The sequence below is a fragment of the Nelumbo lutea genome, chromosome 2 (assembly GCF_056320005.1).
Source record: "Nelumbo lutea isolate HS-2025 chromosome 2, American lotus-T2T, whole genome shotgun sequence".
In the NCBI taxonomy this organism is placed as follows: Eukaryota; Viridiplantae; Streptophyta; class Magnoliopsida; order Proteales; family Nelumbonaceae; genus Nelumbo; species Nelumbo lutea.
This window is the reverse complement of record NC_142685.1, coordinates 80,591,581-80,663,669: the sequence shown is the minus strand read 5'-3', so window position 1 is coordinate 80,663,669 and position 72,089 is coordinate 80,591,581. Positions and strand designations below refer to the sequence as shown.

The window sequence follows — 72,089 nt, the reverse complement described above, 5'->3', positions numbered from 1 at the left end:
TGGTTCGGTTTAGGGTTCAAGACTGATCATTGAAAATGCAGTTTTCTAAAAATGGGAATGTGATTCCCAGATAGGAGAGAGAGAAATTTTTGAAATTTTGCCTTACCTTCCTATAGGGTTTGGCTATCCATTTGATAGATCTCTCATCCCTTCACTATCAAATAGAAAAATTTTGCTCTTCATACATTGTCCTTAGACTATCCATGATATCCTTGGACACCTCGATCTTATTGAAATGTCTATGTATCATATTGTCTAAGGAGGCTATGAGATAACACTGGGCAAGAGAGTTCTTCTCTTTCCGTTCTTGATACTCCTTCATACGGGCCTCGGGATCCCTGTCACCCGAACGTTCTAGTGCAGGGTTCTTGGCTACCTTGTCCAATTTCTCGGACGTCTGAACTAGAATAAGGTTATGAAACCAGTCAGCGTAATTGGGTCCCTTAAGCTTGTTATCATCCAACAATTTGGCGATTTGTCCGTTTGTCATTTTTGATAAAAGGCAAAATATTAGTCCATGACCAAAAAATTGATTCATGTTATTTATATAGAAAGGGCTTTTATCTATGTTCCATTTTCATTTCTTCATCTCTGAGATTTCCCTCCCATCTCAGTGATGGAGACATAGTTATGTCTCTAGAAATGTGGAAAATCACATAGGTGCATGGAGCCAACTATTTTAGCTACAAAGCCCCACCAATTTCTATGAAGGATCATATCCACTCATCTTATGAGCTTTCCCTTTAGCCTCTGTCAGAGAAGGTTCATTGCCATTTTAGGTTAAACCTTTCTGTCTAGTAAGTGCTGACTCGTCATATTCGTGGACCCTAAGGTGTCGTGTAGAACAATTTTGCTCTTCGTACATTGTCTTAAGACTATCCAATACGTCATTGGCAAGTTCGATCTGATCGAATTGCCTCTGAATTGGATTGTCCAAGGAGGCAATGACATAGCAGCGGGCAATGGAGTTTTTCTCCTCCCATTCTTGGTATTCTCTTCTACGAGCCTCAGAAGCCCTATCTTTCGAATGATCCGGGGCAAGATTCTTGGCTACGTTATTCAAATTTTCAGAGGTTAAGACCAACATAAGGTTCCTGTACCAGTCGGCATAGTTTAGGCCCTTAAGCTTGTTGTCGTCAAGAAGCTTTGCAAAAGATCCATTTGCCATTTTTTGATAAAAGAGAAAACATCAGTCCACAACCTAATTTGATTCATGTTCATTACATAGATACGGATTTTAATCTATGTTCCATTTCCATTTATTCATCTCTGAGATTTCCCTCCTTTCTCAGTGATGGAGACTATGCGTTATCTCTGAAAATGTGGAAAATCACATAGGGTGCATTGAGCCAACTGTTCAACTGCATAACCCCACCACCTTTCTATGAAGGATCATATCCACTCATCATATGAGTTTTCCCTTTGGCCTCTGTCAAACAAGGTTCAAAGTCATTTTCAGGTAAACCTTTCTGTCTAGTGAGTGCTTACCCATCATGTTCGTGAACGCCAAGGTACCGTGAGAGAGTTCCCATTTTCTGGTGAAGTCCCTCCCACATCGATCTCTGACGCCCCTATCATCTCATGAAACACTCAGACAAGCCCAACAGCAAATGGATAGCCCATTTTCTTGTGCGTTTCCTCATTACTGAAGGACCCATCCTCATGCTAATAATGGAAAGCCTTTAGAGAGTTCATCATATGAATCTCCCTATCACATGCACTCATATTAGCTGGAGGGAACAATTAATTATGCCCTAGTTTGATTTAGGTCAAACCAAAGTGACTCCCACTAACTTTCATAAAGTCAGATTTTGGTGGGCCTAAATCGGCTAGGGTTCCGTATGTAACCTCTTGATGAGGTGTGGGACTCACCACTAAGGGAGGTCATCCAATGACAAAAAAATGACACCATGGCAATGATTTGCATTCAGCCATGGTGTGCGCAAGAGCCACTATCGATTGAGCATGGGCCAAGCACTTATGGCCCATGTATGTAGCACATCACACATCCATACATATCATGCGGGGATAAATTGATCCAATCAATTATTCATTTGTAAGGCCCATTGGAATCCCATTTTAAATCTATAATATTAACCATTAATATTATCTAGGTATATGGGTTGTATTAGGGTTACCCAGTTCGGCCCATAAAGCTTTATCCTTTGAAATGGGCTTTTAGTAGTTTTAACTATTTAAAACTAGGCCTTTACAGCTTGGGCCGAATTAACCATTTAATTAAATATCAATCCTCAGGCCCATTAGTGGGAAAATTAGGGCTGACTTTCAGCCTTGATTAAACCCAAGATTTGGTCCAAACAGTTTGAACGAATCTTGGTTCAAATGGGTCTAGGGTTTGATCTTTAATTAAATATTTAATTCAAGAAAATAATCTAAAATTAAAGAACTGATAAAAGAAAATCAAGAATCAGTCAATCAGGGCTGTTCACACAATCCATCCTGCAAAACAGATGTTAGATCACAGTTTGTAGTTTCATAAACTGCAAATAGCAGATTGTATTTCTCCCATCTACGATATCTTCTTCTCTATGAAATCTCCCTTTCTACGCCGCCATCTTTGATCCAAAAATAAAAATAAATAGAAATCCTATTTCTATTAATAATTACATCAGATCGAATACCTATACATTCAGTCTAAAAAATAAAAAAATATTTACAAACCAAATAAATCAAGAAACTGCAAATCTTGCAAGTTCCCTACGCAAACCAAGAGTTCGATATCCTTTTGTACAAACAACCCATAAATCAAGAAAATCATAAAGAACTATTCTAAACAATAATCAGATTTATATAAAATTAATTTCAGATTATTTTCCCATCAATTTTGGGAACAAATTTCCCAAAACCCATATCTACGCAAATCGGGTAAAACGCCTTCTACCCATTTGCGCAGGTTCAGATCTGAAACAAAATGGTTCAAGATTTGAACCGTGGCTCTGATACCACTGAAGAGATAGGATATCCATCACATGGATGCCCAAAGATTGCGGAATAAGGGGGCGAATTTCAAAAATTTTTCTCTCCCTTCAACTGGGAATCGCATTCCCTATTTAGAAAATCATATTTTCAAGGATCATTCTTGAACCATAAACTGAACCAGATCTGAAACAAAAGGAGTAGGGAGGGATTATACCTAATACAGAAAAACAGTATCTCCCAATGGAGGTGTTCACGCCCAAGGAAGGATCCAAAATCTTCTCCCACTGATGATGGCACAGTGCAGGGTGGAGCAGAATCAACAGTGTTCTTCCAAAAGAACTTGACCCTTCACAAGAATCAACTGGATGGCTTGTGATTACAGCTCCAACCAATCTTTTCTCCAAAAGATTAGTACCAAGATTGAATCTTGATTACTTCTGTAGAGAGGAGGAGATCGAACTGTTGGAGGCGACAACTACAGGAAGGAGGCGGCAAGAGAGTATTCATTGGGAGCAGAATTCTCTCTTCTTGTGATTTCAGCTCTGAAGACAGGAGTTGTGTATTGCATGTCTAAAGGTTGTCGCCCCCTCCTCCTTTTATAGACTTGAAGGGATCAGCTCCTTATCCCATTAGGAGTTGCTGATCCAAATCACATTTGGATTAGAAGTCCCTTTAAGTGATAACGGATAACCCTTATCTTATCTGCAGATCAGATCAGCCATCTCCTAATCTAATTAGGAGGCTTCCAGATCTAAATCTTGAACCCTCTAAGTGGATTGGGTCTAGGCCCAATCCTATCAGTTGATTCATCTCAGAATATGCCCCTTTAAGTGACTAATCAAATCAGCCCAAATCGAAATGGGCTTAAGGCCCATTTAAGGTTATGTATTCACTTAGCCTTCCAAACTGCTGCCCAGTTGGGCTTCCTTGTATGGCATGGGACCCAAACATTGATCTACACATCAGCCACATGGGTCCGGCCCAGCCTTTGTTACAAGGCCTGGCCGAATACACTGTTATGGACAGTGCACCCCCTGAAACCCATCTCATGGGCTCTATGGGCAAACACTTACCCTAAGTGGTCCCTGGGCCAAGCCACCTTGTAACACCCAGGGACTGTGGGCAGATGCAAGATTAGCCCATCAGGTATTATCCTCAATGGTCTTACACTTAACCTCTCAGCCCATAATGATCATACACTGCCTGACAAGAGAGGACCTCTCCCTCGGCTGCAAGGAACAAGGTTGCACTCTCTGCTTAGATGGACCTCGAGAATTAAAACCTTCTTGCAAACATTTTAGAAACCATAATATATATACTTCTATATCTCATATAAAATATATTTTGCAAAATAAATCTCAACGATTGAAATTGATTGCCGGCAGTCTTGGTTTCCATCAGTACGAGTGCATCCCCGATCATTACCTTTTCCCGACAAAGGGGCTGATCATGTCACTATGATCACCCACTTAGATGAATTCTCAGACTGTCCCAACATACTCAAGTTTTGACCCCCGCTAAGGATCTCACTGAATGGTATATCAAAGACAACCTAATCCAACACCTAGTGCAGTATCATAATCGAGTCTAGGGGTCGGGTGTAACTTTCCAGTTTTGCCCATCATTTTTCAAGGTCCAAGGCAATACTAGAAATCTGGTCCAGTTCATAGATTCAATTAATTCTACACTGTTTGTGCCTAGGGTCTCACCCTAGCAGCTGAGACTGGCCACCCCAACCGACTTGGTGGCACCATAGTGTCAGCCTTGTCAGGATAGGTCTCTCTAGACCGACCCACTGGCTGTAAACATTCTAAACTAACACAAGTCTCATTAAGTGTCCAGTTTAAGGGCATTACACAGAAACATACCAAGGGAACATGAATCAAATATACACTTTTATTTATTTACAATAAACTCATAAAGTACATCATTTTGATTGAAGGTAAGGGCATACAAAATTGTCTAATAGTTGCTTACGACCTTTTGAAGCCGAGATCGTGCTCCGCGACACTCATGAGGGTCTGTGCGGCGAACACATGGGGAGCAGGGCCCTCGCCCAGAAGACACTACGACAAGGATATTATTGGCCAACAATGAAAGCAGATGCGATTGAGTTCCTCAGAATGTGTAACAAGTATCGGAAACACGCCAACATCCACCACCAGCCCGTTGCCGACCTAAAGTACCTCACCAGCACATGGCCCTTCGCACAATGGGGAATCGATATACTCGGACCATTTCCACCAGCGACAGGACAGAGGAGGTTTTCAGTGGTAGCAGTTGATTATTTCACTAAGTGGGTGGAGGCCAAACCTCTCGTAACGATCATAGCGCGAAGTGTATAGAACTTCTTCTAGAAGAATATAGTTTGCCATTTCGGACTACCCTGAGTGATCATTTCTAACAACGACAAACAATTCGAGGACATCAAATTCTAGAACTGGTGTAAAGACATGGGGATACAAAAAATTTCACCTCGGTGGCACACCCTCAAGCAAACGGTCAAGCAGAAGTCACAAACAGGGCCATTCTCCGCGGACTAAAGGCACGCTTAGCCCGAGCTAAAGGACTGTGGGTAGACGAACTACCCAGTGTACTATGGGCTTATCGAACCACTATGAAGACCGTGATGGGTGAGACTCCCTTCAACCTCACTTACGGGACAGAGGCAGTCATCCCAGCCGAGATCAAGGTCCCAACACTACGCCTGGAAGCATACAATGATGAAGCAAATAAGGATGAGCTACGCACCAACCTCGACCTACTTGACGAGGTATGAGACCTTGCATACATTAGGACTATGGCCTACCAGTAGAGAGTAGCTCAGTACTATAACACCAGGGTCAAGAAGTGGAACCTCCGCGTCGGAGACCTGGTTCTTCGTAAAGTCAGGGTACCTGAGCCCGATGTTGGTAAGCTCAGGCCAAATTGGGAAGGACCCTACCGAGTAAAGTGGGTACTTGGGGAAGGAACGTATGAGCTCGAAACCCTATAAGGGAAGCGGGTACCTCGAGCATGGAATATTGTCAACCTAAGGCAATATTACCTATAACTACCGAGCTGAGTGCACCACAAGTCGCTCCTTGAGCCTAAGGCCCAAAGTGCCGAGCTAAACCTCAGCACCATATAAGACCCAGTCGCCTCCTTGGCATAGGCGAACTCTAGAAGTGAGTGGACCACAAGTCACTCCTCGAGCCTAAGGTCCAAAGTGTCGAGCTAAACCTCGGCACCATATAAGACCCAGTCGCCTCCTTGGCATGGGTGAAATCTAGAAGTGAGTGGACCACAAGTTGCTCCTCGAGCCTAAGGGCCAAAGTGCCGAGCTAAACCTCGGCACCATACGAGACCCAGTCGCCTCCTTGGCATGGGCGAACTCCAGAAGTGAGTGGACCACGAGTCGCTCCTAGAGCCTAAGGGCCAAAGTGCCGAGCTAAACCTCGGCACCATATGAGACCCAGTCACCTCCTCGGCCTAGGCAAACTCCAGAAGAGAGTGGACTATGAGTTGCTCCCCCATCCTAAGGGCTAAGATGCCGAGCTAACAAAAGACCTCGGCACCACCAAAGATCTAGTTGCCAGTTCGACATAGGCAAAGTACTCTAAAGATGCCTAAGGTATAGGCAGCTCGGGTATGAGCACCTATGATAGCTCGGGCATACCAGGAAGTTTGACATAGGTGAGGTAACCAAAGCGCAGACAGGTCAGGCATACACCCTACAATGTCGCTCACTTCGGCGTACACCTTGTGAAGTTGCCTCTAAGCACTAAGTGACAGTCCGAGGTAACAGCTAAGGAATCCCTACTTCGGTCATCTAGCTCGATAGTTAAATAGTTTAGAAAAAATCACCATGGCCAAAAGATCAATTGCACAACACTTAACAAAAAATATATTTCATTATAAAGAGTTCATTACAAAAGGGGGAAAGGAGAAAAAGAAGCTAAGCTCACAGGCTCACAATACAAAAACTACTAGAGGCACTCGTTGCTCTTGCCCGAAGCCTCGGCAGAGGAGCCAGCCTTGTCATCGGCATTGGTCTCTACAATGTCATCACCGTCGCTCTCCGCTTTTGAGTCCGGGTCTTCAGCAGCTTCAAGGGCTACCTCCTTTGTGATGCGCGAGGTAGTGATGGCACTCACATCGAGTTGTGGGAATTTGCGCTTGATCAGCCACCTACTAAGCTTGAAGCCTTTGCGGTAGCCCTCCACCCCAGCCTCGACCAGCTCTCCCTCGAACTCCTCTAAGCTCTTATAATCTTGGATGGCCTTGACCTTGGTCTCCTCCATGGACTTAAGAAAGATTTCAATCCACTCCTTGACATCTGCCTCGAGGTTCTCCACCTTACGCTCCACATTCGCCTTCTCTGACATCAATGACTCGATAAGATCCTTTTGAGCTCGGACACTATTCTCCAAGTGATGGATCTTTCCACGAGCTAAGTTTAGTTCAGAATGAGCCTCACGAGATGAACTCTCAACAGCTAGAGCCCGCTTTAAGTGCTGCTTAGACTGGTAGGTCAAGGCATGCATGGCAAGTTCACCTGCCAAGAATATAAGTTAGTACCACCAAGGCTACATATACAAAAAAAATGGAGTAAAACACGACTTACCACCCTATGGTGGGTAGCCGCCCTAGCTCCGAGTTGAGCAGGTGTTAGTTCAGCCCAACTGGCGACCTCCTCAGAGTATACAACCTCTTTGCTCTTTTGAAGGCTATATTGCAGGGTCAAGATACTCCGAACTAACCCTTTGCTCCCCGAAGAAGCAACAGTTGTCGAAGGGACGAGTCCCGAAGATGTCGGGTGCACGAGGTGGCACCTTCTCCGACTCCAAGTCGATCACCGAAGGCGCATTGGAATGCTGTTCGGGCTCAGGGATGACGGGCTCTAGAGACTCAGTACGAGCTCTTTTAGTAGCTTGCTTCTTCTTCTTTTCCTTCATCCACCCTAGAAGCCTGTCCGTGTTGAGATGCATGGGAGTTAACACAAAACTTGGCATTAGCAACGTCAATAAGAATAAAATACCAACTGTTAAAAATAACTTTAAACCAAAGACGACCTACCAGGACTTAAGCAGGCCTGCACGAGCTTATCTTCGACAAGGTAATCCTTGCAGTGGAAGCTGAGCTCGGCCCACGATTGGAGTGTCTCCCTTGTCTTTAGGTCCAACCTAACACCGGAATCCTGAATGGTGGCCCTCCAATGGGTAGGGAAAGGCCACCCTATGGGATTGCGAACTACGAAATAACTTTGTTTCCAGGCTGGGATCTTATTGGGTAGTTCGTATAAAAGTTTATAGCCTGGGCGAGGTGACAGATAATAGCTTCGCCTATGCTCGGGAAGGACGCTGGAAGAATTTCTCTTAATCGATAAAATGGAAGAAAAAGTTTCGAGGTCGAGAGGAAGGTAGTACTCATAAAAAAGAGAGATCATCCCTAATACATTCCGAATTGAGATCGAGTGTAATTGGTCTATAGTAATGTCGAAGAACTTCAGAACCTCGATGATAAAGGGATGCAAAGGTAAGCGAAGACCAGCCACGAGCTGCTCTTCAAAGATTACGATCTCGTTATGATTGTGCTCCCAAGGGAAGTTAGTTATGGGGAGACTGTAGGTGTACTCTATCGGGAGGTGGTATCGACCTATCAAAGACCTAAGGATGACTCCTAGGATGAACCTGTCCGGCGCCTGACCTCGATGAGAAGTAGACGCCGGATTATTCGTCGCCTCTCATGCCTCCTAGGATGACTCCACCTCAAGAGGACCGGTCTGAGCCGAGGTACCTTCCTCGGGCTCATCTAAGAGACTATCAAAACTAAGTTGTGACATGACTATTGAACTGAAGCAAACTGAAAAAGAAAAGCTAGGGGAGACTCACCAAGAAAAGAGACTAAACTAAAGGACTAACAAACTAGAAAACCCGAGCTGAGGACTTTAACCGTGAGCTCAAGGCGAATACTAGTGAGTTTATGGCAGAGAAAATGACTTGGGTCCCCCTATATTTATAGTCGCAAGGTCAGGGGATCAACGGTCAAGATCAGGATGATCCAACGGCTCTCAAGAAAACCAGTTGCACGACCCCTGAGGTGAAATCAGTTTAGTGCATTTTTTGGCATCCACGGAGTCTATAGATCGTGTGACGCCCATGCCTGAACTGTATGTGACCCGGGTTATCCTTGATTGAGCCGGGCAGCCGAACTGGTCCGACCGACGATCTGTCTGACTGGACGGCCTAAATCTTGAGCCAAATCCACCCGTCACGCCGTGAACTCCCCGCACCAGGTGATGAACCTACAATTTATCTATAATTTTTGAGGACTTTAGCATGGATTTTTATGGCGGTTTTATTAATTTTTGCCTTAATTTAGCTTAAAGCTAAGAATAAGTTTCAGGGGTAAGAATAAGGCAAGAAAAGAAGGTTCAAAAAGACCAAATTTAGCCCAGGCCGGTTGTGGAAGCAAGAGAGAGCACTTCGGACCAAGAAGAGCAAGTGGATTCCTTGAGAAAACCCAAGAAAAGAAAGCCTAGCTAAGAGTAGAATTCGGCCCAGCAAGGAAGGCCCATTCTCAGCCCAAAAGAGCAGCTCAATGTATAGCTATCATGTGCTAAGAGAGAGCCTAAGTGCAGCCCAAATAGCAGCCTTTAGGAGGCTCTCAAGAGAGATCTAGAAAGTTCAAGAAAGGGGTTGTAATACACCCCATTCTAGAGGCTTCAAGAAGGGGCAAGAGCCCCCTTGAAAAACTATATAAGGAGGCCTCTAGGAGGGGGGAGAGGTGTTCAATTGCTTGAGAGGAAGGCTCTCCCACTCTTAGAGGTTCGGCCACCTTGAGAGAAGAGAAGAGAAGAAGGTTAGGCACAAGGAAGAAGAAGAAGAAGGGCTGAAGGAAGTTCAAGACAAGCAAGCTAGAAGAGAAGGTGAGTTTGAAATTGGGGGTTTGTGATTCAAAGATCATTTGTAATAACTCAATTGTAGTTTCATTCTCCTTTAATTTGAATTCTGTTTCTTTGTTATATTTTCTTTCTTCTTTCTCCTTCTTCCATTCTTCCTTGATGTATTTCAGCTTGTAAAATTTCAGTTCAGCAATCTAATTCTTTTTTATTCATTCGAATGGTCATGAATTGTACTTGGAGTTTCTTGAATAAGGGTGTTTTTGTAGATTAATTCGGCCAACTAACCTTCAAAACTCATATCTGAATTCTCAGATCTGAGATTGCAAGATCTGAATTGCTTGAAAGAGAATTCAGATCTGCAATTTTCAGATTGGCCAAATGGATCTAAAGCTTGGAATTCCTAGAGTGCTTGAGAGAGACTCTAGGAATTCAGATCTACTATTCAAGAACTGAATTGGATGCAAGATTAGAGATAACTTGCACAATTCAGTTGGTGATCAATTCAGTTTTGAATTGATGCCTTAGAAGTGTTTGAAGAAATGCATGCATGGGGATTAGATTCTTGTTAGAGATACAAGAATTGTCACTCATGCATAGGATGAGCATGCACTTGAGAGAGGCTGTTCATGACCTTGGGGTTTAACCAAACCAAGGCTCAAATATGATTTATTCGAATAATCCAAATTGATAGATTGCTGAATTTTGAGATTGAAATTTACTGCTTACTCTTCTAACCTGATTTGAAGGCAATTGGACCAATGATTTAGATAGATTTTAATTTACTGCTTTCATTAAAGTTTTGATTTATTTGTTAATCAGATAAGAAGTACTCAATTTAGTATTGATACTTGTTTCCTAAATCTTCGTGGGAACGATACTTCACTCACTACTTTATTACTTGAATGGCTAGTGCACTTGCTAGTGTCACAGTGAGCCACACATCACTAGGTCAGGACACCTGGCCCGTGGAGTGGGGGGCGATTGATGGAGGGTGATTTGGCCTGACCTCATAATAAGGGGACATGTGGACGTGACTCGACATAAGTGACAGCTCACCCTAATGAGTTCGGGACAACTCAGTGTAACGAAGCTCGCTGACCCAATCTGACAGCCCACCCAAAGCAGTAGCTCGATACAAGTTGATGCTCCGTTGCCCCGAGCTAAGACTCCCCAAGTAAGAAGCACCCCGAGCTAAGATTCTCCAAGTAGGGAGAATCCCGAACTAAAAACACCTCGGGTTTAGCTCGTTAGCTCCCTAACATAAGCTCGCTCCTACCTAAGGCTACCTTAGGGACCCACCTCAGAGAAGCACCTCGGCACATCACCAGTAGCTCGGGGTAGGGTAGCTCGCTGCAGAGCAGTTTGGCATAAGGTAGCTCGTTGTGGGGCAGTTCAGCATATCATGGAAGATTTTCTGCCAGACAATCGTACCTGCCAAACCTGGAGACTGAACCCACGTTTCTCGTCTGGCGGCGTCATGCCTGCCAATCCTGGAGGTTGTTAGGGCGGTACTCTGCAGCGGCCACCTTTGCCCGACAGCTCAGCTCTGACAAATAACAGCCAACCACTCTAAGTCGTTATTTGATAGCAAATCGCCGCATCAGAGATTTGGAGGCGGTTACACCTGACAAGTCAGAATACTAGTATATAAAGACCCCAACCCCTAGGGGCGAGGGTATTGCGTGATCATCACTCTTTGCCTTTCATTTCTCTACACTCTTTGTCTCTCTCTCTTTTGCTCTCCTAGTTTACTAACTTGATCATCGGAGTGTTCCTGCCAGGTGAACCCCCCGGGATCCTTCATCTTCTTCCTCTCAGGTGCCTCTCATCCGACGCCAGCTAGGAGCAGAGCCACTTCCAGCTAGGACTGACTAGATCACGCACCATCAGATATAGTGGTATACGGTCGACTCATAGATCTTGACACATGGTGTTGGTCAAGTTCATCCTGGCTGACCCATAGATCTTAACACATGGTGTTAGTCGGATGCATCCTGGCCGACCCGTAGATCTTAACATGTGGTGCCGACTGGACGTATCCTAGCAACTCATCACTAACCACTACCAATCGCCACCACCTATTCCCAACTATTCCTCTTAGGCAATTCCGACTATAAAAAGGGGCTCCCACATTGAGGTAAACACACACTAGAACATAAGCTCTAAGTCACTTCTCTTGCTTGGACCGACCCCTCACAACTCTCGGCTAACTTCACCATTGAAGTCTCCGCCCCTAGGATAACTCCTAGGGCTTCTAACATTTTCTTTCTCTCAGCAAGTTGGACCTGTCGGCCTTGGACACTGGAAATTATATTTTTTCCCTTGGCTCCATATTTGGGATAACTCCTAAGCAGTGTATGCCCTCAGCTCCATTCAGATTAATGTACAAAAACATTTATTGTAAAAGAATAAAAGTACATTATTGTTTCATGTTGATATTGGTATGTTTTTGTGTAACTACCCCTTAAACTGGACACATATGAGACTTGTGTTAGTTTAGAATGGTCTAAGCTATTGGATAGACTTGGGGAGTTTATCCTCCCAAGGCCGACATTGATGTGCTGCCAAAGAAGTTGGGGTAGCTTGTCTCAACTACTAGTGTTAGACCCGAAGTGCATGTAGTGTGTGTTTGGATGAAACAATGAACCTAGACCATTTTCTAGTTATGCCCTAGACCTTGGAGATTGATGGGAAAAGCTTGAAAGCTACACATAACCCCTAAACTTGATTATGGTACTACACTAGGTGTTGCATTGGGTTGTCTTTGATATGCCAATCAGTGAGATCCATCAAGGGTCAAAACCTGGGTATGTTGGGGCAGTCTGAGAATTCATCTGAGTGGGTGATCATAGTAATAGGATTGACTCCTTTGTCAGAGAAAGTGAATGATAGGAATTACACTCTCTCTAATGGAATGCTAAGCTGCCGATAGTATATTTCAACTATTTTTGATATTTGGTTTTGCAAAATATATTGATATGATATATATATTATGTTTTATAAAAAATGTTTGAAAAAGTTTGTAATTCTCGGGTCCATCTGTGAACAACCAATTTGAGTTTGGGGACTCCATGGCTGAAACGTATGGAGCTTTCACTCTCATGTGCCCAAAGTAAAGCTATTCTAGGTACTTTTTAGGGGAGAGAGGGAAGGTGTTAGGCATCCCTCTCCATCTTCAACATGTAGTACCATTCCCATAATTAAGTGAAAAAAATAAGGATTAAGCCAACAAGAATGATAGTGAGTTTGCATGCTAAAGGCAATGGTCATTGTGGGGTTGTTTCCCAAATGATTCAACCTTCTCATTCCTTGTTTGGGTGAGTGTTAGACAGTTTTGTATGCCCTTAGCTTCAATCAAAATGATGTACTTTATGAGCTTATTGTAAATGAATAAAGTGCATATTTGATTCATGTTCCCTTGGTATGTTTCTGTGTAATACCCTTAAACTGGACACTTAATGAGACTCGTGTTAGTTTAGAATGTTCACAACCAGTGGGTCGGTCTGGGGAGACCTATCCTGACAAGGCTGACACTGTGGTGCCACCAAGTCGGTTGGGGTGGCATGTCTCAGCTACCAGGGTGAGACCCTAGGCACATACATGTTAGATAGTTTTTGTATGCCCTTAGCTTCAATCTGATTTGATGTACTTTTGTTATTTAGTGGAAATAAATAAAGTGCATGTTTGATTCATGTTGTTTGGTTTAATTCTGTGTAAAACCCTAAAACTGGACATTTATAAAGACTCGTGTTAGTTTTAAATGTTCACAGCCGTTGGATAATTCTGGGGAGATTTATCCTACCAAGGCTGATACTGGTGTGCCACCAAGTATTGGGATGGCCTGTCTCAGCCACCAGGGTAAGACCCGAGGCACACGCAGTATGGGATTACTTGAATCCTTGAACCGGACCAGATTTTCAGTATTGCCCTGGACCTTGGAGACAGATGGGCAAAACTGGAAAATTACACCTGACCCCTAGACTCGATTATGACACTTCACTAGGTGTTGGATCAGGCTGCCTTTGATATGTCAATCAGTGAGATCCTTAGCGGGGATCAAAACCTGGGTATGTTGGGGTAGTTTGAGAATTCATCTGAGTGGGTGATCATAGGGACAGAATCAGCCACTTTGTCGGACAAAGGGTAATGATCGGGAATGCACTCTCTCAGATGGAAACCAAACTGCCGGCAGTTGATTTCAATCGTTGGAATTTTGTTTTGCAAAATTAATATATATATATATATATATATATATATTAGTACAGTTTCAAATTGTTTGCAAATGGTTTTAATTCCAGGATCCATGTGAGAGGACAGTGCGGCACTGTTCCTTGCAGCCGAGGGAGAGGTCCTCTCTTGTCGGGCAGTGCCTGATCATTGAGGGCTGAGAGGTTAAGTATAAGACCATTGAGGATAATACCTGATGGGCTAATCTTGCACCTGCCCACAGTCCCTGGGTTTTTATAAGATGGCTTGGCCCAGGTACCACTTAATGTAAGTGTTGGGCCCATAGGGTCCATATGATGGACTCAAGGGGTTCATTGAGTTTTTCAGTGAATTCGGCTGGGCCTTGTATTAAAGGCTGGGCCGAACCCATGTGGCTGGTGTGTAGATCAATGCTTGGGTTCCACGCCATACAAAGAAGCCCAACTGGGCAGCAGATTGGAAAGTAATTAGACACTGAACACTTAATGGGCCAGAAGCTCATTTCGAGGTGGGCTGATATGATCACCCATCCTTGGGGCGAATCTGAGATTAATGTTAGTAAAAGGATTGGGCCTTTAGCCTTATCCACTCTTGGAGACCAAATTCAAATTAGATTTGAATCTGGTAACCTCCTGATAAGATCAGGAGTAAGCTAACTTTATCTGCAGATAGGATTAAGATTATCCCCTATCCAAATACTGATTTGGATTGGGATAACTCCTAATTAGGAGGTTTCTTAATCAAGAAGAAAGGAGGAGAAACCCTAACCAAAAAAAGGAGAGAAATAATACAGGTTTCGAATCAAGAAAAATCGCAAGAAAGGTTCCTGCGAATTGAGATCAGATCTCATACTCCAGAAAAAGAAAAAAAAGAAGTTCAGCCTTTTCGCCTTTAGAGTTCTCCTCCTGCCGCCGCCATCTCCTTTGCAAGATTAGATCTTTGCAGAAAAGAAAGTCAAGAAATGTGTTCTTGACATCAGTCTTGCAAGAAAAACTGAAATAGATTCAGTGTTTAGTGCTTCCAGAGGATACTTGCGAAGGATCCAGTGTGTAGGACGCACCCTGCTGGTCCTGTTCCATCCACAGCTGTGTCATATTCAGCAGGAATGGATCTTGGAGCATTCTTTGGGCGTGAACACCAACTTTGGGAGATAGTGCTTCTCTGGATCAGGTATATTCCTCCCATTTGTCTTTTGGTACAGATCTGGTTTGATTATGGTTCAAGTAGGATCCTTGAATATTGTATTCTAAATTTAGGGAATATGATTCCCAATTGGGAGAAGGTAGAAAAATTTTTGAAATTCGCCCACTCATTCCACAACCTTTATGGCGTCCATTAGATGGATCCTACCATTCTTTCAATACAGTGTGGGATTAATTGAATCTTTGAACTGGACCAGATTTCCAGTATTGCCCTGGACCTTAGAGATTGATGGGCAAAACTAGAAAGTTACACCCGACCCCTAGACTCGATTATGATACTGCACTAGGTGTCAGATTGGGCTGTCTTTGATGTACCAAGCAGTGAGATCCTTAGCGGGGGTCAAAACTTGGGTATGTTGGGACAGTCTGAGAATTCATCTGAGTGGGTGATCATAGTGACAGGATCAGCCCCTTTGTCGGACAAAGGTAATGATTGGGGATGCACTCTCACTGATGGAAACCAAGATTGCCGGTAGCCGATTTCAATCGTTGAGATTTGTATTACAAAATATATTTTATATGAGATATAAAAGTATATATATTATGGTTTTGAAATGTTTGCAAATAGGTTTTAATTCCCAGGATCCATACTTGAGAGAGTGCAACACTGTTCCTTGCAGCCGAGGGAGAGGTCCTCTCTTGTCGGGCAGTGTATGATCATTATGGGCAGAGAGGTTAAGTGTAAGGCCATTGAGGATAATACCTGATGGGCTAATCTTGCATCTGCCCAGTCCCTGGGTGTTACAAGGTGGCTTGGCCCAGGGACCACTTAGGGTAAGTGTTGGGCCCATAGAGCCCATCTGATGGGTTTCAGGGGGTGCACTGTCCATAACAGTGTATTCGGCCAGGCCTTGTAACAAAGGCTGGGCTGAACCCATGTGGCTGATGTGTAGATCAATGTTTTGGTCCTACGCCATACAAGGAATCCCAACTGGGCAGTAGTTTGGAAGGCTTAATGAATACATAACCCTAAATGGGCCTTAAGCCCATTTCGAACTGGGCTAATTTGATTAGTCTTTAAGTGGCGAATTCTGAGATAAGGTCAGCTGATAGGATTGGGCCCACACCCTATCCACTCAGAGAGTCCAAGATCTAAATGAGACATCTTCTTGGAGAGAGTGACTCTGTGCCTGAAAGGAACGTTTCCTTTCTTGGAGTTCTCCATGTTGTACCTCTTGACAATTTTGTCAATATAAGCAGCCTGGGATAATCCAATTATCCGCTTCGATCTATCTCTATAGAGTCGAAGACCCAATATGTATGAGGCTTCTCCAAGATCTTTCATGGAGAACTGCTGTGATAGCCATACCTTGACCAAAGTCAACATTCCTACATCATTCCCAATGAGTAGGATATCGTCCAACGTACAACACCAAAAATGTGATCTTATCCCCACTGGACTTCCTGTAAACACAGGGCTCATCCGGATTCTGCTCAAAGTAAAACGTTTTGACTGCAGAATCAAAACGGATGTTCCAACTCCTAGAAGCCTGCTTAAGTCCATATATGGATCTATTAAATTTACATACCATGTGTTCCTGACCAGCAGCAATGAAGCCTTGCGGCTGCTGCATGTAGATATCTTCACTAAGATCTCCATTCAGGAACGCGGTTTTGACATCCATTTGCCAAATCTCATAGTCATGGTACGCTGCTACAGCTAGCAGGATCCTAATGGATTTAAGCATGGCCACGGGCGAAAAGGTTTCCTCATAGTCGATGCCTTCTTTCTGAGTATACCCTTTCGCCACCAAACGAGCTTTAAAGGTCTCAATCCTGCCATCGGGGCCCTTCTTCCTCTTGTAGATCCATTTGCAACCAATTGCTTTTACCCCGGATGGCGGATCTTCTAGAGTCCAGACTCCATTGGCCTCCATCGAGTCCATCTCAGCTCTCATGGCCTCCACCCACTTCTGGAATCTATGTCTAACATAGCTTCCGCGTAAGTTATAGGATCCTCCTCACTAGTCAAGGCTTCCACCAGGTAACTATCCTAGTTGTAACCATATCGGACTGGTGGCCTGGATACCCAAGTGGATCTTCTAGGTTGGTCACTACCTGGAACTTGTGGAACATCTCCCACTGCTCATGAGCTCTCCTCATCAAGAAATATTTCCTGACGATGGGTGTCTAGGATGTATTCGGTTTCTAAGAATTGGGCGTTTCGACTACAGAACACTTTCTGCTAACTTGTTCGCACTCATTCTTTTAACGTGAGCAGGACAACCCCAAATCTTCAAGTGTCTTACACTTGGCTTCCTTCCCGTCCAAAGTTCATATGGAGTTTTCAGAACTGATTTGGTTGGAACCCGATTCAGCACGTAGATATCAGTCTCTAATGCATATCCTCGAAAGGATGTGAGTAATTCTGAGTGTACGAGAAGTGACCGGACCATGTCCAACAAGGTCCTATTCCTCCTCTCTGAAACACCGTTGAGTTTAGGTGTAGCAGGAGGAGCTAATTGTGACACTATCCCATTAATCTTCAAGTAGTCCCTGAATTCGTCAGAGAGATACTCGCCACCTCGATCCGATCAAAGGGCCTTAATTTCTCTCCCTAACTGTTTCTCAACTTCCTGTCTGAAATCTTTGAACTTTTCAAGGAATTCAGACTTGTGTCTCATTAGGTACACGTAACCATATCATGAAAAATCATCAGTAAAGGTGATGAAATACACATGTTGATTCCATGTCCTAACACTTAGGGGACCACATACATCAATATGTATTAGTTCAAGTGTTCCTGCACATCTTTCAGTCTTACCGTCAAATGGCCACTTAGTCATCTTACCTTGGAGGCAAGGCTCATAAGTGGGAAAATTTTTTACAGTTATAAAATCCAAAGGACCATCATTTACCAGCCTTGTGATTCGGTCAATACCGATATGGTCAAGTCGGTAATTCCAGAGGCACGTGGGATTTACTGTATCACAAGTCCTTTTCTTGGGTTTTTCGACCGACATAATTTCGGTTAAGTTAGTTTCCAGAGATGGATGTAGAACATAGAGACCATTCTCCATTTCCCCGCATGCGATGAATTTGTTATTCCAATTAACAGTAATCATATTACTAAAATAAACAGTATATCCATCAGCACACAGTTTAGAAACAGAAATTAAATTTCTTCTCAAGTTCTGTACATAAAGAAAATCTTTAAGTACAAGCACTCATTCTCTAAAAACTAATTCTACCGTTCCTATTACCACAACTGCAACACTTGCATTCGTTCCCAAGAATAGTGTCACTTCTCCTTCACTCAATCTTCTACTAACTTTGAACCCCTGCAGTGATAAACGCATGAGTTGAAGCCCCAGAGTCAACACACCAGGACACAGAAGTAACTAACATATTAGTTTCTATGACACAAGTTTTGACGTTACCTTTCTTAGATTTCAGGTAGGCAGGACAGTTCCTCTTCCAGTGGCCGGTCTGTTTACAGAAGTGACAAACATCAGATGCCTTGTTCTTCTTCTACTTCTTGGGCTTGGCAGCTTTCTTCTGGGGCTTCTTTGCCTTTCTCTTTTTCTTGTCCGATTTGTTAGATTCAGCAAGCATGACCAAAGGCTCATCCTTCTTAAGTAGATCCTTGGCCCTCTACAACATATTGCTAAGTTTCTGGACGCTGACATTCAACTTGTTCATGTTGTAGTTCATTGTGAATGCATTGAAGGAAGAGGGCAAAGAATTCAGGATGGCATCTACTTGCGTGCCAAGATCTAGCCCGGATCTAAGGGCTTCGAGTTTATTAATGTAGCCCATCATCTGAAGACAATGGTCGTGAGCTTTCTGCCTTTTGGACATCTGTGCGGTCATGAACAGTTTCAGGACCTTCAATCGAGTAGAACGATTCTACTCTTCATACATTGTCTTTAAACTGTCCAATATGTCCTTGGCTAGTTCGATCTGATCGAACTGCCTCTGTAATGAGTTGTCTAGTGAGGCAATGACAAAGCAACAGGCTAGGGTGTTCTTATCCTCCCAATCTTGGTACTCCCTCCTACGGGCCTCAGAAGCCCTATCACCCGGACGCTCCGGGGTAGGATTTTTCACCACCTTACCTAACTTTTCGAAAGTTAGGATCAGCATAAGATTTTTCTACCAGTCAGCATAGTTTGGGCCCTTAAGCTTATTATAGTCTAGAAGCTTTGCGAATTGACCATTTGCCATTTTCTGATAAAACAGCAAAGACGTTAGTCCACAACCTTGTTTGATTCATGTTACCTACATAGATACAGTTTTTAATCTATGTTCATCTCTGAGATTTCCCTCCTTTCTCAGTGACGGAGACAGCGAAATGTCTCTGGAAATGTGGGAAACCACATAGGGTGCGTGACGTCAATATGTCCTTGGACACTTCGATCTTATCGAATTGTTGCTGTATTAGATTATCGAATTGTCACAGTATTGGATCTTCATACATACTCTCTTTGTCTGGCCTCAGAAACCCTGTCACCCGGACGATTCGGAGTAGGGTTCTTTGCAATTTTGTCCAATTTCTCGGACGTTAGAACCAGTATAAGGTTTCAAAACCAATCAGCATAATTAGGGCCATTGAATTTGTTGTCATCCAACAGTTTGGTAAAGTTTCCGTTTGCCATTTCTAGTAAAGGCAAGGCAGATTTGTAAGTCCACAACCTAATTGATTCATGTCATCACATAGATATGGCTTTTAATCTATGTTCCATTTCCATTTTGAGCATCTCTGAGATTCCCTGAGAAATCACATAGGGTGCATGGAGCTATTTCAACTGCATAACCCCATCACTTTCTATGAAGGATCTCATTCACTCATCTTATGAGCTTTCCCTTTGGCATCTGTCAGACAAGGTTCATAGCAATTTTAGGTTAAACAATTTTGTCTAGTAAGTACTCACCCATCATGTGTGTGAACGCCAAGGTACCATGAGAGAGTCTTCTATTTTAGGATAGGCTCCTCCCACATTGGTCTATGACGCCCCTATCATCTCATTAAGCAATCCGACCAACTACATTAACAGATGGATAGCCCAATTTCACCCACCAATACAGTCAACATTCATACTAATGATGGAAGGCCTTTAGAGAATTCATCATAGAATCTCTCTATCACACGCACTTATATTTTTAGGAGGGAACGAATAATTACGCCCAAATTTAATTTAGGTCAAACTAAAGTGGCTCCCACTGGTTTTCATAATGCTAGATTTAGATGGGCCCTTAACGGCTAGGGTTTCGCACGGTTCCTCTTTGGGAGGAAGCTGGTGTGGGGTCCACCATTCTAGGAGATCATCCAATGATCTTACGGACACCATGACAATAATGTGCATTCATCCATGGTGTGCATAAGAGCCACTATCGAATCAGCATGCACCAAGTGCTTGTGACCCATGAACGTAGCACATCACACATCCATACATCATATGCATGAAATCCATAATTGATCCAACCAATTAAATAACTATAAAACCCATATGTAAAGCCCATTTAAAGTCCATAATCTAGGTATATGGGTCGAAGTGCAAAGAGCAGTTCGGACCATATAGCATTTATGTTGAATTGGGCTAAAGCGGTTTAAACAGATTAAAACCGAGTTTTACAAGTGTGGGCCGAATTGCATCTTGCAATTAACCATCAACTCCTCGACCCAAATAGGAAAATTTTAGGGTTGAGAACAGCCCCCATCGAACCACATATTCAGTCCAACTAGTTAGGTCCAATCTGGTTCGAATGGGTCTAGGGTTTGATGTTTAATTCAATATTCAATTCAAGAAGATTATCTGAAATTAAACAACTGATACAAGACAATCAAGAATCAGTAGGAGGACTGTTCGTAAGATTGCTACCCTACAAAAAAATTTTAGATCGCAGTATACAGTTTCCAAAACTACAAATCGCAAATGGTTGAACCCAAATCTGCGAAAATCTCTCCTCTGCACTTTTTGCTTCATCTTCGAATGAAATAAAATAGAAAACCTATTTTCTATTAATATTACATCAGATTTAAATTCCTATATATTCCATCTAAAATTAAAATTAATTAATTATAGACCAAGAATGAATAGAACAACAGGTGCATAGATTTCTTGCGCCATTAAAGAATTCGATCTCCACCATACGAACAGCCCAAAAACCAAGAAAAATATATAGAATAGTTCTAAATATTAATCAGATTAATAAAGATTTAATTTCAGATCAATCGCCCAGAACTGGGAACCAATTTCCTAGAAAAACATTAACTACGCAAATCGAGTAGAACACCTTCTACCCATTTGCGCAGATCAAGATCGGGTTTAATTTGGTTCAAGATTTGAACCTAGCTCTAATACCACTGAAGGGATGAGAGGTCCATCATATGGATGGCCGAACCCTACAGGAAGGTTGAGTGAAATTTCAAAAATTTCTCTCTCCCATTTGGGAATCGCATTCCCTAATTTAGAAAACTGCATTTTCAATGATCAATCTTGAATCAAACTGGGCTAGATCTAGAACCAAAAAGGGAGGAGAGGGATATACTTGATATGGAGTAACAGTAACTCCCAATGAAGGTGTTCACGCCAAAGGAGAAAACCAAAATCTGCTCCCACTGAAGATGACGCAGTGTGAAGTGAAGAAGAATCAGCAGGATGGCTCTCTTGCAAGAACCAAATTCTTCAGCAAGAATGTAGTGGAGGGCTGGTGAGCACAATTTCAGAGTGCCTCTTCTAGCAAGAAGCAATACCAAAAATGGTTCTTGATCACTCCCACAGGTAGAGATCGAACTAGGTAGGGGTGGCAAGAACAGGAAGAAAAGAGTAGAAGACAAGAGTAGTCAAACTGTGAGTTATCTTCTCTCTTAATTCAACAGACTGTGAGTGTCTTTGAAGGTCTGCCCTACTCTCCTATGCATAGCCTTAAAGAGAGGCTCTCCTAATCCTATTAGGAGTTTCCTAATCCAAATCTTATATTTGGTTCTGGACTCTCTTTAAGAGATAAGGATAATAGCTTATCTTATCTATAGATAAAGATCAGTCTTCCTAATCAAATTAGGAGTTTCCTGATCTAAATCTTTATTTGGATCTGGACTCTTTGAGTGAATAGGGATAGCCCCTTATCCTATCTGCTGATCAAAATCCCAGAACCGTCCCTTATTTAATTAATTTTATTAAGCCAGTTCGAATGGGCTTTAGGCTCATTAAGTCTATGAAATCACTTAACCTCTTAACATGCTGCCCAGTTGGCTATCCTTGTATGGTGTGGTACCAAAACATTGAAGGGATGAGAGATCCATCATATGGATGGCCGAACCCTATAGGTAGGTTGGGCGAAATTTCAAAAATTTCTCTCCCCCATGTGGGAATCACATTCCCTATTTTAGAAAACTGCATTTTCAGTGATCAATCTTAAACCCTAAGCCAGACCAGATCTGAAACCAAAAAGTAGGAGAGGGAAATACCTGATATGGAGTAATGGTAACTCCTAACAAATGTGTTCACGCCCAAGGAGATCACCAAAAATTGCTCCCACTGAAGATGATATAGCGTAGGATGGAGCAGAATCAGTAGGGCGGTTCTTTAGCAAGAACCTGATTCTTCACCAAGAATCCGATGAAGGGAGAGTGAGAACGACTTCATATCAGTTTTTCTCCCAAAATTGATATCAAAAACCTTTCTTGATCACTCCTACAAGTGGAGATCGAACTGGCAATGGCGGTAGCAACAGGAGAGGGCAAGAGTAGAATATGGCATTAGTCTAACTGCAGCTGTCTTCTATCTTGTATCAGTAATCTAATTGGTGAATTGGGGTTCGCCCTCCTCCTCTATTTATAGCCTTAAAGTGAGGTTCTCCTAATCCCATTAGGAGTTTCCTAATCAAAATCTTGTATTTGGATCTGGACATTGTTTAAGAGATAAGGATAATCCATATTCTTATCTGTAGATAAATGTCAGCCCTCCTAATCTTATTTGGAGTTTCCTAATTCAAATCATTATTTGGATCTGGACTCTCTGAGTGGATAGGGAAAACTCCTTATCCTATATGCTGATCTAAATCCCAGAACCGCCCCTTCTTTAATTAATCATATTAAACCAGTTCGAATAGGACTTTAGGCCCATTAAGTCCATGTGCTCACTTATCCTCCAAACTGCTATGCAATTAGGTATCCTTATATGGCGTGGGACCCAAAGATTGATCTACACATCAGCCACATGGGTTCAGCCCAGCCTCTATTACAAGACATAGTTGAATTCATTGTAGGAGACAGTGAACCCCTGAGTCCATCACCATGGGCTCTTAATGGGCCCAACATTTACACTAAATGGTCCCTAGATCAAGCCACCTTATAAAAACCCAAGGACTGTGGGCAGATGCAAGATTAGCCCATCAGGTATTACCCTCATTGGTCCCACACTTAACCTCTCAGCCCATAATGATCAAACACTACCCACGAAGAGAGGACCTCTCCCTCGGCTGCAAGGAACAAGCACTCCCTACTCACATAGATCCCAAGAATTAAAACATTTTTGCAAACATTTTGAAACCACCATATATATGTATATCTCTATATAAATATATTTTGCAAAACAAATTTCAAGGGTTGAAATCAACTACCGACAATTTTGGTTTCCATTAGAGAGAGTGCATCCCTGATCATTCATTTTGTCTAACAAAGGGGTTTATCCTGTCACTATGATCATCCACTCAGATGAATTCTTGGACTGTCACAATATACCTATGTTAGGATCTCCTCTAAGGATCTTACTGATTGAAATATCAAAGACAACCCAATCCGACACCTAGTGCAATATCATAATCGAGTCTAGGGGTCAGGTGTAACATTCTAATTTTTTCCATCTATCTCCAAGGTCCAGGGAAATACCGGAATTCTAGTCCGGTCCAGGGTTTCAAGAAAACCAACACTGCATGTACCTCATGTCTCACCCTGGCAGCTGAGATAAGCCACCCCAACCAACTTGGCGGCACATCAATGTTAGCCTTGGTAGGATAAATCTCCTCAGATCAATCCAATGGCTGTGAAGATTCCAAACTAACACGAGTCTCATATGTGTATAGTTTAAGGGTATTACACAGAAACACATCATAATAACATGAATCAAATATGTACCTTATTCATTTACATTAAATGTCATAAGGTACATCATTCTTATTGGAGTTATGGGCATACACTGTCTAACAAACATTGATCTACGCATCAGCCACATGGGTTCAGCTGCTTTGTTACAAGGCCTGCCCGAATTCACTGTAGAAGATAGTGAACCCCTGAGTACATCACCATGGGCTCTTAATGAACCCAACATTTACACTAAATGGTCCTTGGGTCCAGCCACCTTATGAAAACCCAAGGACTGTGGGCAAATGCAAGATTATCCCATCAAGTATTAACCTCAATGGTCTTACACTTAAATTCTTAGCCCATAATGATCAAACACTACCCAACAAGAGAGGACATCTCCCTCGATTGCAAGGTACAGTGTTGCACTCTCTACTCACATGGATCCCGGGAATTAAAACCATTTGCAAACATTTTGAAACCATAATATATATATATATATATATATATATATGTATGTATGTATGTATGTATATCTTTATATAAATATATTTTGCAAAAACAAATTTCAACGGTTGAAATCAACTGCCGGCAGTTTAGGTTTCCATCAGAGAGAGTGCATCCCTGATCATTCCCTTTGTCCGTCAAAGGGGCTGATCCTGTCACTATGATCACCACTTTGATGAATTCTCGGACTATCCTAACATACCCAGGTTTTGACCCCCTCTAAGGATCTCACTGATTAGCATATCAAAAACAGCCCAATCCGACACCTAGCGCAGTATCATAATCGAGTCTAGGGGTTAGGTGTAGCATTCTAGTTTTGCCCATCTGTCTCCAAGGTCCAAGGCAATACTGGAATTTTGATCCGATTCAAGGTTTCAAGAAAACCCACACTGGATGCACCTTAGGTCTCACCCTGGCAGCTGAGACAAGCCACCCCAACCAATTTGGTGGAACATCTGTGTTAGCCTTGGCAGGATAAATCTCTCCAGATCTATCCAACGGTTGTGAAGATTCTAATCTAACACGAGTCTCATAAGTGTCCAATTTAAGGGTATTATATAGAAACACGCCACAATGGCATGAATCAATTATGTACTTTATTCATTTACACTAAATGTCAAAAGGTACATCAATCTGATTGGAACTAAGGGCATAACTATCTAACATGGCTAACTTGGCTCTCTTTGTATGGCGTGGGACCCTAACATTAATCTTCACAAAAGCCATATGGGTTCAGTCTAGCTCTGTTACAAGGCCTGGCCGAATTTGCTACTGAACACACTGAACCCCTGAGCCCATCAGTATGGACTCTTAACAGGCCTAACATTTACACTAAATGGTCATTGAGTCAAGCCACCTTATGAAAGCCCAAGGACTATGGTCTTAAGTGAGATTAGCCCATCAGGTATAAAAGCCCTAAATGATCTTACACGTAACCTCTCAGCTCATAATAATCAAACACTACCCGACAAGAGAAGACATTTCCCTCGGCTGCAAGGTACAATGTTGCACTCTCTGCTCGAATGGATCCTAGGAATTAAAACCTTTGCAAACCTTTTTCATAAAAAACATGATATATATATATTTCAAAACAAATCTCAAACAAGTTTGAAATCCACTACCAGCAGTTTAGGTTTCCATCAAAGAGAGTATTGTCCCCGATCATTCACTTTGTCCGACAAAGGGACTGATTCTGTCACTAGAATCACCCACTCAGGTGAATTCTCAAACTGCCCCAACATACCCAGGTTTTGATCCCTGCTAAGAATGTCACTGATTGGCATATCAAAGATAGCTCAATCCAACACCTAGTGCAGTACCATAATCGAGTTTAGGGGTTAGGTTTAACTTTCCAGTTTTGCCCACCTGTCTCCAAGGTCTTAGGTTTAACAGGAAACTAGTCCGGTTCAAAGTTTCAAGAAAACCCACACTACATGTGCTTCGGGTCTCACCCTAGGAACTAAGATAAGTAACTCCAACCGACTTGGCAACACATTAGTGTCAGCCTTGGCAAGATAAACCTCCCCAGGTTTAAGCAACGGTTGCGAACATTCTAAACTAGCATGTGTCTCATAAGTATCTAGTTTAAGGGTATTACACAGAAACACACCACATATAACATAAATCAATTATGTACTATTTTTCATTTACAATAAATATCAAATGTACATTAATCTGATTAGAGCTAAGGGCATACACTATCTAACAACTCCCACTTGCACTTAGGTTTCATCGGGTACAAGCTAGAGTCCCATACTGTCCATGTATTTCTCAAACACTTTCTATGTCAGTGGCTTAATCAATGGGTCTACCACATTCTCCACAGATTCGACCTTTTGAATCTGGGCGTCCCTTCTACCAACAATCTCCCGCAATACATGGTACTTCCTTTCGATGTGCTTCGACTTTTAGTGGACTCGAGGCTCTTTAGCCTAAGCAATGGCTCCAGTGCTGTCACACAACAGTGGAATGGGTGATGTGTTGGATGGAACTACTAATTCTTGAATAAACTTCTTAATCCAAATGGCTTCCTTGGCAGCTTCACTTGCAGCAATGTACTTGGCCTCGGTCGTGGAATCTGTTGTGGACCCTTGTTTACTGCTTTTCCAGCTAACTACACAGGACCCCATCGTAAAGATGTAGACTTTTTATCGTCTGGGTCTGACTAGAAGTCGGCTTCAGTGTACCCTTGGATCTATAGTAAACTACCATCGAATACTAGACAAAATTCTTGTCATTTGAAGGTATTTAAGTATGTTTTTCATAGTTGCCTAGCGCTCTTGTCCTGTGTTTGATTGGTATCTACATACCACACTCACTACCTGAGCAATATCTGGTCGAGTGCACAGCATGGCATACATGATGCACCCTACGGCTGAGGCATAGGGAACATCTCTCATGCCCTCAATCTCCTCGGGAGTCTTGAGAGACATACCCTTGGAGAGAGTGACTCCATCTCTGAAATGGACAAATCCCTTCTTAGAGCTCTCCATGTTGTATCATTTGACAATCTTGTCAATGTAAGTAGACTGGGGTAATCCTATTATCCTATTTGATCTAACTCTATAAAATCGAAGTCTCAAGATATTGGAGGCTTCTCTAAGATCCTTCATGGAGAATTGCTATGAAAGCCATACCTTCACCGTAGTTAACATTCCTACATCATTCCCAATGAGTAAAATGCCATCTACATATTGAACTCATAATGTAATCTTATCTCCCACTGCTTTCTTGTAAACACAGGGCTCATCCGGGTTCTGCTCAAAGTCAAATTGTTTGACGGTAGAGTCAAATCGGATGTTTCAACTTCTAGAAGCTTGTTTAAGTCCATAGATGGATCGGTTGAGTTTACACACCATGTGTTCCTGACCTACAGCAATGAAACCTTACGGTTGCTGCATATAAATATCTTCAGTAAGATCTCCATTCAGGAGTGCGGTTTTGACATCCATTTGCCAAATTTCATAGTCATAGTGTGCTGCTACAGTTAGCAAGATCTTTATGATTTAAGCATGGCCACTAGCAAAAAGGTTTCCTCATAATTGATTCCTTCTTTCTGAGTGTACCCATTCGCTACAAGACGAGCTTTATATGTCCCAATCTTTCCATCAAGGCCATCTCGGCTTTCATGGGATCTTCCTCACTGATCGTGGCTTCCATTAAGTAACTTTCTTGATCATAGTCATAATGAACTAGAGGCCTAGAAACCCAGGTAGATCTTCTAAGGTGGGTATTATCTGGAACCTATGGGACATCTCCCACTAATCCTGAGCTCTCCTCATCAAGAACAATTTCCTAACGATGATTTTCCAAAATATAATCTTCTTTGAAGAAATAGGCATTTCGACTGAAAAACAATTTTTACTCTTTTGGGTCATAGAAAAAGTAGCTTATAGAACTTTTGGGGTAACCTACAAATAGGCAACGGCTAGTCTTGGGTTCCAATTTGTTAGCACTTGTTCTCTTAACATGTGTCGGACAACCCCAAATCTTCAAGTGTTTCACACTTGGTTTCTTACCAGTCCAAAGCTCATAGGGAGTCGTAGGAACGGATTTAGTTAGAACCTGGTTTAGCACGTATATCGCAATCTCCAATATGTATCCCCAAAAGGATATAGGTAGTTCCGAGTGGACGAGAAGTGAACGAACTATATCCAATAGAGTTCGGTTTCTCCTCTCTGATACACTATTTAGTTTTGGTGTAATAGGAGGAATTAACTGTGATACAATCCCATTGTCCTTTATGTAGTCCCTTAATTCATCGGAGAGATATTCGCCTCCTCAATCTGATCGAAGGGCCTTGATCTGTCTCTCCAACCGTATCTCGACCTCTTGTCTAAACTCTTTGAACTTTTCAAAGGATTTAGGCTTATGTTTCATTAGGTACACGTAGCCATACCGAGAGAAATCATTGATAAAGTTTATAAAATAAACTTGCTGGTTACGTGTCCTAACATTCATGGGACCACATTCATCAGTATGTATCAGGTCAAGTGTGTCCGTAGATCTTTTAGGCTTTTCCATAAATGGTGGTTTCGTCATCTTACCGTGAAGGGAAGATTCACAAGTTGGATGATTTTCTACAGTTAGAAAATCCAAAGGACCATCATTTACTAACCTTGTGATACAATCCATATTAATGTGGCCAAGTCGGTAATGCCACATGCATGTGGGAATAATCGTATCACGTGATCTTTTCTTGGGGATAATTTCCAATATAGTTTCAGTTATATTTATTTCCAGAGAATGACGGAGGACATAGAAATTAGATTTGTTACTGAACAAAATACAATAACCATCCTTACACGATTTTGAAATAGAAATTAGATTTCTTCTCAAAGTAGGTACATAAATTCGATCTTTAAGTGTAATAACTCCTTTGAAATACAAATCTACAGTTCCTATGGTAGTAGCTGCAACTGTTGTAGAATTCCCCAAGTAAAGCTTCACTTTTCTCTCACTCAGTCTTCTACTTGTCTTGAACCCCTGTAATGTGTTACATGCATGAGTAGAAGTCCCAGAGTCAATACACCAAGATGCAAAAGTGGCTAACAAATTGGTCTCTATGACAAAAGATTCGAAATTACCTTGCTTCTTGGTCTCTAGATATTGAAGACAGTTACTCTTCTAGTGACCAGTCTGCTTGTAGAAATGACACGCATCTGATGCCTTGTCCTTTTTATGCATTTTAAGATTGCCAGCTTTCTTCTAAGGCTTCTTCTTAGCCTTCCTCTTTTTCTTACCCAACTTGTCACCATCAATAAGCATGGCTATTGATCTGTCATTCTTTATTAGTTCTTCAACCCTCTACAACATACTGTTGAGTTCCTGAAGGCTAACCTTAAGTTTATTCGTGTTATAGTTCATGATGAACTGATTGAAGAGGGGAGGCAGAGAATTTAAGACATCAATCTTGGTGTTATCATCTAGCCCAGAGCCGCGAGCCTCTAGTTCCTTGATGTAGCCCATCATCTCCACTGAAAAATGCACAGCTTGGAATGAAGTTGGTTTAGCAATGCAATTTTTAGTAAAACTGCAATCCAACATATTGGTCGTACAAGGGAGGTGGGCATGAAATAATTCTGATATTTTCTTGCAAAAATCAGAAATCAAAACTGATCAAGATCAATCAGAAAGGTGGAGAACAAATTAGGGTTTCTAGGGCGACAAGAGTAGAGAGAAAGAACTGAAAGTAGATTGTGTAACTGGAGCAGTTCGATCTCTCCTTACTTATACCTTAAGAAGCATCACTCCTAATCGAATTAGGAGGTTCCTAATCCAAATCTTTATTTGGATTTGGACTCTCTGAATGGATAAGACTTATCCTCTTATCCTAATGGATGCTCCAGACCCTTTTTGAAACCCATATTTGTCCAAGTCACATGACTGCTTAGCCTGTCATGTGACCACTTAATTAATCTAATTAATCATGGTCTTTAGGCCCATTAAGCAAGTGACTCACGTCCCTAGGTAGTTGCTAGCCCATTTAGGTACACTTTGCATAGCATGGGACCCCAACAATGACCCTATATAAGCCTACATGGGTTCGGCCCAGCCTTTGTGAAAAGACCTAGCTGAATTCACTGTCAAGTACAGTGAACCCCAGAATCCATCATTATGGGCTCTTAATGGGCCCAACATTTATAGTAAATGGTCCTTGAGTCCAACCGTCTATGAAGGCCCAAGGATAATGGACTTAAGTAAGATATAGCCCATCAGGTAAACAGCCCTAAATGGTGTCTTACACTTAACCTTTCAACCCATAATGATCAAACACTACCCGATAAGAAATGACCCCTCCTCTGGCTGCAAGGTGTAGCATTGCACTCTGTACTTGGATGGGTCCCGGGAATTAAAACCTTTTGCAAACCTTTTTTTTTCTTAAAACATATATATATATATATATATATATATATATATATATATATATATATATATATATATATATATATTTTGCAAAACAAACCTCAAACACGGTTGAGATCGACTATTGGCAGTTTTGGTTTCCATTAAAGAAAGTGCAGTCCCAACCATTCACTTTGCCCGACAAAAGGGTTGATCATGTCACTATAATCACACACTCGAGTGAATTCTCAGATTGCCCCAATATACTTAGGTTTTGACCCCCAAAGGATCTCACTGATTGGCATATCAAAGACAGTTCGACCCGACACCCAGTGCAGTACCATAATCGAGTCTAAGGGTTATGTGTAACTTTTCAGTATTGCCCATCAATCTCCAAGGTCCAATGCATAATTGGAAATTGGTCTAGGTTTAGTGTTTTAAGCACACACTACATGTGCTTCGGGTCCAACCCTAGTAGTTGGGACAGGTTGCCCCAACCTTTTTGGCACCACATTAGTGTTAGCCTTGGCAAGATAAATTCCCCAAGTCTATCCAACAGCTTAGAACATTCTAAACTAACACAAGTCTCATAAGTGTCTAGTTTAAGAGGTAATTACACTGAAACACATCAATCATAATATAAAACAATTATTTACCTTTACTCATTTACAATAAATGTATCAGTACATCAATTTGATTGGAACTAAGGACATACACTATCTAAGGCTAAGAACATTCTAAACTAACACGAGTCTCTTAGATGTCTAGTTTAGGAGGTAATACATAGAAACATACAAATATTTACATAAAACAATAATGTACTTTATTCATTTATGAATAAATGTTTATGTACATCAATCTAATTGGAGCTAAAGGCATACTCTATCAAACAAATGCGCCTACTTCAATTAGAGGTCAATTTTGTGACTAATATTAGGTATGAACTACCAATCTAAAGTTGCACATTGTGGTCTTTATATCAGGTGTGGTTAGTTTTAATTTTGGTTTCAAATCGGGTCCGATTCAATGCAAGATCGATCTTGAAAATGTTCATAAAAGGAAAAACAAATGCATGTATGTTTAAGTCCAATGGGGTTAACCCCATGGTTCAAAGTATCAATACAATATGCCCTGTATCAGATGTATCGTATCGTATCTTTTGAAAAAGATACGGTCCGAAACACCTGGTCCCCCAACTTTTTTTAATAATAAAAAAACATCTTTTATCTTCCTAGAAAAAACAAACTTTGAAAAAAAACTAAAAAAATGTCGTTTCTAAGTACCGATACGACACGGCCAAAATGTGTATCGTGTCGATACTTTGAACCTTACTTAGCCCTTGATCACTGGTTCAAAATACAAGGATCCTATTTTAAGGTAGCATTTGATAACACATTTTAGACATCTAATGTTTAAAAAACTTATCTTTCAGAGGTAAGGAGTTTTTCAGGTTACATCTATTTCTAATATATAAAAAGAGAAAAGATGTGTGGAATGGTAAAACCTAAGCCCCATTTGGCACGTCTTCTCGCACGGGTTGTCGACTGTTTCGAAGCCCAACAAGGCAGCAACCCGAATTTTCATCTTTTTCTATTTGGGTGGGAGAAGATCTTGTCGCCGAAAGACCAACTTGAAAAAACACAAGAAGCTCAATTCGAGCTTATTTCAAGAAGCTAGAAATGAAACGTCTCACCTTTTTTCGTCTCATCATCACGCAAAAAGACACGCCTCCAACCAAACAATACGTGGGCTTCCAAGATCTTTATATAAAATCCCACTATGACTTTTGGTTGCATCTTCCGGAAGATCTTTTAAAAAAGACTTGTCTAATGGTAGCCTAGTCTCATGAAATGACATTAATGCCTTTATTACTTTCATTTAATAATAACATAAACCATAATCATATTCATTTAAATAATATTATTTTTTATTTGAATAAAAATAACATTTAATAATAATACTTTTTATCTAATAATTATTATTAAAATATATAATATTAATTTTATTTAAATAAATTATAATAGTTATTTAGTAATAAATAGACCTATTCATGGGCTTCGTAGCCAAACGGCTAGCCTAACCCATTTCATTCTAAATCACGCTTGGATAAAATTAAAAGCCCGTAGGCTCGAGCTCTAAAAATCAAGCATGACTATTTTTCAAGCCGGCATCGAGCCCCAAATAAGCCTGACCCAATAATATTAAATATACAATAGAAATGTAAGAATATGCTAATAATATTATATAATAGTCAAATTATATTAAATGTATATAATATTATATATTATTAATAACATATAATTAATGTATTATAAAATACCTATAAAAATCAGGCTTTAGGCTTTGGCTCAAGATCTACGCCAAATGGTCGAACCAAGCTCAGGCTCAAGCCCATTGGCTTTCTTTATATAAAGAAGCAAAGCCTGCCCCAAACCAGACCACTCGTGAACACATCTAGTAATAAGAATATCTAATAATATGTTTAATAATAATGATAAGAAATTATTATTTATTTCAATTTTCAACAAACCATAATATTTGTTCATTAATATAATAATATTTTTGCTTAATATTCTTTTCAATATTATTCTTTTTAACAATGTTATTTTTTTGTTTATAAATAAACTTTACAGTTTTAAGAGCCTATACAAAGCAGGAAATCATTTCCACTCTTTACATTTCAGACTCGTTTACTTCTCATACATCAGACTTCAGAATATAAAACCTTGTTTTGACAAGAGCGTGGATTGAAGGATCTTCTGTTGAATTCAGATTCCCTTCGACTATTTTGGCTAAATGGTTCAGTCTATTATTTTACCAGTCATGAGGCTGCTGCTGGCCCATTTTGGATTGTATTAAAGACTCGTAAATAAAAATGAACCAAAAATTAACCATTTTCACTCATTATTGCATTCATGCATTTATACCAATGCAGGTGAATTGATACTAGCGAATAAAAAGACAAAAAGCACCAAAACTCGCCCCCTGAACAAACGTGATATACCAATGCATTCACGCATTTATCCCGGTTTACCTGTTCAGTTTGAGAATTATTCAGGCCTTCAATTTTGTCTACAATTAAGAATAAACATGCAGGTGCTGCACTAGTTTCTTTCTAAATCAAGTCCATAGCTTTTACGTCAACATTCAATGGATTCAAAATTAAGTCCATTCAATGATCACATCACATCCCCGGACAAATTAGTTTCAATCTTTATGAAGCATGGTAACTAAGGCTATGTTTGGCTTTAAGGAAAATGCAGGGAAAGGAAGGGAAAGTAGGGAAACCTTTACAAACCTTGTATAGGTTCCCATCTTTCCCTTCCTTTCCCTACCTTTTCCTTAAACCAAACATAGCCTAAACCAACTTGTATCATATACCAGAGTAGAGACGAATTGGGATTAATCAAGCACCCATTAAACAAGGAGGCCGGTTCTGTTGAGATCAACCAAACGAGTTTCTAGAGGTGGAATTTATAATCCATTAAATGGGAAGACCCACCCATTGCACATTACCCTCTCAAGTCTGTATCTCATTGTACCATAGCATTGGATATCTAAGTCCAACATTCCATCTATCATCCAGGAAAAGACGTTTATAATCTGGCCCTGCTGACACCACATGTATGGATATCTAAGTCCAACATTCCATCTATCATCCAGGAAAAGACGTTTAGAAGATAAAATAGCAGATTACATGTAAAGTGCAGATTCATTGAAATATTAAAATAGAGAACTTAGGAGCCTCATCAACTCACAGGTCTGTAACATAATCAGGTTCAGTACTGTATCTAGGAAAAATCTAGATAAGCAAAATTAGAAGATACCATGAAATTATACTACTAAATCTTCATTCCTTGTTAATGGCAAGACAAAATAAAAGAGCACATGAACTAAGAGGGGAGTGTATGAAAAACAATTCTTCAATTACGTCTCTACTCTCAATACAACCTAAAGGAAATAGAATGAATTTCATGAGTAACGTTACAGATATCCCCAGTATTCTAATGGTTTTGGGAGTAATCAAAGCTCAATGGTTGCTGATAAAAAGGAGCCTGCAGTAACAGTATTGGGTGGCAATATCAGTAACAAGACCATAAAACACTGACTACACTCTTTGCGAATATGCTCTGCCCTGCTGACACCACATGTATGGTCCCACTTCAAAGATCTCCTAACCAAACTGATCATCGTTGTTTTTAGACACAGAGAAATAAGATGGCTTCTGAAAAAGATGGCTAGAGTCATTTTTCTGATAGGATTAGAAGTCAACCTCACAAAATAGAACCAGAAAAGGCCAACTACTGAAGCTCATTAAAATAAATACTCCTCCAAAGAAAGGACCAAACCCCATACACGTATGCAACAAGTACAACTTTTGTGCTTCACAAAACTGTGTTGGGGGTTAAACCTAAATTGCTTGCAGGACCTTTATCTCAGATAGAATGCTATAAAACATACCCAGTCCCAATGAACAATTTAGACATGCTATAGAACTGATAAATTGAAACACTGAATTGTTACAATCCTACAAGCAAGTAGAACTGGAGTGTTAACAATTATAGTCTTCCAATATACCTCCCTCTCTTCAACAAGTGAAGACATTTGCTTCTGATCCAAGAGATTTCCAGAACTCCTTGAGACTCAAACATCCATGTTTAAAATGAAATCCTACTTCCCAACAGGATGTAACATTCCTTGAAGGCACACGAGTAAAAATACATCATTAACAAATAACAAACTACTATGACCACATTTCCTAATGTGCTAGATACCAGCTATCACAAAAATAACAATTATGATTTGTAGGCAAATGTGCCACAACCTTATTTAGCAGTCACCCAATTGATTATGACTAAAATATCTATTTCAATTTTCTAGAGCAAGTGGAAAGGTGAAAATATGGAAGACTGCAAATAACCTTTGTCTTATTCGGTATTTAAACTCTTGTCTTCTTCACCAGAAGGACACCAATTATCTGGCATTTTTCTTCTTCACCGAGGAGATCTCCAAAGTGGAACCATCAAATGATGTGCAACAACAATCTACAAGCATGCTCAAACTATGGCTACTTTTTTAATTATGTACACACCCATCTGGGAAATTATGAAAGTTTAGCCTACCTGGAAAACAGCATGTCTAAATTGATCATAGGACTGGGCATACATCATTGCAGGACTAGGCCACTGCATATACATAGGATCCCTAGAAGTCTGATTTAATCCCATGGCACAAAATGGATCCATAGCCAGACTAAATGAAGGTCTGTAGCTGAGGGATGTCTTAGTTCCTTGCAATTGATTCAGAGGAAACCCAGATTCATACTGCATTAATGAAGGTTGAAAGCTCTGCATGTTCAAAGGCCCCAAGCTAAAGCTTTGATTAGGCATAACACTCCTAACATACCTGCAGAAGCTTCAGAGCACTGTTAGTTTGATCAGTTGACAAGAACACTTTTAGCCTAACTAAGAAATAGTGGCCTTACCTTTCATAACTCCGATCGTAATCTGGATCAGAATGATCCTTCTCCCTGTCTCTGAAAATGGCGACTCTGCAAATACTACCATCCTTTGTGCTAATCTTTTCTGGCTGCACATCTGCCCTGCAACTTTCACTCTCGTCTTTGCTTGAAGATGAGCTCCTTCCATCATTTGCTGCACATAAAGCACCTTCTGTACCAGAACTGCTAGATCTACTGAAAATGCGGGCACGTGCTCTATCATACTCCTTTCTCTCTTCCATGGTTCTTACAGGACTGCACTTAATACACTGATCACTTGCATCATCTGTAGAAGCTTTATGTGATCTCGGTTTGATGGCAATCTTAACATGCTCAGGTTTATCACTTTCTGACTGTTTCAGAGGAATTTCCGACAAACAGACAGCAGGGTATCTGCTTTCAGCTGTTTTTCTCACAATTATTCGGGTGCCCTGGCCATCTATTAAGTTATCCATTACCATAGTATGCAGACCATAATGTTGGGCAACACGATGAGCTGCAAGCCGGAGGTAGGATGTTGGGAAGTGAGAAAACTCAAATTTCTGTTGATCAGGATTTTGCATAAATCTCTGAATATCCAGCTCCATTCGCAGAACTACAAAAAAAAAGTTAAAGAGATTAAATATTTTTGATGAGTTAGTTAAGAGATTAAAATAAAGAATGAAATAACAAATCAAAGAAACAAGATAAAGAAAAGAATCTTTACAATTTTGCATTGAATAAGCCAGGTGTGATCATGTAGAGGGAAACAAGCAGCTCAGAGTGAGGTCAAATCTAATAGGAAATGCCACATCTGAATTACCAAAATGGCATGCTTCTAAAAACATAAATGCAAAACATTTATGACTGGTAAAAGAAAATTATTGTAAGGCCCAACAACAAGACAAGACCTGAAATTTCAAAGCGCCTTATTTAAGGGGTATCAATTTGTGCTGATTGCTGAAAGATAAGAAATTTCCAGATATATCATTTTGATTTGTTCATTATGAATTTCGGATTCAATACAAAGGAAGATTAAGCTCAAGGCTCAACCACCAACTGGGGACAAACTAAATTCAACTTTTTCAGTTATCAAGGTGACAGCTACGCAGCAAGGCACTCATAGTCATAGAAAGTCATGTTACTTAAGTGCATAGTTCTTCTTTGGTCTTAAAATAAAATTTACTAAAATAAAAGAGTACAAGGAAGGTGTTAAGAAGTCACCAGAGAGTGGAAGCCGAACAAAACAAATTCACCAGTTCCTACAACTCAAACCCTGATATCAGCACTCAGCACCTAAGCTAAGACACCAATCAAACAAAAAATCCCAACACATAAAAACTCTTACACAAGAAAGATAAAAAACCTCCCAAACAGATCCACCCCTCCCCCAACAAAACTTCCACCCAAACCAAGAAAAAGAGAAAACACCACAAACCCCAAATACAGAAATTTATATAAAAATAATTTACCAACTATTTAAGTTAATAAATGGGTCATTTACTAAAACACCCTCTATACTTTCATGGGTTTACTACAACCTACCCTATAGTTTGTGTTTTACTAAAACACTCCTTGTAGTTTGCAATTGATTTACCTAATCAACCTTCTATTAGATAAACAGTGGAAAATGACAATTGTGACCTTAATGTCTATTTCAATAAATTTAATCAAAAGAAAATAAAAATAAAAATACCATGTTTGCCCCTAATAAGACACTAGTAACCACTCTATTTGGTCAATTTTGTTTATTGTATGAAGTGTTGGGGCTACTTTTGGAATAAACAATCACAGGTCCATGCCCTTGAACTTTTTCCACTCAGTTTAGGTGATCATGTTGCTATACTCAGATGACAAAACAAACACTTCTTAGTGAAAGGTCGATTAAGTAAAAAGGTTGTAAACTATAGGGGGTGTTTTAGTAAAATGTGAAGTATAGTGTAGGTTTAAATAAATCTATGAACCTACAGGGGGTGTTCTAGTAAATGACCCTTAATAATAACTCAATAAAAAGTAATAATTTAATAAAAATAATAAGCAATAACTTAATGAAATTTCATAAAAGTAAAAAATTAATACAAATTTATTAATAAATTTTAATATTAGTAAAAGTCGTCATAAATTTATGTTTTTGCCTCAATTTTGTTTAACAAAACTCGTGCATCGCATTGGTCCTGACTAGCTACTTTGTACGCCGCATTGGTCCTCTCTTTAAAAAGCAACCCTAATGTAAATTATTCATTTTGCGGCATAGTTGTCAAGGCGACACCTAGGCAACAAGGCATTAGGGCTGTCAACTGATCGGGTCTAGGTCTGGGTCAGAACCAACTAGAACCAGAACCAACCCAACATAAAATGTTGTGGACACAGACCCAGAATCGAACCCGATAGGGTCTGAAATTTTTGGACCCATAACCGAACCAATCGGTTCTTGGGACAATCGGGTCTGACCCGACAGACCCAATTATAATAAATATAAAATAAATATTTGTTTAATATATATTAAATATTATATATAATATATACTCTACATATTATTATTATATTTTTTTATTTAATATATTATACATTATATATCGGGCTCGGGTCTGAATCGGTTCACGACTAGGTGGAACCAGGTCTGAACCGATAGTAATCGGGACCCTATATCAGGACCCGGAACCGACCCATCAATTCCAGTTCCCAAAACCAGAACTGGCCCAATCGGGTCCATCGGGGCGGAACCGACCCATTGACAGCCCTACAAGGCACCCTTGAGGCTCGCCTCACCCAATCACAAAGCAGTTTTGTATACTGTGTAATAAAATACTTTTATATAGTTATTCTTTTGAGATTATAATTATAAAATAAACATTATTAAACAAAAAATATTCATCTTTTGTGTTTATAAACTAATTCCTTTTTAGTATTTTCTTATTTGTTAGGGTTTAATCAACACAAACATTGCCAACTGCTGTATTGAACCCTCAAAGGCTTCAAAATCTGAACCAATAAGGGAAGAACTTAAAATTTTGTTTAATCACCACATTTATTCTTTTCCTATAACAAAAATAGGGGTTCAGACTGTATATTTTTTGAATTTTCTTTTCTTTCTTCTTTTTCTTCTCATAAATATGTTGATTTTCTAGACATAAACATGAAGTTTATAATTTACTTATCAAAATTATGGATAGCTATTAAAGAAAGATGGTTATGGAACCTAGGGAACTACCCTAGGATATGTGGATTTTACTTAAAAAAATATCCATTGACATGCCTAGGCAAACAGGTGCCCCCCTATCGCCTTGGCATCTTGAAAACTATGTTTTGTGCGCTAAAATACTATTTTCATTTTATTATTTCTAATTTGCTAGGGTTCAATGAACACATGTTTGTGTATGTTGTCTTGAACCCTTGAAGATTATGACTAAAAAAGGGGTCCATCCCCTCTATTTTCTGAATTTTCTTCCCTTTCTTCTAATCATGAATATTTTGATTTCCCAACCATAATCTTAACATAGAAAGTTTGATTAAAATCACAAAATCAACCCCTTTGATCTGGAGGTGTGAGCCAAAAGGGAGTTTTAAAACATTTATTTTCTTTTAAAATCCACATCAGCATTTTTTATGTATTACTTTTAGTTTATCAGCAACAAAGTTAACTGTTTTATTTGTGTTTTACTATTTTTTTTGTTTTAATAAATTTGGACCTTTGGCTCATTTTGAAAAGAGTACAAATATGTACAGTACAAATACATAAAAAATAATATAAAATAAAGGTTTTGCGCTCTACATATTTGTATTTGTACTCTTTCCAAACTGAACCTTCAAAAAGAAATATTTTTTTTCAGCAACAGAATCTTTTATTAATTCAGGAAAAATTTTACAATAATATGAGAAGCCCCAGCTTCCCCAAACTCCTAGGACAATAGCAATACCATATTCTTACAGTTACAGAAGAGCCCAAACTGAACCTTCTTTTTCTTTCTCTCTCCTTCACAGATTGTATATCAAAACAGAATTTTTACACTTGTCTACTTGGTATCAGAGCAAGTTTAGGGATTGTTTGAGTTGTTCCATCATACAGCCCTAGATCAACTGACTACATGATGAGGTAAGTGTTGATCAACGACTTCAGGTAAGCCCAGTTTTTGGATTTTTTTGGTGGATTTGCAATCCCTTGTAGGAGGTCTAAGGTTTATCACCAAAACCAGGAAGAACTGGAGAAAGGGGAAGAATCCTAATTTAATAGGACTCTTCAATTTTGAACTAGGAAGTGGCGCTCTAGCTTTTTAGGGTTTCTAGAGGTTTTCTGAATAGGGCGTTCAAGTCCCAATCTTTTTGGAAGCCTCTGGAGGGAGCGGCAGCCTCTTCTCTTCCTTCCCCTGTTCCCACGAAGAAGGGAATCTTTGGTGGAAGGGGCTTCTAGGGTACCTGGAATGTGTTTGAGATTTCTAAATGAGATAATACTCTTTCTTTTCATCTCAGATTGATTTCCTAATCTGCAAATGAAATGGGACAAGGTGGAAGTGTTGGTGACCTCTTCGGGGCTGGAACCATCACTATAGTCAAGTTGGATGATACAAACTACTTAGAATGGTCACAATCTACAAAAATGGCTATTGGAGCTTGTGGAAAATTGGGGTATGTCACCAGTGAAGAGAAGAAACTTGAGACTAACTTCTCCACTAGTGGGTACAGGAGAACTACATGATGACGACCTGGTTGTGCAATTCCATTATACCCCATATAAGTAAGAACTTTCTATGGGCTAACATAGCTAAGAAGATTAGGGATGGAGTATTAGAAACTTGTTCACAAAGTGGAAATGTTGCTAGAGCCTACCAGTTAAGAAACCAGGTGATTGCTACTAAGCAAGGAGATAAGTCTGTTGCAATTTATTTTTCAACCCTCAAAACCTTTTGGCAAGAGATATATCACTTGGAGACCGTGGTTTGGGAAAGTAACAAAGATGTAGCAACTTATCAGAAACTAATAGAGAATAATAGGGTATTTGAGTTTCTAGCAAGATTTAACCCTGAATATAACATTGCCCGACAGCATATTCTTTCTTGAGATAGTGTAACTCTCTCAGGCATATACCTTTGTGTTTGGAGAGGAGAGTAGGAGGAATGTGATGATGAGAAACCTAGGCCTTGAGCAGTTGGCTATGGTTAGCACAGCAAAAGCCTAAGCCAAATGGAAATAAGGATGGAAATGAACCAAGGAAGGAGGACAAGAAGGACCTAATTTGTGACTATTGTAAGAAACCTAAACATACTAGAGATACCTGTTGGAAGCTTTACCCACTCCTTATACCAAATCGGCTCAAAAACAAAAAGGGAAATGTGAATATGGCAAATCAGGACCACCCACTATAGCTTCTCTAGAGTTTGCTGCAACAACTAGTTCTAGCTCATTATCAGGTGGACAGCAAGGCGTAGCTGGATCAAGAGGCAATCATACTTCGTTTACACATACATGCAGTTCACATGCCACTGGAAATTATGCATCCACTACAGTTAAGGGGGAACCTCCATGGGTTATAAACTTAGGAGCCTTAGAACATATGACCAATATTTTCACAATCTTCTCCCCATACCACCTCTACTCTAGCAAAGATAGAGTTTCCACAACTGATGGATCACGTGTCCCCATTGCTGAGAAAGGATCTATAAAGATAACTAATACCATTACCCTACCTTCTATCCTTCATGTCCCTAGATTAAGCACTAATCTTTTATCTGTTAATAGCTTGACAAAGAATTTGAATTGTTCAGTGATTTTTTTTCTCCTGGCCATTGTGCTTTGCAAGATATGGAATCAAAGAGGATGATTGGATGTGATCATAAGGTGAAAAGAATCTATCTTCTTGATGCACTACCCAGTTATTAGAGTCGTCATATCAACGGGAACAATGAGTCAGAGTCAGTGGATCAAATTATGCTTTGGCATAATCGGTTAGGGCATTTGTCTTTTGCTTCTTTGCGTTTTATGTTTTCAAAGTTATATGAGTCTACCAGTTTGTCCAGCTTGGAATGTAAGGGTTGTCAACTTAGAAAGCATTGTAGATATTCTTTTAAAGCAAGCAATAAAATATGTTCTTCTGTTTTGGATATTGTTCATACTGATGTGTGGGGACCATATCATATTTCTTTAATGGGTGGCTATCAGAATTTTCTTCTATTTGTGAATGATTATTCTCGATACTCTTGGATATATTTAATGTGATCTTGTGATGAGGTACCTTCTTTGCTTCAACAATTCCATGAGATGGGGTTGACGCAATTTGAGGTACAAGTGGAAGTGTTTAGATCAAATAATGCCAAAGAATACCTTGAGAAAAACCTGACATCATACCTATTGGAGCATGGAGTAGTCCACCAGAGTGGTTGTACATACACTCCACAACAGAATGGTATGGTAGAAAGGAAGAACAGACATTGTGGAAGTAGCAAGAAGCATGACGGTGAGCTTTGTAGTTCCAATTCGTTTTTGGGGTGATGTATCCACAACAGAGGAACCCATGTCACTCCCTATCAACTCATCGGAGATTCCAAGTTCGAATGACACAAACCCAAGTATGCCTCTTGTTTCCTCTAATGGTTTAGATCCTATTGATACTACTACCCCTTCTCCTAACACCATTGCAGATGACCTAGATATCCATATTGCACTTCGAAAAGGGAAAAGGAAGTGTATTGTTCATTGCATCTCACACTATCTTTCCTATAGTGGATTATCTCCTTCCTAATGGGCCTTCCTTTCCTCCCTCGACTCTGTGTCTATAACCAAGTCTGATTGAAGTATAGAAAGGTACAAGGCGAGGCTAGTTGCAAATATATTATTACTTGGAAACTTTTGCACCAGTGGGAAAGATGAGATCAATCCGGATTCTCCTATCACTAGCAACTACATACTCTTGGCCCCTCTTCCAACATGGTGTGAAGAATGTTCTTCTTAATGGAGACCTGCAAGATGAGGTGTATATGGATCTTCCAGCTAGTTTTACAATGATGTTGCTAAAGGAAAGATATGTAGATTAAATAAGTCTTTATAAGGTTTGAAGCAATCACCTAGAGCTTGATTTGACAGGTTTAAAAGTGCATTGATTGTATTTGGCTTTACTCAAACTCAATCTAATCATACTCTTTATGTGAAAAGGAGGGGACCACTATACTGATAGTGTATGTGGATGACATTGTAGTCACAGGAAATGATCTAAGTGAGATTGATACCTTGAAGAAGAACTTGCACAAAGAGTTTGAGATTAAGGATCTTGGGGAACCGAAGTATTTTCTGGCATTGAGGTGGCAAGGTCCAAGCATGGGATTTTCATCTCACAAAGGAAGTATGTTTTGGCCTTACTACAAGAGACAAGAAAACTTGGGGCAGTGGCAACTGATACACCTATTAATCAAAACCACAAAATAAATGCTTTAGAAGGTGAACTAGTAAAGGATGTTGGAAGGTATCAAAGATTGGTGGGGTGATTGCTATACTTATGTATGACACGACCAAATATCTCTTATGCGATGAGTGTGGTGAGTCAATACATGCATGCCCCACAAGTTCAACATTGGGAAGCCATTGACAAGATACTTTTCTATTTAAACAGACACCCAGGTAGAGGCATACTATTTGCTGACCATGGACATTTGATGTTAGAGTCTTACACAGATGTTGATCGGGCAGGGTGCCTAGATGACGAGATCTTCATCAAGGGTTTACACTCTTGTGGAATGTAATCTATTTTCATGGAAGAGTAAGAAACAATCAGTTGTAACAAGATCAAATGTAGAAGCTAAATACAGAGCCATGGCACATGGTGTTTCAGAGCTCCTCTGGGTCCAATCCATGTTAGGGGAGAGTAGAGTTGAGGTCAAAGAACCTATGATGCTATACTGTGACAATCAAGTAGCAATTAACATTGCCCACAACCCAATTCAGCATGATAGGATGAAGCATATAGAAGTGGATAAACACTTTATAAGGGAAAGGGTGACATCCGAAGAACTGTGTTTACCATATATTGCATTTAACCTGCAGCTTGTTGATGTTCTTACAAAAAGTGTTGTAAGAAACAAGCTAGAGCATGATCTACGCAAGTTGGATAAGTGTGACATCTATACCCAACATTAGGGAGAGTGTTGAGTTTTGGGTTGATAACATTTGCTTTTATTTACAAAGCATAGTTAGAGAATTATTGGGCCCAAGGTCCATTAGTTTATGTTTTAGACCAAGAGTGTTTACTTAGTTTTTACAAGTAGCCGACTTACTAAGGGCATACTTGTCTTTGTATTTAGTTTTATTTACGAGTATATAAGCTAATGAAAGGGGCAGCCAGACCTGATTTTTGGCTTCTCCCCATTCTCTCCAAATTCTCTCTCCTCTTCTCTTCTCTACACAAACCTTCTTTTTCTTTCTTTCTTTATTTCTTTCTTTCTTTCCTTCACAGATTTTATATCAAAATAGAATTTTTGCACCTTTTTACTCCTTTGAATCTCCTTCAACCAACAACTTCCTAATCCCTATATCCCATGCCTTTTGGACCCCAAATATAGCTGCCTTTAGTTCTGCACCTGTTGAGTCCCCTTAACCTATAGGCCTAGAATACAAGAACACCAATTATCCTTCACTATTTCTCATCACCCTTCCCATTCCAACAGCACCCAGGTTGCCAAGACAGCTCCTGTCAAAATTCAACTTCAAAAAATCGTCCATTGTTGGTTCCTAGATTACCATTTGTTTCTTCTTAGTTGAAGATGATGCAGCAATTGTACCCCCCTTGTCTAATAATATCATCAAATGTGAAGTCAGGAAACAAGTTTGTTGTCTCCACCCAATGTGTCACCTTTACCATTATAATTTCTTCAAAGCCTCTTTACTTCTTTTTTCTCCTCAAAAGTCACTTGTTTCTTTCTTCCCACAATGTCCAAACCACTGCAGCTCTTATGCACTCCCAAAGTAATCTTCCCCCTTCCTTGGCCAACTGAAAGTCGAGGGATCAAACAATTTATCTAATGTAATATTGTTATGTGCCACAAGGGGCACTTTGGTCTTTTTCTTTCTTTTTATATTGTATGGTCGCCCTAATCTATAAATATAAAGTCTGGCGCTGCCAACATAACTTTATCCATTTGCACCATTTTGCACCAAAACCCCATTGTTCTAAAAGACCCTTATAATTTTCTAGTGATTTGTGCTTTTAAAACACTAAGATCACTAGCACTGTGCTGCATAACCACAAACAGGTGACCTACTTAGATCCTTATAGGCCCCTATAAATTACTTGTTGAAAGAACATTAAATATCCATTATGCATATTTATTCCATTCTAGAGTGGCATGCTAAAACATCTCGACATACAGGTAACTTGCAACAATACATTAACCATGTTTTCTTCTCCAATTATTTAGTTTAAAACAATCAAAATCAAAACAGTTACACTTCACTCCACAAAATCATTTATAGGACCTTTTTTGTGTAACAACCCAGAATTACCACAATTGTCAATACTGGGAAATGAGGTAAGTTTTTTACAACATTTACACTGCATATTATCTTTTTAGCCTTTTGTTCCTTCTTCCACAAAACAATAAAATTCTTGCTTCTCATCATGGTTTAAAAATTCACATATTTTCTAATTTTTCTATTTCTACAAGTATTAACATCAAAAATTATTAGAATCTATCTTGAGATATTCTCCAGTCCTTTAATATATTTTATGTTGTTCTCAACAAGCATTACTTTGTCAATCACATCAATATATAAGGTTTGCAGATTGTATATACAATCGTTCAAATAATTTATCTCAATGCTTATTCTTCAGTTTATCATTTTTTTATAAATATTCAGTTTATCATTATAGATGATTGTTTCCTTCTTCATTTAATTAATAAAATTTTCCAAATTATACATAATACAATTATAATTAAAAGTCAATCTGTTATATTTTAAACTCATAAAATGATAGCAATACAACATCACAAAAAGCATACTCATATGTTAATCACAACTTTTATATTATGTAAATAATAAAATAATATTTACAACCTGAAATATCAACAAGGTACTTTGTATGAATAGTGAACTAATAATTTACAATTGAGCTTAATACAAGTGACCCCTACTAACTCCTTGTTTGGCAAGTGTAACAGCCACCCCACTTGCATCTCTTGTACCCATTGCATTTTAATATCCAGATTCCTTGTTATATCTGTTTCACCTCTCTACGAGTCTAATTCTCTCATCTTTTAGCCAACCAAAAACCACATGAGAATCCTCTTCAATGATTATTTTCTCCAAGTTCATTTCTTTTGCTTTTTATACCCCAAAGAAAATAGCCATTAGTCACCCCAACCAGAGAAGCTGAGAATGCTAAGATATGAACTTCCTTATCCTTAAAAACTTCTCTAACCCCCAAAGGGCCTGGATTTCCAAAGCCACTTCCATCAAAAATTTAATTTTATGAAACTATTTTTGGTGGCTCCAAATCTTTATGCAATTTACTCTTCCTTGTCGATGGTGCAGCCACTTCTAAAGATCACCATATGAGCAATGCAAGAAGATACCCAATGATTTTGCCCGATCGATTGCCCTTTCCATGATATACTCATATATGATTTGCATGCTTCTTTCTTTTTCATCAAGTATTCTTGCATTCCTTTCTTCCCAAATTATCCATAGCAATCTAAATATACCAGCAATCTAAACATCTGGAACCCACCACCATTCTAGGCTAATGATGAAGCTGGTTACCACCTACCAATCTCTTGTCTTTTTGTTTGAGGCTGGTATATTTAGATTGCTAAGGAAAAGAGGAAGAATTGTGTGCCTTGGACAGGGTTCCACCACCATAAACATATGGAACCTGCCAAGTAATGCACAAAGGTACCCACAACGAAGTGAACTACAGACTCCAATACGCTTGAACCCTGCCAATGGAAACACAAAATCCCAGCAAACGCAGTCATTGTGTCGTTGCCAAAATACATCTTCACTCCCATGTTGAAGGAACTACGAGCCCGGGCTGTCATATCCAAATTGGGGTAAAAGGCAATCCGGACGACAAACGCTGGACTGGGCCTCCCTTGACCTGTCCAAAAAGCAAAGAACCCCAGGCCACAGCACCAAACAAGCGACACTAACCACAGGATTATCAATCAACACCAACAACACACAGCTGATCAACACCACGCAGAAAGGCATTGCATTGGGCACATAGTCAACATAAGGGCGAGCCACAAAGCTGTCAAAACTAGCAAATCAAGCTTCTATTCTGTTGATACCAAAATTCTTTCCCCTTTTTGCGTTCAACCATCGCTTCCCTTGACAGACGTCAAAGAAAACCTCATAATTCCGCTTCATCCAGCATAGTGGCATGCACACGGAAGGAAGAAAGATCACGAGGGCTAACATCCAAATCAAAATGTTCGCAAAGAAACATGAGCAGAAACGAGCAAAATGCATACGAGGATTGGCGTGTTCATCTAGGGTCCATAATCTAATGGACTGTGTCGTCTATCTGCTCATTCAGATAGCCAAGAAACACCGATGCCAATGGTAGCTGATGTCCACTAGAGGCCAAAAGTGCCAATGTCAGGTGCCGGGTGCATAGTCCATGGTCAGGGGCACCAGGGAAGAGAAATCTGTAGGCTACATAAAGAATGAAGTTACTATTCATCTTCCACACCATGAAGTTACTATCACCATGATATTCGAACCAGTACTTCATCCACCCATCAAGTGGCATCTTGCCACAAGTAGAAGTGGAATCCATTTTCAACTTAAAGTGGTCTATCTCGACAACCAACTCTTTGTACATTGGAATCAACTCCCCAAGAATGATTTCCAAGTGCTGGAGATGACGCGCTAATACAATACCAACCAGAGGCACCGCCAATAAAGCCACGACATCTTCTATTGTAATGCTGAACTCTCCATACGCACCAACGAAAGTGTGGGTACAGCAACACCAATGCACCACCAATGGCTCCATGAAATCAACATTGTCACCCCCTCAAAGACCCATGAAGCAATTGACAAACCTCAGCAAGCCTGCAACACGCAGTAGTCTGCAATACATGGGGTTCTCCAAGATGAATGACGCCCATGAAGTATAACTGGTGGAGCCATCGGAACCCACAGTTCTTGGCTCTATGCAGCAGTAGATGACTTTGCATGTCTGTCACCCATATAAACAGATGAGTTCCTTACCTTCAACGACATCAAAAGTATCATCCTTACCCATAGTCACAAGCATGGGAGGCCAGAACCCCCTACCCAAATCAACCTCCCCTGCAGACTCATATTCAGTAAGTAGCTGAGTCGTATCTACTTCCTGAACAAACTCCACAAATGGACACGCTTTCTGCACTACGTCTTCTCATTTACGGGACTTCTTCTTGAACCCTTAGACTGCTTCGAGGCACCATTAAAAACAAGAGTCACCAAGAACCCTAAAGCAGAATGCACAGAAGACAGAGGAAAAACAAGAACGACAACACAACTACGATGAAGGACACACAACAACTTAACCAAAAATGAATGGGAATAGACCACCTCTCCCATTCCCTTTTAAAAGAAGTTCGGGGGCTCTCTAGCAATCAAAACGGCGCTGCAGGGAAATGATGACCACCTGGACTACCTGTCACATTTCCATTTGGAAACGTACCATCACGTCAGAACCCAAACAGAAAGGAAACAGGTTACCGTTGCTATGATTCAAATGTAACCGCCAATGTACGTACCCGCTAGCCAATTAGCACCCGATTATCAATACTCAAACTGACAGCAAGATTCACCGCTACATGCAACAAACAAGGTTGCATGTACACACAATATCAACAAAACACGAGAAATAGCCCACACCACCAGTATTGAATTACAAACAACCTAAACACAAACATTCCATTGCCAAAACATTGGAGGGCTATCGCACCACAATACACCAACACAACTCACCCATTTCAAAATAAAATAACTCAAGCCCTTCCACAGCCTACCTAAATAGATATATATTTCTCGCCAGGTAGCCTTCTGTTAAAAGTGTGGTGGTGAGGCTAGGTAGGGTAGTCTCCTTGAAGGACGAAGAAGGGCCAAGTTAGTAAAGACTATATGATCAGTCAAGCGGAGCTGGGTAATGATAGTGTCATCCTCATCATGTCCAGTCCTCCTTATATAGGGAAGATCCTGAGGCTTTTTAGAGAAACATCCAAAAGGATCGATTCTTATTAGGGAAGGGGATCTTTGATTCGGTATCGGCTGCCAGAAGGACACTACTCAGGGTTCGCCACATGTCAAACGAGATTTTCCTAGGATGAAGTTTCCTTTCATCCGAGGATTCTTCGCAGTATACATGTGCTACTTCCTTTCGTGGGTCTCCTGTGTTGTCGTATCATCAGGACTAGTATGGCGTGTCTCATCCAATGGCTTCATCATCTTCTTGGTATTTCGGTACCCACGATTTTCAATTCGTCATAATTACACAACAGTTTCTTGAGTTTGTTATGTATTCTGCAATGGCTCGTGAACCCGTTGCACTGTGGCCCATTACGGGTCTGCGTAATTTTATTTTAGAATGAGTGTTTGCGATTAGAGTTATGGTGGATTACATGTACTTACAGTGGCAGTTATCAGTTTTGCTTGCTTGTATGAGTTTCAATGGAAGGGGATGTTATGTTTTTGCGGGTTTTCAGCTTTGGTTGGGGTGGGTATCTCAAAATGTAATTGATTTTCAGGGCTATTTTTTTAGGTATAAGGGGTTAGGCTGATGTTTTTCCCGGGTTGGGTGATGTCTTATCACCCATTTGAACATTGTTTCTAACATTAATAACCCCCCAAAGGACAACTAGATTCAGTATGTCTAAAACCAGCATTACTTTTTTATTTTTTTATCAGTCTTAAACTAGTAATTTTTATCTATAATTCTATATATATAGTTATATACGAAGCCCTCAAATTCACTTCAGAGCAGGGGGAGGGAGGGGATTTATTTCCCTTTATTACATGTTAGAACAGAACTTAGCTTGCAACTGTTCAGAAATCTCCATGTGACAGTGCTAGACCAGACCAAAAGGATCCAAAAACTTAACACTTAAGTTGATGATAACAGTAAAACAATATATAAATTTAGAGAACAAAATCGTGGAAACAAGTTCCAGGTATTGACTATCAAATGGAAATCCTGTTCGTCTTAATTCCAGCATGGAGGAAGGTCGAAGAGTATCAAAACTAGGATATGGGATATAGTAATCTGAGTACATCGAGCTCTGATAATACCTAAAGGAACATTATCATGATAATTCCAATTTCCAAGTTATAGCGTTCAGGTCTACGAAGAACTCAAGACCAATTACAAACCAATTGTGAACACACAATGATACACTCCAGAATATTCAGACCTAACGGTCAATACAAAACTCGCAGATCTTTCTTTGGAAAAGAATACCCTAAATGAGAAACGGTAACCCTAAAAAGATTCAGTATCAAGGTCACCAGATCAAAGGACCTAAGCACACTAACCTCTTGGAAAGGGGAAAAAATCAAGGAAAAAGAAAAAAGAAAAGAAAAGTTGCAATATCCTAACAAACCCCACAAATCCAATCAAACAAATTTTCAAATAACTGAACAACAATCATACATAGAGAATAATCGAATCAAACCCATCTCGCATAAATCAAAATGCATCAATAAAACCTAAAAAGAAACAAAAATAGGACAACAAACCCTACAAAGAGTAGAAAAATAAAAAAAAGGCAAAGTTCAACACAAGCAAGCATGGATTTAAAAACAAAGCAAAAGTGAACGAGATGAAGCTAACCGGTGAGGCGATGGCGAGGGTTCTCAAGGGCCTCCTTTAAAAAGGAATCCACCATAGAAATCACTGCATCGTTGTCTTTCTGTGAGGATGAGCCATCGTGCGCCAAGAGAAGACAATCCATATCTTATGGGAGAAAGAGAAGAAGTGCTCCTGTGTCCTAAAGATTTCCACTCGTTTACCTCTATAATTGCCTCTTCTTCTCCTCTCTCTCCTCCCTTGTCAAAGAAGGGCTAGGAAGAACACCTTCCTCAGCTTCGGAAAACTCAATGCCACAAAAGAGAAAAAATAAACAATGGATTGCGATTTTATATTTATAATAATTAAAAATTCCGACAATAAGGTCAAAATCCACAATATCACTAACCCCCAGCGTGTCTTTCCTGATAAAAAATAGGAATCCCAAAAAAGTCGCCATTATTCTCTCATCTCATCCATCAACGTGGTTTTCGCAGTGATAATGCCACAGGATCTGATCAGCCAATCCTACGGCACCACTCAAATAAAATCTGTTAGATATCTGACAAAAGCCCTCTGATTTAGCCGTGAGAGAGGGTTAAGACCTCGTACTCGTGGGTCAATTTACCCTTTTTAAATCTCAAAATTGTGTTTTTATTAACTGTCCGTTTTCTCAATCCTGTTGCTTGTGTTTGGTTGTTGAGACCATATATCCTGCTAAATCTGCTTCCCAATGTTTGATTGTTGAGAAAATTTTACAAGATTGTTGGATCCATTCGAGTTTGACAAATTCATACATTCTTCAATTTTACATCACAAGACTTGTTTTGGGGAGACGTGATGATTTGGCACAATTAAAAATTCTTATATAGTAAATATTCTATACCCAACTTATTTGTGTGTTTGTTATAAATATTCTATACTCAGCTTTAGGATCTATATTGTGTTTGGGGTAATTCTTATACTGTTCACTTCTCTTTCTAACTAAAGAAATGCACTATAGATTGGGAGTTCAACAAATCATTTTGTGGTCTTTATGCTTCTGAACATTTTGCTTTATTTTCTTTGTGAGGTTTATCTTAGGATGGTTGATGTCTTGTTACATTAAAAAAGTAGCCTGAATGTTTTTTACAATTCAGCCAATCATTCACCATGATAGTTTCAAAAGACAACTTTAAGCATTGCTTTTTTTTTATAATTGTCAGTTTCAAGCACTGTTGCTCTTCATGCAATCAATGAGACATAGGAATGAATTTAATTTTTTTCATTTATTTCAGCCTGTGTAATGGTGATAGGGTGTCTATAAACTAGATTGTAGATCTGGATGCTGGAGAAAAAGAAATCTATTCCTTGATGGATGGAAGTGATATTCTATGCTTCTTATCAAGATTCCATGTTGATGTGTTTATGTTGTCCTTAGAAAATATTTCCTCCCATGCTGGTATTGTTTCCCTGTCAATGAGTTATCGAAGTATTTATTGAACGAAGAAAATGTTATGAAGGCTAGGGGATAGGGTTTCCATATTATATCCCTAACTAGGGTTGTCAATGGGTCAGGTATACCCAACAAAACCAAAAAGAACCAACCCAATGATACAGGGTTTGGCTATTAACATATTAGAAAGATGCCCCCGGTTTAATACCTATCTTTCACATGGTATTAGCATATTTAAATCCTTTCAAAGATTTAAATATGCATTTAAAAAGAGAAAACATGCAACCATTTTGAAAGAATGAATTCATGAATTCTGTGAATATCTACGCTATCAAGGAACAATTTTTTTTCTGAGTTGCAGCTTTAAAATAGAAATCACTGGATTCTTGAAAGAAAATGTCTAACAACTACCACAAATCAATAACCTAGAGCAGTAATCATATTAAGAAATGAAAATGTAATATCAAGCATAAACATAAGCATAAGCATAACGACAACTTTGGAACAAAACACAGATTGAGAAGAGGACGAATGTATTTGAGAACAAATCTACAACAGACCTAGAAAAAACATAGATCTAGAAATGTGTAGATACCAGATGATAGATTTGGACGGAGATGGCGTCGGTGAAAAGATCGCCGGAAATGGCACCAATCAGAAGATGGTTGGACAGCGGCTGAGAAGAAGACGAACGAAAATCTCGTGGGGAACTCATTCATGAAAATAGGTAAAAATGGTACAGAAACGAACAGAAATCGTGAGAGGAACCCAAATATGAGCTTACCTTCGAGAAAGATCGCCGGAGATGGCACCGATGAGAAGATGGTTAGATGGTGGCTGAGAAAAAGATGGTTGCCTCCCTTTGATAAAATTTTTGCACTTCTTTCTTTTCGCAGTGGGGTCGCACCTATTTGGTGAGACCCCACATCCTAAAAAATGAGAACCCAATTCTCATCACATCTCAACAATCTGCTCAAAACAAACATGGGAAAATAGGAAAATTCTTCAAAGATTCCTATTTTTCCATCCTAGTCGTGCAAAACAAATGAACTATAAGGGTTTATAGTTGATAAGGGCAACTTTTTGGCCCTAATATCAATAAAAATAATTCTTTTAATATAATTTCTAAAGTAGATTAATTTTTCTAAAAAATATATAATAAGGACAACAACATTGATCATCATCTTCCTCCTCCAAGCAACTGAATAAATCTCTCTCAAGTTGCCCTTATCAGCTATTATCCCAAAGAAAAAAGGCGATCGGGGAACCAGTGACACATTTCAAAGAATATTTGAAAACAACCGTTAAATCTCTAGTTCAAAATCTGCAACTATAAGTCGTAAAATCCTTCTTTTATAATCCTCTTTGTCTTTTATCGTCTCTATTAGATAGTGTGTGCCCTTAGCTCCAATCATATTGATGTACTTGATGACATTTATTGTAAATGAATAAATGTACATAATTGATTCATGTGTTTTTGGTATGTTTCTATATAATACCCTTAAACTGGACACTTATGAGACTCGTGTTAGATTAGAATCTTCACAACCATTGGATAGATTTGGGGAGATTTATCCTGCCAAGGCTGACACTGATGCGCCGCCAAGTTGATTGGAGTGGCTTGTCTCAACTGCCAAGGTGAGACCTGAGGTGCATGTAGTGTGGGTTTTCTTGAAACCCTGAACCGAACTAAAATTCCAGTATTGCCCTGGACCTTAGATATAGATGGGCAAAATTGGAATGTTACACTTGACCCTTGTACTCGATTATGGTACCGCACTAGGTGTCGGATTGGGCCATCTTTGATATGCCAATCAATGAGATCCTTAGAGGGGGTCAAAACTTGGGTATGTTAGGACAGTCCAAGAATTCATCTGAATGGGTGATCATAGTGACAAGATCAACCCCTTTGTTGGACAAAGTGAATGATCAAGGATGCACTCTCTCTGATGGAAACCTAAACTATCGACAGTTGATTTCAAACATTGAAACTTGTTTTTGCAAAATATACATATATATATGTGTGTGTGTGTGTGTGTGTGTGTGTGTGTATTATGGTTTCAAAATATTTGCAAAGAGTTTTAATTTTGGGTGTATTGACTCTGGGGCTTTAAATCATGCGTGTAACTCACTACAGGTGTTCAAGATAAGCAGAAGACTGAGTGATGGAAAAATAACACTCTACTTGGGGACTTCTACAATAGTTGCAGCTACAACCATAGGAACTATAGAACTAGTTTTCAGAGAATAAACAATTGTACTTAAAGATTGTCTTTTCGTACCTAATTTAAGAAGAAATTTGATTTCAGTCTCAAAATTGTGCTTGGATGGTTATTCTATCTTATTTAGTATTGTGATTACTATTAAATGGAATAACAAATTCCTTGCATACGGAGAACTTAAGAACGGTCTCTATGTTCTCTATTCCTTCTTTGGAAACAAACATTACTGAAACTATGTCGGAAATAATCCCCAAGAAGATAACTCATGATATAGTTAATCCCACATGCCTGTAGCATTACCGACTTGGCCACATCAACATAGATCGTATCACAAGGTTGGTAAAGGATGGTCCTTTGGATTTTCTAACTATAGAAGATCTTCCAATCTGTGAACCTTGCCTTCAGAGTAAGATGACAAAGCGGCCATTTACCGGTAAACCTGAAAGATCTGCAGGCACACTTGACCTTATACATATTGATGTATGTGGTCCCATGAATGTTAGGACATGTAACCAACACATTTATTTCATAACCTTTATCGATGACTATTCTCGGTATGGTTACGTGTACCTAATGAGGCATAAGTCTGAATCCTTTGAAAAGTTAAAAGAGTTTAAACAAGAAGTCGAGAAACAGTTAGGGAGAGAAATTAAGACCCTTCGATTAGATCGAGGCAACGAGTATCTCTCTGACGAATTCAATGACTACTTAAAGGAAAAAGGGATTGTATCACAACTTGCTCCACCTGCTACACCATAATTAAACGGTGTGTCAGAGAGGACAAACCGGACTCTATTAGATATGGTCCAATCACTTCTCGTCCACTTAGAGTTACCCACATCCTTTTGGGGTTTCGCGTTAGAGACTGTGATTTACGTGCTGAACCAGGTTCCAACTAAATCCTTCCTAAAACTTCATATGAGCTATGGACCAGTAAGAAACCAAGTGTAAGACACTTGAAGATTTGGGGTTGTCCAACACATGTTAAAAAAACTAGTGCTGACAAATTAGAATCAAAGACCAATCATTGCCTATTTATAGGTTACCCCAAATGCTTTATAGGTTACTTGTTCTATGATCCGAAAGAGCAAAAGGTGTTTTGCAGTTGAAATGCCCACTTCAAAGAGGAAGATTACATCCTAGATAATCATGATCAGGAAGTTGTTCTTGATGAGGAGAGCCTAGGGGTAGTGGGAGATGTCCCACCAGTTCAAAAAAATAACCAACCTAGAAGATCTACTTGGGTTTCCAGGCCTCCAGTACGTTACGGCTATAACCAAGAAAGTTATTTGGTGGAAGTCACGACCAGTGAGGAGGATCCCGTGACTTATTCAGAAGCTATTTTGGATATAGATTCCTTGAAGTGGGTAGATGCCATGAGAGTTGAGATGGACTTAATGGAGACCAATGGAGTCTGGACTCTAGTAGATCCACCCCCTGGGGTAAAGACAATTGGTTGCAAATGGATCTATAAGAAGAAGAATGGCCCCAATGGTAAAGTTGAGACCTACAAGGCTCATTTTGTGGCGAAAGGGTACACTTAGAAAGAGGGAATCGATTATGAGGAAACTTTTTCGCCCGTGGCCATGCTTAAATCCATTAGGATCCTGCTAGCTGTAGCAACATACCATGACTACAAGATTTGGCAAATGGATGTCAAAATCGTGTTCTTGAATGGAGATCTTACTGAAAATATCTATATGTAGCAATCGCAAGACTTCATATTACAGGTCAGGAACACATGGTATGTAAACTCAATCAATCCATATATGGACTTAAGTAAGATTCTAGAAGTTGGAGCATCTGGTTTGACTCTACCGTCAAATAGTTTGACTTTGAGCAAAATCTGGATGAGCTTTGTGTTTATAGGAAGACAGTGGGAGATAAGATTATGTTCTTGGTTCTGTATGTAGATGACATTGTACTCATTGGAAATGATGTAGGAATGTTAACTACGGTGAAAGTATGGCTTTACAACAATTCTCCATGAAAGATCTTGGAGAAGCCTCCTACATATTCGGTCTTCGACTCTATAGAGATAGATCGAAGATGATATTAGGATTATCCCAGTCTACTTACATTGACAAGATTGTCAAAAGATAGAGTATGGAGAACTCCAAAAAAGGAATTGTTCCTTTTAGACACGGGGTCACTCTCTCCAAGGGTATGTCTCCTAAGATTCCCAAAGAGATTGAGGGCATGAAAGAGATTCCCTATGGTAAGCAGACATTTCTCAGGCAGTGAGTGTGGTAAGCAGATACCAATCTAACCCAGGGCAGGAGCATTGGACCGCTGTGAAAAACATATTAAAATACCTTCGAAGGACAAAAGAGTTTTGTCTCATATTTTAAGGTAGTTCATTACAGATCCAAGGGTATACAGATGTCGATTTCTAATCCGATCCATATGATAGAAAGTCTACATCTGGTTATATCTTTATGATAGGATCATGTGCTGTTAGTTGGAAAAGTAGCAAACTGGGGTCCATAGCAGATTCCACAACCGAGGTCGAATATGTTGCCGCAAGCGAAGCTGCCAAGGAAGCCGTTTGGATGAAGAAGTTCATTTAGGAATTAGGAGTAACTCCATCCAACACATTACCCATTCCGTTGTTGTGTGATAACACTAGAGCCATTGCTTAGGCTAAGGACATGAACCTACTCGAATTCAAAGCACATCGAGAGGAAGTACCATATACTGCGGGAGATAGTTAGAAAAGGGTACGTCCTGATCCAGGAGGTAGCATCAACGTAAAATGTAGCAGACCCATTAACTAAGCCACTGCCACAAAAAGTGTTTGAGAAACATGTGGAAAGTATGGGACTCTGGCTTATACTCGATTGGACCTAAGTGCAAGTGGGAGTTGTTAAATAGTGTATGCCCTTAACTCTAATCAGATTGATGTACTTGATGACATTTATTGTAAATGAATAAAAATACATAATTGATTCATGTGTTTTTGGTATGTTTCTATGTAATACCCTTAAACTGGACACTTATGAGACTCATGTTAGTTTAGAATCTTCACAGCCGTTGGAAAGATCTGAGGAGATTTATCCTACCAAGGCTGACTTTGATGTTCTGCCAAGTTGGTTGGGGTGGCTTGTCTCAACTGCCAGGGTGAGCCCTGAGGTGCATGTAGTGTGGGTTTTCTTGAAACCCTGAACTGGACCAAAATTCCAGTATTGCCTTGGACCTTAGAGATAGATGGGCAAAACTGAAATGTTACACCTGACCCTTAGACTCGAATATGGTACCTTACTAGGTATCAGATTGGGCTATCTTTGATATGCCAATCAATGAGATCCTTAGAGGGGGTCAAAACCTGGGTATGTTGGGACAGTCCGAGAATTCATCTGAGTGGGTGATCATAGTGACAGGATCAGTCCCTTTGTCAGAAAAAGTGAATGATCGGGGATGCAATCTCTTTTATGGAAGCATAAACTACTGGTAGTTGGTTTCAAACGTTGAAATTTGTTTTTGCAAAATATATTTATGTAGAGATTTACACACACACACACACACACACACACACAATATCTATATATATATATATATATTATGGTTTCAAAATGTTCGCAAAAAGTTTTAATTTCCAGGATCCATATGAGCAGAGAGTGCAACACTGTACCTTATAGCCAAAGGAGAGGTCATCTCTTGTCAGCTAGTGTTTGATCATTAAGGGCTGAGAGGTTAAGTGTAAGACCATTGAGGGTAATACCTGATGGAATAATCTTGTATATGCCCATAGTCATTGGGTTTTTATAAGGTGGCTGGACCCCAATGACCATTTAGTGTAAATGTTGGGCCCATTAAGAGCCCATGGTGATGGACTCAGGGGTTCACAGTCTCCTATAGTGAATTCGACCAGGCCTTGTAACAAAGGCTGTGCTGAACCCATGTGGCTGATGTGAAGATCGATGTAAGGGTCCCACACCATACAAAGAGAGCCCTGAGCAGCATGTTAAAGGTGTAAGTGAGCACATAGGCTTAATGGGCCTAAAGCCCAATTCAAACAGGGGTTAAATTGTTTAATTAAAAGGAGGCAAGATCTGATTTATAATCTGCTTAGGATTATCTGAAAGGATAAGATAAGTCTTATTCATTTAAGAGTCTAGATTCAAATATTATATTTGGATAAAAAAACTCTCTCCTAATTAGATTAGGAGGCTGATCCAGAGAAGACTATAAATAGGGGGTGAATTCCTTAGTTTTACATACAACAATCTGAAGAATTCTCCCCTTGTTCTTGCTACCCCCACCTAGTTCGATCTTCACATGTGGAACTGATTAAGAAGAGTTTTTGATATTATTTCTTGGCTAAAGAAACAATCTGAAGTCGTGCTCACCAAACAATCTGAAGTCGTGCTCACCAGCCCTTACTCCATTCTTGCTGAAGAATTCGGTTTTTGCTGAAAAGTCGTCCTACTGATCCTATTTCACTATGCACTTTGTCATCTTTAGTGGAAGCGGGTTTTGGTTTTCTCTTTAGGCGTAAACACTTTCATTGGGAGTTACTACTACTTCATATCAGGTATATCCATCTCTTTCCTTTGGTTTCAGATCTGGTCTGGTTTTGTTCAAGAATGAGCATTGAAAATGTAGTTTTTTAAAATAGAGAATGTGATTCTCAAACAGGAGAGAGATAAATTTTTGAAATTTCGTTGAACCTTCTGTAGGGTTCGGCCATCCATATGATGGATCTCTCATCCCTTCAGTCTCTATCTAGCTAGAGCGTCTAAAATCCCACTATGAACTCCTCCGAAACAACCGTCCCTGAGTCCCTACTCCCAATAGAAGAGAAGTTCACCATTATTCATGATCGGTGCCATAAATCAGCATGACAACAACAATTATGGGAAAAAAAAAAGAAAAGTTGAGCTTGAGGCCCGTAAACGTGGGCAATGACAATGGCGAGTGCCTTGAACCAAGACTTGACTTTTGGCCATAGCTTGGTGGTGTCTTTGTCATCACTCGTTCTACTTATGAACCTAAGGCTCTAAGCGTTCGATGAGCATTCAACCTCGTCCATTCAAGTTGAGTTGTGATCTTTTGAGCATCCCGAGTTGAAATAGTTGGCTCTTAAAATTGAGAGGTGGCTTGAGCCAATGGAGATGTCAGCCACGGGAATTCCTAGCGAATCCTCAACGTAATCAACAAATTGTGTTAGAAAAATGGTGGGGTACTGGTGCAACAGGTGGAGGCTTGTGTTGATGGTGATGTTAGCCACAGGAATTTCAGGCGAATCCTGGACGTAATCGACAAGTTACGTTGGAAAAATGGTTTCTCCTCTTTTAGTGGGAGTGGGAATACATACAAAGATGGAGTCGCCTTCGAGCTTTGATGTCACTTCCACCAAATCTTGTTGGTTGTGTTTGATGAGATTATCGAGGAAGATGGGTAGCATCACTCCTCCCGTCGAGGGATTCTGGCTCTAACACTCCGTCAGCCTTAGGGAAATCCAAGAACATCCTTTTGTCTTACCTGGGGGCATGGTAGTCTCATCATTTTTCCGCCCTCGCCTTGTCTCTCTATCTGTCTATCTCTCTCAAGCTAAGACTCAAGAGTACAAGTGGCGCCTCCCTTTGCTTAACATGCCAAGGGATCGATCTTCTTAAGGAAAATTAAACAAATGTCTCGCAAACTGATCTGAATGCACATGAATTCAACGCTTCGCAATTCAGATTTGTGGACGAAACTCAATTTTCTTTGTAAGAGGAATTTTTATATATCCTGTTATTTTACACCCATACACCTTCATATGCCAATCTGAATCATTTTATTCATAGGTTTGGAGGAGTAAGAAGATGAACAATGTTTTTACCCTTAGTTGATATATTATTTAAAAATGTAACCTATTTTAGAAATTATATTAAAAGAATTACTTTTATTGATATTAGGGCCCAAAAGTTGCCCTTATCAGTTATAATCCTTTTTATTAATGCTATGGTACACATTTAAATAAAATTGGTTGTTTTTAAAAAAATAGGACAAAAAGGGGTGGTTGATCAAATCCAGTGGCGATAGTTGCAAATTGGCTGCGCAGTTTGCAGGAACCCCTCCTGACAAGATCTGGGCGTCCTTCCCTTCTACAACCCTTGAACTTCTTAAGAAACCTTAGCCTTGTGAACTAGATGAATTGACCAACCCCTTCTCAAGGGCCCCTTGAGTCATTTTTATGGAGGGTTAGGATTGTTCTAATGATATCCTAAGGCTGAAAAGAGAAGGAGAGGGTGCCCAATATTATGTAGGGCTGAGATTTTGGCACCCAGAATAGAGGGAGCTGATTTGGGCGCCTAGAATGGAGAAATGTGATTGGTTGGTGTGACTTCTGCTTGCTTCATTAGTTAAACGAGCTTTCAATCCGCAAAGTATCACCCTGTTAGTTACTTCTGGTTGCCCGTTTGCGTGGGGTGTGCCACCGAGGTAAAGTTTTGTTGAATCCTCATCTTGGCATACCAACTTTGAAACTTAACATCTTTGAACTACTTCCCATTATCGGATATTAGCACTCGGGGTAGTCTGAAGCGGCATACTATGCTTTTTCAAAAGAATTCTATATGTTGTGGGTTGTGATCGTTACCAAGGGTTCGACTTCCACCCACTTTGTAAAATAATCTACTGCTACAACCAAGAACCTCCTCTGCCCTGTTGCTGGCGGGAAAGGACCAAGGATGTTGATTCCCCACTACGCAAAGTGCCACAGGTTGGTAAGGTATTTCAAATCAGTAGTAGGTTGGTGGTGGATGTTGGCATGCCTCTGGCACCTATCACGCTTTTTGACGAGCTCAAATGCATCTGCCTTCATCATGGGCCAATAATAGCCTTGCCATAACACTTTCTATGCGAGGGCTTTGTCCCCAAATGTCCACCATACAAGCCTTCATGGGTGTCACGAAGTACATGCTCAGATTCTAAGGGTCGCAAACAGTGCAGGTATGGGAGCTTGAAGGATCTTTTGTATAATTATCCATCTATGAGGACGTACTTGGCTGGCTGGCGCTCTACCCTCTGAGTTGCATTGCGTTCCGTAGGTAGGGTCCCTGTAGCAGATAACTCACGAGTGGTTCGATCCAGCTCGGTTCTGCTTGTGACATGGGAGCGACCTCTTCTGCTCCCCCGAGAATGCTGGGCCAAGGTAAGTCTTCTATGTACACAGTTCACATAGTGTTGCTGCTCGTGCTAACTAGTCGTGACAAGGCATTGGCCTTAGCGTTCTTGGACCTTGGAATTTGTCTGATAAAGCAGGAGACGAAGCTACACAGGATCTCTTTGACTTTGGCCAAGTAAGCTACCATAGTGGGGTCGCGGGCTTTGTACTCACCAATGACTTGGTTAACCACTAGTTGTGAGTCGTTGCATATGACGAGGTGCTTTGCTTTCATTTCCCTTGCTAAGGTTAGCCCGGCGATCAATGCTTCATATTCTGCCTCGTTATTTGATGCCTCAAATCCGAACTGGAGAGCGTACTCCAGCTTCACCTCGCTTGGGCCATACAATATCAGTCCTGCACCGCTTCCCTACTGGTTGGATGAGTCGTCGACATGGAGGATCTAGGGCTCCTCATCCCAGGTCGGTTCCACTCTGATTGGGACTGGCACTGCACTGGTTGATGCTCCCGTCATGTGAGCAATTTTGATCAACTCGGGGGTCGTTGTGTTGAATGTGCACTCTGCTACAAAATCGGCCAAGACCTGAGCTTTGACTGTTGGTCGAGGCTCATACAGGAAACAGTCTTTCGGGCAGGCCGTGTTCAGGTCGGTGTAGTTAACGCACATGGGCCATTTGTCATTGGCTTTTTTCACCAGAATTGGGTTAGCTACCCAACTCGGGTAATGGACTTCCCTGATGAAGTCTGCAGCGAGGAGCTTCCCAACCTCTTCATTGACTACCCTCCAATGTTATGGGGCGAAGTTGCATTTCTTTTGCCTTACTGGCCTAACTAAAGGGTCAATATTAAGTTTGTGAGTTATAACTTTTAAATCTCTCACGGGCATCTCTGCCGCGGACCAAGCAAAAATATCTAAATTTTCAAGTAAGAAACTTACTAGCTGGGTTCGAAGTGGTTCGCTGATCGAGGCACCGATCTGAAGAGTTTTGGTTGGTTCGACGACAAAGACTGGTATGTGGACCGTCTCTTCTTTCGGGGCAGCTCGTTCGTTGGTATACTCCACTGGTCACTCAAGCTCGACATCATCTGCTAGCTTTGCTTTCCCTTTTAAGGTAGCCACGTAGCACTTGCGGGATTTGAGCTGGTCAACTCGCATGACTCCCACTCTGTAATCAGTTGGAATTTCATCGCTAAGTAGTAAGTGGATACTATCGCACGTAAAACATGTGTGATAGGCCAACTTACTATTGCATTGTAGGGGGAGGGAGTCGTGATTACCAGGAACGTGTACTCGAATCACACGATGTTTGGCCACGTGCCGGCTTCCACGGGTACTGTTATTCGACCAAGAGGTTTGACCTCCTCACCATTGAACCCTATCAGAGGCGTATCTGCCAGTTTCAAGTCGCTCTATTGTAACTATAGTTTGTCAAAGGTCTCCTTGAAGAGTATATCTGCTGAGCTGCCTAAGTCCACCAAGATGCGTTTTTCCTCGAAGTCGTTAATCCTTAGCTTCAACACTAGGGCATCATCATGAGGGTACTGGATCCCGCACGCATCGTCCTCAGTGAAGTATATCGGTTCTTCGAGCTGAGGTCGCTTTGGCGGGTTTTTCCTTTTGTTCTCCAATTCACAAACCGAGGTCCTCCCAGCTACTGATGCATATCCGGTGATGATGGACCCGCTAGTGATCATGCTAATTACCCTGCGGACTAGTCCTTCCTCTAGAAACTATTGCGGTGGTTGCTCATTCTGCCTGTTGACCTTGGGCCATTCCTCCTCTGGTCCCCCTATCGATCTGCCTGCCGGTATGCTTGTCCCATCTCTTCTTGCAATATGAAGTTCTTCAGGTACCTGCGACAGATAAGTTCCTCGATCTCGTCATGAAGATTCCTGCAATTCTTCGTGTTGTGTTTGTGATCTTGGTGGAAATGGCAGTAGACATTCGGGTTTCTTGTTTCCGGGTCTCCCCTTAACCTGGGAGGCCATTTGATGAAGGAGGAATCCTTAATAGCCGTTAAAATCTCTCATCGCTTAGCATTCAAAGGCGTATAGCTCGTTCTCTCCACAAGTGGGGTCCTAGAGTGGCAACCTGACTTGCGGGTGCGTGAGGGGGACTGGATTCTTGACTTGCTTTCCCCCTGCTCATGGACTTGCTTTTCTTTCTTTTCTGCCCACCATTGCTCATTCCTTCATTCTCTCTCTTCCTCTTTTCTGACGGTAGATTGTCGATCTTTTGGTTGATCTCCTCCTCGGTACCGATGAACAGATCTGCCAACTTGAGGAATTCAGTGATATCTTTCGGTTTGTTAGCTATCACGTGCCACTTGAACTCTTTATGGGTGATTCCTTTCTTTGTCGTAGTGAGTCGCACCGCTGGATTGGGGCCCAATATCTACAAGCAAGTATGGTTGAAGCGCTTTATATAGCTTTGGATCGATTCTCCTTCCCTCTGAACCACGTTCAGAAGGCTTTCTTGCGACTTCGGGCACTTCTTATTGATAATGAAGTGCGTAGTAAACAGGTCGGCAAATTGGGACCAGCTTTTGATGGAGCCCAGTGCGAGGTTCCGATACCAAGTTTGGACTACCACCCTAAATGTAGAGGAGAAGCCCACATACATGTAGGATTCATCAGCCCCAGCTAGGTGCATCTGAGACTAGAAAGAATCCACATGATCATTGGGTTCGAATGACCCGTCATACATGTCTAACAGGGGCACCATGAAATTTTTTGGCATTGGAGTTGCCAAGAGCTTAGGAGATAGTGGGGATGACCGGAAAAGTAGTGGAGGCGCAGTCTTCGTAGCCACCGAGCTCACTTCTTCCTTTTCTTTGGTTTGCTCTACTTGCTGGCCTGGCTTCGCCGGTGGACTATTTCTGGCTAAGGGGTGGCGTGTCTTGCGACGTCGCCACTACTGCTTCTTCACCGGCTCAGCGTTGGTGCTGCTGACTTCAGTCTGGTCTAGTATTTCAGCATTATTGAGAGGTGGATCCTGGTTCCTTCTTGCTAGGTTCTCTTGGTTGTGGGGGTTGCACTAGCTATCATGAGGGACGTAGGGGTCCTACCTCGAGTTCACACCCCGAACTCTGAGCTGGTTATTATCTCCTTGCGAGCCATCATGTTCCTACAAGGAGTGTCGAGGCGGATTGGCCCTGTTGAGCTGGCTATCCCAGACCTGCTCCTAAAATTTCCTTGTGAGACTGGAGGAGTGTGCTGACTGTTTCTCCTCCCACGGGGTGAAACCTGACCCCTGGGAGGAATCAATACTTGCGAGGTCCCCTCATCTCGATGAAGGGATTGGTTGACGTTCTAGCTGGTTCCAGGTCGATTCGGGTTCTGGCCCTAGCGCAGTCCTGTGTGCCGAGGTGGAATTGGTTGCTGCTGTAGTGATGGGAACTGGTGCTGATATTCCTGGTACATATAGTACTGCTGAAATTGTTGGACCTTGATGCGTGCACAATTTTTACATACAATTCTAATGTTTATGCTTAGTTTTTGTGTTGGTTTGTGTTAAGTTTTCTCCAATTCAGCCTAATTTCAGGAAATCTTCAAGGGAAACCAGCTTAGGAGAAAAACAACATAAAACAAAGGAAAAATGAACTGATTTGAAGGAAATCCAGCCCAGCTAGAACAAGAACCCAGCTGAGAAGTCAAGAGAGGGCCATTTGGCTCATGAAGCCCATGCTACACTTTTGGGGAGAGTCCAAAGAGAGAGCCTAGCCATAGCCTTCCAAGGAGCCTATTCAGCCTAACAAGGAGGAGGTCCATGTGCAACCCATTTGCATCTCCTAAGCAGCCCAATGTGCAACCCAAAGAAGCTAGGGGTGGTAGCTTCTAGAGAATTCAAGAAGAGGCTAGGGGTAACTACTTCTCGAATGTTCAAGAGAAGTTAGGGGTAGCAAACTCTAGAAGGTTCAAGAGAGGCTAGGGGCGGCAACTTCTAGAGAGTTCTTGGAGAGCTATTTAAGGAGGTCTCTAGGAAGGGAGAAGGGGTCCAACACTTGATCTCAAACTCTCCTTGAGTTCTTGAGTTCGAATTCTAAGAGAGTAGAGGAGAGAGATAGGTGCAAGAGAAGGAGAAGAGAGGAGAAACGAGCAGCTTCAAGAGAAGAAGAAGCTGAATTCGAAGGGGGAGAAAACAATTGGAGATCAAGGTTTCATTCTCACTTGATTTCTGCACAACTTGGTAATCGAATTCAGCCAAGATCTATGTAATTTCTCCATCAAATTTTCTTTTCTTGCTGTGATTAAAGAATAAGTTATGTAATTTCAATTCTGTAATTTGTTTTCTAAGATCATTCGAATAGATTGGATTCATTCTTGTAGCTTCTTGCTTGGAATTTTAATTGTGGAACTGTTGGCTGAACTGTTATTTTGAAATCTCAGATCTAAAATTTCAGATCATGAATTTACAAGGTTTGAATTGCTATTTTGCAATCTCAGATATATAAATTTAGAACATGAAATAGTGAGACCCGAACTGCTATTCTATAAAATCAGATCTATGATTTCAGATCATGAACTTGTAATACCTGAATTACTTGAGAAAGAATTCAGGTAGCTTTAATTCAGTCTGGCCGAATTGTTCATCTTTCTTGCAATTCCTAGAGTGCTTGAGAAAGACTCTAAGATTTCAGATCTGTTAATCAAGAGCCGAATTGAGTGTGATGCTACGCAATACAGGCACTCCTAGCTGGCGGCTGACTGGCTCCTAGATGGCGACGGACGATACCTGAGAAGAAGACGGTGAAGGATTCTCGGGGAATTTGCCCAGTGGGAATACTCGATGCTTAAGTTAGAATGCTGGGGAAAGCAGTAAAGAGTGCAAAGAAAGCTAAGAGTGCAGGTCACGCTAGATCATTGAATATTTGAGATTAGCTCGAGATAGAGTTCAGATGTGTTTTAGATGTTCAAGATGTGAGATCTAAGATACTTTTTCCCCTTCGACCATGGGGCTCTTAAATATGAGCGTTCTTGTCAAATCGAGCATAACCGCCACTGGGCCTCTGTTGCAGCCGTTATTTGCCAGGGTTGTGCAGGTGACCATTGTAGATTACTACCCAATCGGATGAGTGACACATCCCAGAAGGACAAACATGCCACCATTTGTCGAGAGACGTGGGTGCAGTATTGTCGGGCTGGCAGGTGATGAGAATAAAATTTATCATATTTTTATCCCCAAATATTCAGTCTTTTATACTGAATTAGTACTTATTTGGACTCATATTTCTTGATTGATTTCAGGGCATGAAAGAAGGCATCGGGAGAAATGCAAGGCAAATCGGATGATTTTTCATAGTTTCGGCACCATTCAGTAATCTGGACTTAACTCTCGTATCCGAGATCCGATTAGGCTGATTCAAGGCTCATTGGAAAGATAAAAGAGAAAGCTACAACTTTCATGTTTTGGGATTTCGAAGATTCGGCTTGCATCAAAGTCAAATCTGGATCCGAAGTCGGAGAAAATTCGTAAGAAGGCCCAATTCGCAATTGAAGCCCAATTTGCAGAAAAGCCTTGCAGCAGCCCAATTCGTAAAGGAAGCCTAATACGAATGCAAGAACAAAAAACTGATAAGAGTCCTACCAAATTTAAAGTTGTGATGTAATCTTAGAAAGATAAAGAGATTGAGATCAATAGATAAAGAGATAAAAGTAGGATTAGACTAGGACTTTCTATTGGTGAAAGATAAACTCCAAGAAGGAGTTGGAGACCACCCCCTCCCCTTTAAGCTATATAAAGGGATGGGGGGCGGACTAGAGAGGTATCAAGAAGTAGAGGAGCAACCAATCTATCAAGCAAGAAGACTGCAAGTAGGAGGTGGTGGCAAGGAGAAGAGGAAATCTCAGCTTCCGAGGCGACACTATGAGTTCTTTCTTTCCTCTTGTTTGCTTTATTTCTTCTAGTATGAACTGATTTATTTATATCTAGGGCTATGGAAAGCCTAATCATAACAATGAATATATTTTTATTCTGATTTTTCCAAGATCGTGATTTCCATATAGTCTATAAGTTATCTTGCTTAATGCTATTAGGAGTGACCATCTCTTAATTGATTAGGTTTATGTGAACGAATCGAGAGAGGAATTCATATAGCGGACCAAATAATTCATGGTGTGAATTGAATGGTATATAGGGGTATATACACATGATTCATCTGAATGCAATAGTTTTTCCTTGAACTTAATGCATTTCTATTTTGAGAACTCTAGTCGAGAGATCGAGGGGTTACCTGATAGAAGTAGTTTTGATATATCTTGAGAAAGAATATTGAATAAAATTGGAAAAACTTTAGCTTATGGGAATGAAAAATTATCTTGGATAATCTCATCTATTGTTATTCATTGGAATGGTTAGGCGGACCAACGGTCCTAGCGAATTCAGTCAATCGTTGCATACTTCAGTATTGGTACTCTTGCTCTTGTTTTCTTTTTCTGTTTTTCAATAGCTTTTACTCTTAAATTTGAAATTCGATTGTCCAAATAATTAGGGAAGGCTGTAGTTCTAATACTTATTTTGTTAAATCCTTGTGGGAACAATATTTTTATACTACTTGATAACTAGTGCACTTGCTAAGGTTATAATTATAGCTATCAGCAGGGATTGCGTCGTCGATTAGGAGACGTGGTGTAGTCTGACGGGCACGGTCATATTAGATAGAGGTTTCCTGAAAATGTCGCATCGCTTAGTAGCGAGTTGCCTTGCAGCGAGCTATCCGTAGCGAGCTACCTTGTATCAGGCTATTCTGTTGCGAGCTCCCTTGTAGCGAGCTCTTAGGGGTATTTCGAGGTGATTCCTCTTGAAGTGGCCCCTTAGGTAGTTTTTCTGCCTAAGTATTGGAGCGAGCTAGTTATCCTAGCTCACGAGCTGGGATAGACTTGCCTTGGAGTATTCCCTTTCAGTACATCAGGGGTCCTCGAGCTCGCACTGTAGCGAGTTCACCCTATGGCAAGCTGTGATGTAGCGAGTTGTCCTGCAGGCTCATTACTTAGTCGCGGTGAGGCTGTTGTGCTAAGCTGTTACTTGTGCTGAGTCATGTCCATGTGTCACTGTCTCAAGGGGTCGGGTCAAATCACCCTCCATCAATTGCCCCCACTCCTCGGGCTAAGGGTGCTACTTTAGCGTGAGGAGTTCATGAAGTGTGATGGGTGGATTTGACCCGAAGCTCAAACTTGATTGACTGCTCGCATTAAATGTGCACGTAGAAGTCAGGGGATGTCTGGACTCTTCGAATGCCGAAAAGCACGCCGAAGCGGCTCTTAACTCTGGAAGTCGTGCAACCATCATTACTTTAATCATGGGAGACGTGCTGCCAGTTACGTTTCGGTTTCAGAAGACATGCAGTCAGCTTGACTGCGAACCGTTAGATCTGGCTTAATCCGAGCTGTCGATTCGACGGCACAATGGCTATAAATAGGAGGGCTCTAGGCCTTACTTCTTTTATGCTAACTTGCCTTGCTTTTGGATTCTGATGTCGCCTTCATCTAGCTGCCTGAGCTCTTCTTCTGTTCACACCGTCTTTTCGGTTCATCTCTTTCCTAGTGAGTCTCATGATTTTGTCAATATGTCTAGGTATCTATACCACATCTTTTCCCAGGGTGATGACCAAGATGACGCCCCCTTGAGCTCTGGGGGAGCTTGGGGGCAGGCCCCGGAAGCTCGGGAGGCTTTCAGCGAGATTGCTTCTTCCTCTCGGGACAAGGAGCTAGATAGCTTTGGTCCTTCCTCCGTGTCGATAGAGAGACTTAGGACCTTGGTTCTCCAATTTAACCTCCCCAGAGACCTTGTCTATAGTCACCCTTCTAGCAACTATCCCTGGGAGCACGGTCCTGATGAGATAGTGATCTTTCAGGACTAGTTCATCGCTGGCCTCCGTCTTCCTCTTTATCCTCTGATAGTGAAGGTTTTGATTCACTTCGACGTCACTGTTGACCAGTTTCACCCCAACTCCATCCAAAATGTAGTTGGGACTATCTCTTTGTTTTATGAGTACTGTCTTCCCCTTAACCTTGACATCCTCTCCACCATTCTTTGCATCAAGAATGCTTACCCCGGAGCGCCTCCAGAAAGGTGCTCCTACTATTTTTCTCCCTGTCGCGGCTTTAAGCTCTTATACAAGCTACCAAACAGGATCCTAGCCTGGAAGCGGGACTATTTTGTAGTATGTAACCTCAAAGGGTGGCCCTTCCCAACTCACTAGAGGGCCGCCATCCAAGATTCGGGGGTTGACTTGGATCCCAAAGTTTAGGAAACGCTGCGGTCCTGGGCAGTAGTTGGCTTCCATTAGTCGAATTACTTGACCGAGGATAAGCTCGTGCAGGTCAGTTTGAGCCCGAGTAGGTTGCCTTTTAGGTCGCGTAATGCCTTGTAAATTTATTTATTTATTTATTTTTTTACTGGACTAATACCTAAGTAAAGAAAAGAAAAGGAGTCAGAAAACCCTAAGTTGGGGGAGGAGAAGAAGAAAGGGAAAACTTAGAAAAAGAGCCTAAAGTGAACCAATTTGTAGTCCCCTTTCCTACTGCACTCACATCTGGGCCGTCATGGAAAAAGAAAGAGATTCACAATGAGGAGATCAATGAACTTTTCAAGCAAGTATACATTGACATCCCACTCCTTGATGCGATTCAACATGTCTAGCTTATGCAAAGTTTCTAAAAGAGTTATGCACCCAAAAGAGGGAGCCATGACCGGCCCCACAAAAAGTGATGCTCTCGATAGGTGTGAGTGCGGTCCTCCTGAACCAATTTCCCCAGAAAATGAAAGGCCCGGGTGCTCCTCTTATTAGCTGTATAATCTCTAGAATCACCTTTGATAGGGCCCTATTGGATCTAGGGGCTAGTGTGAACCTGCTTCCGTCCACTTTTAATGAAAGGTTCAGGGTCGGCGAGTTGAAACCTACCCCAATAATTCTACAACTTGCTGATCAGTCGGTCAAGACTCCTCGAGGTGTCATAGAGGATGTCATTGTCATGATAGAAAACTATTATTTCCCTGTAGATTTTATTGTCCTAGACATGACTCCAACCGAAAAACTGAACCACTACCCGATAATCTTAGGATGACCGTTTTTAGCAAAGGCTAATGCAAATATCAACTGTAAATCGGGGGAAATAGACATCTCATTTGGGGAGCAGAACGTCCAATTGAATGTTTTTAATGCCTCTAAGTATCCAAACAAAGGGGAAGATGAAGGCAGTGTGGGCATAGTGGACAATCTCGTGAATGACCTATCTACCCCTTGGTTAGCCCAATCTGGTCCTGGTTGGTATGAAAACGAAAGTGAGTATGAGAGTTTGGATGAGAGAGATGAATAGTTGTATTCATCTGAAGACGTTAAACTTAGCACTGGTTGGGAGGCAACCCAATGTAGTTTTTAGTTTTTTATTGTTAGGATTTGTTTTCCTTTTCTTGATTCAAGACCAAGTGGCATACCTTGAACCCCTAAAAAAAACCATATTCATTGCTCCCTTTGGCCCATATCCTTTTTGCATCATTCTCTAGTCATGCCATTAGGGACAATGGCATTTAAGTTGGGGGGTGAGGAAAGAGAGAAAAATTGAAAAACAAATTTTTGAAGCTAAGCCTTTAAAGATGGAGAATTAAAATTTCACAGAAATTTTTAAAATTTTCCATTTAAAGAGATTCCCAAATAGAAAAAGTTAAGGAAATTGATAAAAGAATATTGAATTTTGTAAAAATGTAGCAAGTGAGAAGAGTCAAAACTGGTCTCATTTGAATATTGTCAAAACCGTTTAAAAATTGGAAAATACTCCCAAGTTTGCCCCTGGCAAGATAAGAAGAGAAAGATTGAAAAATTAGACAAAAATTTTTTAAATTGTTAGAAATAGTAGACTGCACTAAACAATGTTGCTATCACCTAAGTCAAGTGTCGAGATTCACGTCAAACAGGAAAGGGAATGCTGACAATCACCTAACACTTATTAACTAGGTCTTTTCACCTAAGGAAAGTGTTGAGATTCACGTTAATTGGTGGAAATTAACAATAGAAATAAGTGTGCAAATCAAGTTCAGGGATAGAAATCCAATGTAAAAAATGATAAGAAGAATACTTATATGATTTTAAAATCAATATCAGATTATTAAGACAGTCTATAAATGGAAGGGTATATAAGACGTTTAAGTAAAGTTTATGAAATATTCAAAACAAGACGGTTTTACCCCTAAAGCCCAATACCGATTGGTGTGTTCCGGGAATGCGTCATTAAACACTCCAGAACACTAGTTTAAACATTTATAATTTTTACTGTTTCTCAAACAACTATTAGTAAATGGGTCAGAATGGGTCGTATCCACAGGGAAAGCAAGTGAAAAATTAATATATACTTAGATCCAAACAAGAGAATGCAATCGGGAATGGCAGAAAATACGAAAATAAAATCTACAATTGCTAAAATTAAATGTTTTGAATTTAAACAAGGCAATAAATAAAAATCAGAATTTAATAAAGTA

The 72,089-nt window shown here is 40.5% G+C and overlaps 1 protein-coding gene and 1 long non-coding RNA gene across 3 annotated transcripts; both read right to left on the bottom strand.

Moving 5' to 3' along the window:
* Positions 1-29,069: 29,069 nt before the first annotated feature.
* LOC148871640 (uncharacterized) lies at positions 29,070-29,742 on the bottom strand. The gene is made up of 2 exons (XR_016107079.1): positions 29,353-29,742; positions 29,070-29,251 (listed from the first exon to the last, which is right to left on the bottom strand). It is a non-coding gene; the product is annotated as an uncharacterized LOC148871640 (long non-coding RNA).
* A 4,775-nt stretch (positions 29,743-34,517) lies between these two features.
* On the bottom strand, positions 34,518-51,422 carry LOC148871639 (uncharacterized). Of its 2 annotated transcripts, none has more exons than XM_088968981.1 (4): positions 50,893-51,422; positions 36,096-36,705; positions 35,734-36,016; positions 34,518-34,665 (listed from the first exon to the last, which is right to left on the bottom strand). In XM_088968981.1, the coding sequence occupies exons 1-4, from the start codon at positions 51,011-51,013 to the stop codon at positions 34,615-34,617; spliced, it is 1,065 nt and encodes a 354-aa protein (XP_088825107.1). In that variant the 5' UTR covers positions 51,014-51,422; the 3' UTR covers positions 34,518-34,614. The 2 variants fall into 2 exon arrangements, with proteins under 2 accessions (XP_088825107.1, XP_088825108.1); XM_088968982.1 differs by having other exon boundaries at positions 34,518-34,835; positions 50,893-51,375.
* Between the last annotated feature and the right edge of the window lie 20,667 nt (positions 51,423-72,089).

Coding starts and splice junctions, on each gene's coding strand:
- LOC148871639 (XM_088968981.1), bottom strand. CDS start 51,013: ATGGATTGTCTTCTCTTGGCGCACGATGGCTCATCCTCACAGAAAGAC. Junction 36,706..50,892: donor CCCTCGCCATCGCCTCACCG/GTTAGCTTCATC, acceptor TTTTTTTTGTAG/TTCTGCGAATGGAGCTGGAT. Junction 36,017..36,095: donor TACGATCGGAGTTATGAAAG/GTAAGGCCACTA, acceptor AAGCTTCTGCAG/GTATGTTAGGAGTGTTATGC.